Source organism: Gadus morhua, chromosome 17 (genome assembly GCF_902167405.1).
Source record: "Gadus morhua chromosome 17, gadMor3.0, whole genome shotgun sequence".
Classification (NCBI taxonomy): domain Eukaryota; kingdom Metazoa; phylum Chordata; class Actinopteri; order Gadiformes; family Gadidae; genus Gadus; species Gadus morhua.
Window position 1 is genome coordinate 17883091 of NC_044064.1, and position 72089 is coordinate 17955179.

Here is a 72089-nt window from a genome sequence, read left to right on the forward strand (position 1 = left end):
GGAAGTCTGGGGCCCCCTGCTTGAGCTGCTCCCCCCGCGACCCGACCCCGGATAAGCGGATGACGATGAGGATGAGGGGATCCGGGCATGTTGGATGCCGTACTCGCCCAACTGTTCAATTCGGACACACAAGAATTCGAGGGATTCGTAGACGGGGAATGAACTGAAAAGTGAGCTTATTGTTAAGAGATATTGATATTGATCAGATATTGATGAGATATTGTTAATATGCACATTAACGTTTGAACATCGTTACCATGGGAGTGACCGGAGTTGTCAGAACGCTTAATAAAGTTTGACTTTATCTGACTGTTTTGTTGACATTCCCTTTAGCACAGCTCGGTCTAGTCGATGCATAACGCAACCCCAGTCAAACGCTTGACTGCAGTATCTTCTATTCTATGAGCCTTATAATCCGGTGCGCCCTATATATGAAAACAGTTCTAAAATAGGCCATTCATTAAAGATGCGCCTTATAATCCGGTGTGCCTTATAAAGCGGAAAATACGGTAGTCCTCGTTTGTATTTCTTTCGAAATGGTGAACTTTTGCATGGAGACATCTTCTATGTCAGATCCAGTACCCTCCGCCAATGTACTTCAGTTTTATCAACAGCCTCTGTTATCTTAGCTTCAGACGCTGTGGATGTTAGTTTCTGCTGGTGAAGTCCCACCCAATGGCACTGCTCTAATAGGTCTGTAGCGTCAGTGGGTCCCACCCCCTAGAGGGGGGTGGGACCCACTAGTGCCCACTAGTGGTTGTAGTCTTACGAGAATCATCCCCTCTTACACTTCCTATTTTCTTGTACGCAAAAATCGTCATATTGCGTCATTGAAAACAGGAAGTGTTGGAGATCGATACGGATCTCTCCAGTCTCTCCAGAAAATAAGGGAATGATGCTAGACCATTCAAAAATATGCGGGGGGTTCTAAAAATACAAAGCTTATGTGAAATGGGTGAAGTTGCCCTTTAAGCCCTGGGCTTGAAGATCACGATATTGTCCCTCACACGCGTTAGATACAATTCCCTCCCTTAAGCTTCATAGTTACCATACCGAAACATGCCTACTTTAACAAATAAAGTGAGTTAAAAGTGACCAAGGATTGGACCACTTTCTTCAAGAAATAACGAAAGAAATAATAGTGACGCATTATAGTTGCGCGTATGTAGCTGTGTTTCTGGTACTGATCGGGACCAATGAGGCATCGACTACATCGTGCTTTGCCCTTTAACCCAACAGCGATAGCCTTAAAAGGCGAAGCCTATACGACATAGAACGTTAGTTACGTATTGTAACTCTAGATTCTATGAGTATAGGCCATGGACATAATAAAGGATGGACCACAGACTGGAAAATGGCCGCCCATTCATTCCTATACAAACTGCTCAGTGGCGCAGGGTAACATACAGCAGCGATTTGCTTCCGCGTTATGGGGCCAAGACACGTGACCTAGTCCGTGACGTACCGGATGCAGAGATCTTCTTCTTCTTCTAGTTTAGTGGAGGATCATAGTTTTTCCCCATATGCCGCCACCTACTGGACTACTACACAGGAGTTTGTGACAAGGACGTTGGCAAATGATACTTTAAATCATAAAAAAAAAATCAAAAAAAAAATCAAACTAACGAACAAAATAAGCAAAATAAAACAAACTAACAAAATAAATGAATAAATAAAAAAAAAAATATATATATACTTAAGGTTAAATTCTTCTAATTAGGTTAGTATCTTTTAGCTAATTTATCAGCAATTTCATTGCCATATATTCCATGGTGGGCTGGAATCCAACAGAACTGAATAACTAAACCAAGGCTTATAATATTTAAAAGAAGATGCTTTACCTCTACCACCAAATCTTCACGTATTGAATTATCTGTTATAAACTTGGTATCTACAACCCATCTAAGAGCGGTTATTATTGTGGCCATCTCGATTGAGTATACTGATAAAGTCACCCACTCTATATCCATATCCTTTTTCAAATTCTGGAATATATATGCCAATACCACATTGTCCTTTGGGATCTTTAGAACCATCTGTAAATATTTTCAGATATCCATAGAATGAAGTATTTAAATAACTTGAGCAGGCATTAGCAAAACTTTGCTTGGTGAGATGCTCGCTTTTTCGAAATGTAATAAGATGCAGCTGGGTAGGCGCTGAGAGGTGATGCATGAGGCATGATGGTGGCACGGCAGACAAGTAGAGGAGCATGATGGACTGGGATCTGATGAGGAAACAAAAAAGATGATCTAACTTAAGATAAAATATACTCTGAAGTTTCCAGTTTCTGCAAACAGAAGAGAAGGGGTTTAATTAAGGCTTTGTATCATTAATAAGATAGACTGTGAATAACAAACGAAAAAATATAAAAGGCCTGGCTTAGTTTAAAGCCCACTCACCACGTCAAGGTGCAGGCCAAGAGTGGGAACATAGAACAAAGACTAACATCACAAACTCAGACAGTCACAACATGTATATGAATACGAGACACAATAGAACAAAGACTCACATCACAAACTCAGACAGTCACAACATGTAAAAAACATAGATACATGAAACATGCATATAAATACGAGACCAAAGACTCACATCACAATTATCTTGTTTTCTAAATCTTATTTACAATTTTTTTTTTTGCAAGGTTTCAATTTATAGTATAAAATAGTTTATATTTTGACATGGTTTAATTTACTGGTGATGAAAATGGATGAGCTTTGTGAATTTATGTCTAACAGAGTCCTTATGCAGACTCTCTGTTGAAAGATGGTTCATCCTTATTTTACAATATAAAGAGGATGCCATTTTCACCAGAAGATGTACGTGATTGTCCTCAACAGTGGTTTCGAACATGTGGTTGTGCAGGTCTGGGAACAATGTCTTACCAGCACTGTATCCCAGTACTTGAATGACAATGGCTGCTGTTATACCATGTCCCTGGGGGAGTTTGCCAGAAGTTGTTCTCAAAATTCTCTGAAAGCAACGCTCCGACTCCCTGCACACAGCAACTATCCCGTCAAATGGTTTGGACAAACCTCCACGATTCTTCAACAGAATGAAGGGATGTACGGTGGATGAAGAAAGAGCGTCAGCGCAAGGCATGCAGGTATGCTTTTCCTTTAGCTTTTTGACCACAAACCCAGCAATGTAGTTGATTGCAGCATCCTTGTAGTCAGACATAGTATCAACATTTGGGCAGAGCTGGTATTCATGGTCAGAAAGCTCCACAGGCTCCACAGGCTTCAGATCAAACCTGCGCAAGGTGTTTGCTGCAGCAGGTGTGACATCCATGATGGTGGTATTATCACGGAGGATGCAGTTGCCTGTACCTGTCTTTACTTGGGACTTCAAAAGAAGACGCTTGTAGGCAGCTGTAAACTGTCTTGATGTGGGATTGTTGTTGCATCCACCACGTGCTCTAAGACAGGAGAAGAACAGCTCAAGGTGATCTTGGCTCAGCTTGTAGGTGAGGAGGTAACGGCAAGGTGCATTTGGCTGGATGACCACTTCAAGGAAAACATTCCATGCACTTGCGCAACTGGCAATAAAGCCAACTACACACGTTTTCCTGGGGCCTAAATGCACCAGCTTGCCTTTGCTGTCTTTCAGTTCCAAGAGTGACCTTTGAGCCTTTAGCAGGATTTCCTGTACCCGGTCTTTGTTGGATGTCCTCATTGGGGCTTTGGACCCCTTCCCCAAAGGGTTCCTGCTGTTAAGGACATCGAATGATTCTCATCAATGATTCTCAGGAACTTCACTGTCTCCTCGCACCCGCTGAACCGTGGAAGATGCAACTGTGTGTTACAGTACTCAAGAGCATCTGCTACACTGCTGCTGAACACCTGAGCTGCAAGCTTTACCTTCATCTTCTGTTTCTCCCACCGTACATGAGCCATTTTTAACTTGTTTCCAAGTCGTAGTCCCTCCATCTCTTGAGGTTTATTCAACTCCTCAATGTATTTCCAACGGATTTCTCCATTTGGAGTTTGGAGTAAACCCCCGTCAGCCAATGTGTTTCTGATCAGCTTCAACATATGGCAAACATCCAGCAGCAAATGGACCAATTGTGATGGGTCAGCAGGATGTGCAAAAGAGGATCTCATGTTATTGACATCCAATTTTACTCCCAGGGCTCTCATCATGGAAAAGTGGCATGATGGTCCATCGCACGTCAAGGAGACTGTACGAACTCCGGTGGCATGGGGTCGATGAAGGCATTCCCTGATGATGTTGGCACACTCTTCACCATTCATTCCATCAATGAGGAAATAGGCAATAGGGAATTTCCAGGAGTCGTTGATGGCTACAACCATGAGGACCAAGGCATCTTTGGCTGGTGGTAGACTGTCATCAACAGTGCCACAGCCAAGGTCCACATATCCATGGAATCTTCCAGCTGCATATTCCACGTGCTTTCGAATGGCCACTTCATCCAACATGAGAGCACACAAGGTCTCCTTTCCTTCAACTTTTCTGTTCTGCACATGACAGGCAAGAGCAGAAAAGGCAGGCTTTGTAAAACCGGGATCTGCAGAAATGTGGCTGTACCACGTTCGGATGGTTTCGGGGTGAGGCAGTACAAGGTCAAAAACTTTACGCACAAAACTATAAGATTTGGCGGAATAGAAGTGCAGAGTCATCGCAAATGAACGCAACTCCTCCGACACTTTCGATTTTTTACCTTGCACCTTTCTGGAGAGCAAGGTCTTATGGACTCCACTGAAGGAGTTCTCCAGCATCTCTGCACAGCCACTAGAAATGAGCAGCTTCTCCTTGACAGAAGTGATGACCTGAGTTAAGCAGGAAACTTTTATCTTCAATTTCCTACGATTCTGCTGCACAAATCTAAGTTTTTTTCTAATAGATCCCAGTTTATTTTCAGCCTGCCTTTTGAAGGATAGAGGAGATGCCTGCATAATTATGCTGAGCACTGTCTGATGCTGTGGCTTCAGAAACATTCACCTGTACCTCATCAGCTTCATCAACATCTAAAGAGACTTGGCAGTAATTGTGCTCTTGATTCATATTACTTAACTCTGCCCTTACCTTACAGGGTGCTCCAGGGTTGCCGAAAAGGGTGGGGACCGCATCTGGTTTGAGGCTGCGGTCGATGGTAAAGCAGTCATTTGTGAAATGCCTGGCACATAATCTGCTGCAGGCATTTGGTACCCAACTCTTGCGGTTAATGTTTTTCAACCACTTGTTGAGCCTTTTCTTCTTTCGGAGCAGGAAGCTGTGGAGAAAATATGTTTATTACCTTCAAGGATATTTCAAAGTCAAAAAAACAATAGGAAGGAATACTATCATGTAGTTAGTAGTTAGATAGTAGCTTAGCTTGAGGTAATTGACATAGTAGTACAAATATTATTAGTGCAATTTAAAGTCAATAATCATCTACTTTTTTTTTTTTATCCTGCCTCCTCTAAAAAGACACCCGTCTCTTGTTGTGCGAAGCACTTTGAGCTGCATTCTATGTCATGAAAGGTGCTACATAAATAAAGTTAAGTATAAGGACAATTCAATTCGACAATTCAATTGCACATGTATATCAGCTTGTAGGGCTGGGCGATATGGACAAAATCTTATATCACGATATGAGTAATTTTATATCACGATATGGATATATATCACGATATGGTATTTTTGAAGTAAATTTAAATAATAAATGGCTTAAAATAACCATACTTCACATTTGATCCGTTTTTTCTTTTATTTTGAACTTGAATTTCCATGCTTACAAAGGAGTAGGTAGCGAACAATCTGTCATTAAAGGGATAGTTCACCGGTGGGAATATGAAGGTTTTATGAATTAAATAATTCAATGTATTATAAATGTGAAAAATAAATTGAAATTGGTTCATCCTAGCCTGAAAAAAGGCAGAAAGAGTGTTTTCATGGTCTCTCTGGCTCAAAGTGAGAAAACCTCCAACTACCACAGTGCATTGCGCTCGCTGCCCCGCCCACCTGTTTCCGTTTAAAAGGGGGAAGGACCCATGCGAGCAAACAAACTTTATTCACAAAGTTATTCACGAACCGTCGTTGACTAGTTTTGACTCGGTACCCAACGGCAGAAAGAGTGTTTTCATGGTCTCTCTGGCTCAAAGTGAGAAAACCTCCAACTACCACAGTGCATTGCGCTCGCTGCCCCGCCCACCTGTTTCCATTTAAAAGGGGGAAGGACCCATGCGAGCAAACAAACTTTATTCACAAAGTTATTCACGAACCGTCGTTGACTAGTTTTGACTCGTTTTTCCAAAAGCAATCATGCCCAGTGGTTGTTTGGTACCCGGTTGCACCGAAAAGTCGAGGTTGGGACAGAGTGTAAGTTTTCACGGTTTGCCAGTGAAAGACGCTCAGCGTTGCAAACTATGGCTGCGGGCGATAAACAACCCCAGAGTTGGAGAAGACACCGGGAAGGAAATTATAAAAGGAAAAACGATATGCAGTCTCCATTTCAAACTGGAGGATTTTGATGGAAGACTTTTCGGGAAGATAAGGTCCGCACTCAAACCAACTGCTGTTCCGTGCGTCTTCGCTGTGGGCCCGTGCCCAGATGACGAACAGGCCGGGGCTTCTAATGCACCTCCCGCAGCGAAACGCAGTCGCCTACAGGTAAGACTGTCGTAATATTCTACTATATTTCTGTGCTGCTACTAGTGAGCACTTCAGTTTACTGCTAGAGCTCACTAGCAGTGAAAAGGGTCCTATGTTCCCCGTGCCGTTTGCGACTCCCGGAGCTCTTAGTATATAATATAATTTGTATAATAATATCACGGCCAAAGGCTCTGCGCATCCGGTTGGCCGTAGCGCGTGGAGCTCTCGTAGGGATTGGGCTTCTCGGGGTTTGCTTACCGGTGTTACACCGAATTCTGCGACCCGTCGAAAAGTGTGACCCCAGGGGGCGCTGTTGCTCATTTTCAGCAACATGCACGAGTTTGAAGCTAGACTCGGAATGGGTACATTCGTTTTGTGACACAGGGCAATGCTTTCTGACTGTAGCGTCTTATGGGGAAAGAAGCAACGGTGATTGACCGTACTAAACACCTTATCCATTCTATGGGTCTGTGAAATGCAAATGAAATCAAATGTAGCCTATTTATCAAGCACATTTTATGTTTTTGTTATAATGCCCACCGTTTTTATTTGTATGCCCACCGTTATTATTATTTTACACTGCCGTTTATGAAATAAATATGAACTAATGCCACAATTATTCATGTCTGCGATCATCAAAGAGTCCACAGGCAACGCAGGTCACAATCAACGATGCCTCAATCAATCTAGCGCACCGTCGAATTCTGCTCCCACACTATAAATGCAGGGAAAATTAGTCAAACCCCAACCAAATGTTTTCAGGTCATTTGTCGTCCTCATATCTGTATGTGCACACAATTATTCATGTTTGCGATCATCACAGAGCAGTGGCGGTTCTAGAGATTTTGCCCTGGGGTGGCAGAGGGGGGGCAATAGGTCCAGAGGGGGGGCGGAGGTGCGGGGAGCAATTTATGGGAAAAAAAATAGTTCTAACTCACAGTCATATAACAATTGTTTGTGACACCAAGGAAAACTGATTACACTACTTCATCAGTGTTTTCTATAATTGCATAAGAATTCCTTCAGAATGTGAATGATCAACATCCATTCAGATGCCATATCTATGGTCATTAAGGTAAATGGTAAAATTACGCGTGCCAAACATAAAATCATGTCTGCACTGTGTAGGAGCCATTTCTTTATTTTCCTTTGAGTTCATTTACCTGCCATGTCTATTAATCCCTTTTGTATATTGGTGGTTTTGAATATTCAGCTTTGGGCTCCCAGTCAGCCACTTCCTCAGGTGCTCTCCCAGTAGAAGAATAGATAAATACAAGTGTTTATGTCTGCTAGTCCTGCAGGACATTTGCCCTTGAGACAAATAAACCTAGCCTCATACTGTTAGTACTTCTACATGCAACCATTTTGAAAGGTCTGCATATATTTTTTACAAGTTCATCTTTTTCTAGGTAATGAAGTCAGTCTTGAAGAAAGGATACATTTTAACCATAACACTTTATTTTTGGCAGAAGACTGGAATTGACAACAGTAACAGAATCTCTCGAACACACACACACACACACCATTTAAGGTTCACATATTTGGGGCCTGTTCGATTCTGTTCTATTGAGAAAAAAGAAATACAGAAAAGTCATGTGTAAACACTCGTACTACTGAATAGTACCATCAGTCATACAACAGGAAATACTGAAAACTTCATCCATATCAAGGTTAATCCATGAACTACAATGTATGTCTAAATATGAACACACTGTCTCTCCCCCTTCCCTTCTCTGTCAGGCACACACACATGGCCCTCTCATTCTATTCAAAATTAATTTCAGAAAAAACATCTTGGGGTCATTCTCTTCAGTTCAGTTCTATTCTGTTCAGACAAAAATACTTAATTAAGAACATCAAAAAGTCTGAACATTGATTATAATCCACCAGTCCTAATAAGTATCACACAGGAGGCTTCATCCATCAAGTGCTTAAGACAACTTCAGTCGGCTGTTTTTGTGTTTTGCAGCAAACCGCTCTACAAAGACATTTAGGTCAAGTGCTTTAGCTCTCTCTTTTTCGATACTCAGCACTGCTAAATTTGATAATCGTTCAGCACTGATTGTTGACCGCAGGTGGTCTTTAACCAGTTTCAGGACCGAAAAGCTGCGTTCGCAGCCGGCAGTGGTGACCGGGAGAACAGCTGCTATTATACAACACATGCACGGACGAGTGTGTGCTGTTTCCAGTCGCTAGTAAGCAATGTTTACTATGGTACTGACGTTGGTACTGATGAACAGCAACCTATGCAAATTAACACAACATTTTAAAATGAATCTACTAGAACTACCCCAAAGCAAAGACAAATAGCTGCTATCGCTAGTTTTGGAACTAGTTGTTAGTTAGCTATGTCTGGAACACGAATAGCGCACCATGCTAGCAGTGGATTATGCTAAAACCAAAAGCTGTATTGGCTTAGTTTACATGAAAAGGGTTTTTAATGATTTTGACCAACCTCTCCCTCCTTTGTTCATTATTTTCACGCCGCTGAAATTGCAACAGGTCACGTGAGATTACTCGTGTGGTGCTGGTTGAGACGGTGGTCGCAGTCACGTCAGGTGCGTGACTGGCAGAAAGGGCGAAACCATTTAGAAATTCCAGTGGGGGTGAGGTCGGAGGACGTTTTAAAAAGTAGGCTTCTTGGGTGGGTCAGAGAGAAGATAGTAAGCGCATTTATGTGATTAAACCACTATGTTTGAAAACTAGAATTGATACTTTAATTGGAAATAAAATGGGGTGGCAACTGGGGAGGCAAAATATATACCTGGGGTGGCAAATGCCACCCCGTGCCACCCCTTAAAACCGCCACTGTCACAGAGTCCACAAGCAGCAGGTCGCAATCCACGATGGGTCACAATTCATGACAGCAGACCGTCGAAATCTGCGACCACACTGTAAATGCGGGGAAAATGAATCAAACCCCAACCAAATGTTTTCAGGTCATTGGTCGTCCTCATATCTGTATTTGGACACAATTATTCATGTTTGCGATCATCACAGAGTCCACAAGCAGCAGGTCGCAATCCACGATGGGTCACAATTCATGACAGCAGACCGTCGAAATCTGCGACCACACTGTAAATGCGGGGAAAATGAGTCAAACCCCAACCAAATGTTTTCAGGTCATTTGTCGTCCTCATATCTGTATGTGCACACAATTATTCATAACTGCGATCACCACAGAGTCCACAAGCAGCAGGTCGCAATCCCCGATGGGTCACAATTCATGACAGCAGACCGCTGAAATCTGCGACCACGCTGTAAATGCGGGGAAAATGAATCAAACCCCAACCAAATGTTTTCAGGTCATTTGTCGTCCTCATATCTGTATTTGGACACAATTATTCGTGTCTGCGATCATCACAGAGTCCACAAGCAGCAGGTCGCAATCCCCGATGGGTCACAATTCATGATAGCAGACCGTCGAATTCTGCGCCCACACTGTAAATGCGGGGAAAATGAGTCAAACCCCTACCAAATGTTTTCAGGTCATTTGTCGTCCTCATATCTGTATTTGGACACAATTATTCGTGTCTGCGATCATCACAGAGTCCACAAGCAACGCAGGTCGCAATCAACGATGCCACAATCAATCTAGCGCACCGTCGAATTCTGCGCCCACACTATAAATGCAGGGAAAATGAGTCAAACCCCAACCAAGTGTTTTCATGTCATTTGTCGTCCTCATATCTGTATTTGGACACAATTATTCATGTTTGCGATCATCACAGAGTCCACAAGCAGCAGGTCGCAATCCCCGATGGGTCACAATTCATGACAGCAGACCGTCGAAATCTGCGACCACACTGTAAATGCGGGGAAAATGAGTCAAACCCCAACCAAATGTTTTCAGGTCATTTGTCGTCCTCATATCTGTATGTGCACACAATTATTCATAACTGCGATCATCACAGAGTCCACAAGCAGCAGGTCGCAATCCCCGATGGGTCACAATTCATGACAGCAGACCGTCGAAATCTGCGCCCACACTGTAAATGCGGGGAAAATGAGTCAAACCCCAACCAAATGTTTTCAGGTCATTTGTCGTCCTCATATCTGTATTTGGACACAATTATTCATGTCTGCGATCATCACAGAGTCCACAAGCAACGCAGGTCGCAATCAACGATGCCACAATCAATCTAGCGCACCGTCGAATTCTGCGCCCACACTGTAAATGCAGGAAAAATTAGGCAAACCCCAACCAAATCTTTTCAGGTCATTTGTCGTCCTCATATCTGTATTTGGACACAATTATTCATGTCTGCGAGAACGGGGAACGGCCCCATTAAAGTTTTAAATTAATTAATTTGCCTTGTAGAATTCAGCAAGATTAAACGTGCAAATACATCAACAAAATTCATATAAATTGGCAACCTTGTGTGGTTGTTCAAGACACACTGAAGGCATGATGCCACCATAGGTTTGCAGAGAACTATATACAATATGCACACTGAAGGCATGATGCCACCATAGGTTTGCAGAGAACTACATACAATATGCACAGTGAAGGCATGATGCCACCATAGTTTTGCAGAGAACTACATACAATATGCACACTGAAGGCATGATGCCACCATAGGTTTGCAGAGAACTACATACAATATGCACAGTGAAGGCATGATGCCACCATAGGTTTGCAGAGAACTACATACAATATGCACAGTGAAGGCATGATGCCACCATAGGTTTGCAGAGAACTACATACAATATGCACAGTGAAGGCATGATGCCACCATAGGTTTGCAGAGAACTACATACAATATGCACAGTGAAGGCATGATGCCACCATAGGTTTGCAGAGAACTATATACAATAGAAGTAGAACTATATACAATATGCACAGTGAAGGCATGATGCCACCATAGGTTTGCAGAGAACTATATACAATAGAAGTAGAACTATATACAATATGCACACTTGAAAGGGGTGGGGTGGTGGTGGGGGTTGTGAGGGCCGCTGTAACCCCAGTGTCCATCCTCACGGGCAGGGGGGTGGGTGGGGGGTGGTGATGAGGGTTGTGAGGGTCGCTGAAACACAGTGTCCATCCTCACGGGAAGGGGGGTCGGTGGGGGGGGGGGGGGGTGTCGATGAGGGTTGTGAGGGTCGCTGAAAGACAGTGTCCATCCTCACGGGAAGGCGTGATAATCATGTGACATGGTTATCTTTTTTTGGACCGTTTTGGACGGCATCGACTCATTTGAGCCTGGTGGCATGCAGGACAGCTGTACATAGGATCTCTGTCAGGTCTCCCAACACAACCCTCGTGGTACCACCTTCCACAGGTGTCACACTGGATCTGAAACACAACAATTCCCCTCAGGATTAATAAAGTAAATCTTATTTATGTTATCTTAAACCGAGGTCATACTGAATGGGAAAAAGTTCAGTCTAAATATCTGCGTAAAATGTGTGTCTTCTCCTGTACCAGACTGAATGAATGAATGATCTTTATTTGTCAAAGTACAGGTACAGGTACAGGAACCTCGAAATTTGGGAGAGCTCCCCCCTGGTGCTTAAAGAAAAATAGGACAAGGAACATACATAAACAATATATACAGTATGATAAAAAACGAACATACTGTATATATATCCAACTAAAACTGATACATCTAATATAAATCTAACATCTAATATAAATTAAACTAAAACTGACACATCTAATATAAATCAAACTAAAACGGATGCATCTAATGTAAATCTAACTGAGGTAAAATGCAGTTGAAGTCCTTAGAAAGTCAGTGAGGCAGGTAGATAAATAGATGGTTCGTAGGGAATTGCACAGTTCCCTAGACAGGTTGGCATAAAGAGCAGAATAAAGAATAAATATATTGTTATTTATACCATGGTTTATTATTTTTTTGTTCATTTAATGCATTTATCTACTTAATATAAACTAAGACTGTTTTAACATACGCAGTCATGCAAAGACACAGGCAAGGTTTGTATATATGTCAATAAGACATGGTTTAAGACATCGTTATATTGACATCCATGTTACATGTGCATGTACAGCTGCTGTTTAACATTCAGACCCTAATTCACATGAATTTAGGCAGATCTCCCTAGTACTTGTTTACATCATGCCTTCTGCAAACAACCTGAGCCAAGAACTCGAAAGCGGTGGTGTTAGAACAATAACTTACCCAGTCAGTGGCATTAGGTCTGTCTTGAGACCCCCCTCGCGCTTCTTCTCCCTCTCCACAGTGGTGGCACAGCTCACTGAGATCATCTGGTTAAGATATGGTATTGATTGCATATAATATTTTCTTCTTATTTCCATGGGAAAATACACCATAAGTGATACATACTAACTTTCTAGACTTTTTTATATTCATTGAATTAATGATATTGAAATCCTCATGGTGTTAATAGAAGTTTGAAAATGGTTAACATACCAGTCTCATTGAGAAGTGCTACAGTAATTTCCCTCCTGTAATTAACCACTGCCCCTTCAGTGTTTGGGAAAGTAGGAGACTCCTCTGCCAGGACTTTCTCAGCATACTAAGAACATGTTTGAATAAATGAATATTCAAAACATACTGGCCCAGTTTAACTTAATCAAAATTCATCAACTTTATGTCTCTCTAGGAGTTTAAATGTTGAAAAGGAGACCTTTTCAAAATCTGCTTCATGTTTCCGTAAAGAAATATGCAATTCAAAAACTTACTTTGATGGCAAATATTCCACATGAAGTGGAATCCTGCTGCAGGCTATGTGGCACAGTGTTGGCTTTCCACCTGGACACCGTACAGCCCCTCGCTCTCATGAATGCTCTGAAAAGTAGACAAAAAGCAGCAAATTATTATGCAATTCTGAAACATCCAGTCCAGCACATTGGACAGGTTCAAGTCACCAGAGCACGAGGTGCACTCCTGCACCACCATGGACAGTACCACAGTTCTCACACACCTGCACTGCATCATCCCATCAGTCAAGGTCATTCCCTTCACCTGTTTCACCCATACTCCAATGGTTAAATAGCAGCATTCCGCCTGCCGGGCCAGGCCATAGAACCCAACTGTTACCTTGTGGTCTCCAGACATCTTGTGATCTTGGAGGCATCGTTGCCGAGTGGATCCAGCACAAGGCTCCTCTGTTCTGAGGGGAAGATGACCTAGAGAAATGTAGATAAGCACATTGTGCATGTGTCACATTCACATATCCTAATAAAATCATGGATGTGCCTTGGAAATTTAAACATGAATACATAGCGTAAGATAATGTTTAACTTACTGTGAGTATCCAATGATTTGGCTCATTCACTACCCCCAGAATGACTCCATACAATGAAGGATCACACTTCTAAAATAACACACAATTTACTGTTAAAAAAACAACCACTATATACAGTAAATCGTAAACAGTAAAACAGTAACAGTAAAAACCTGTGCCTATACCCTTAGAATTGAAGTCTTCCTGTTCCAAATTTGGGTCATGGCATATGTATCAATGCAAAGTGCCTTTTTCCCCCCTTGGCAATTGTGCTTCTGAACAGGGTGGCATTGATCACCTGGGGAAAGCAAATCCATTTTAAAATGAAGTCAGTTAACTTATGGTGTACTAGCATTTGGAGATTTCTTTGTTATATGAGTTAACTAAAGGAGAATAAAATACTGAAGCTTACCTCACTCTCAAGTTCCTGACCCGGAGTTGTCCTACAGATGTCCCAATAGAACAGCTTGTATGGTCCGATTCTGGACAGCAGAACATGAACATTTTTGCCGTCCCAAGCCTCTGTAACATCTTACATGAAAAAAAGAAAATGTTATAATTATCAAATCGATTCAATATCTTCTCTCCTGAACAGCTGTTTTGTTTGAGTTACCTGAACTTTTAAGGTTGAACATTTACATCAAAGTTTAGAATATCAGAGTGAGCTTCATAGCGTTACATACATTTCTCTGAAGTGGAGGTGGCAGGTGGAGTGGAGGTGGCAGGTGGAGTGGAGGTGGCAGCAGGTGGAGTGGAGGTGGCAGGTGGAGTGGAGGTGGCAGCAGGTGGAGTGGAGGTGGCAGGTGGAGTGGAGGTGGCAGGTGGAGTGGAGGTGGCAGCAGGTGGAGTGGAGGTGGCAGGTGGAGTGGAGGTGGCAGGTGGAGTGGAGGTGGCAGGTGGAGTGGAGGTGGCAGGTGGAGTGGAGGTGGCAGGTGGAGTGGAGGTGGCAGGTGGAGTGGAGGTGGCAGGTGGAGTGGAGGTGGCAGGTGGAGTGGAGGTGGCAGGTGGAGTGGAGGTGGCAGCAGGTGGAGTGGAGGTGGCAGGTGGAGTGGAGGTGGCAGCAGGTGGAGTGGAGGTGGCAGCAGGTGGAGTGGAGGTGGCAGGTGGAGTGGAGGTGGCAGCAGGTGGAGTGGAGGTGGCAGGTGGAGTGGAGGTGGCAGGTGGAGTGGAGGTGGCAGGTGGAGTGGAGGTGGCAGGTGGAGTGGAGGTGGCAGGTGGAGTGGAGGTGGCAGCAGGTGGGGTGGAGGTAATGGAAGAGACTGGGGGAACTTTCAACCTCCGAGGAATTCTTGGGGTTGGGATAGTGTGCAGCTTCAGGTGATCAGTGTTGACCTTGTGGATAGATTTTCCTGAACTATCCACAAGGTCAACACTTTTCTCCTCAATGTTCACCACTGTGAACGGCCCAAGGAACTCCGGATCCAGCTTTCCCCCTTTCCGCTGCAGGCTACGGATGTTCTTCCTCCACACCATGTCCCCCACCTTAAAGCTTGCTCTTTTTTTCAGGGATTGCAGTCTCCCTCTGGTTCTCTCCTGAACCTTCTCCACATTTTGCTGGACAATGTTGACAATTTTGTCCTGTCGCTCGATGTCCATTGCCACCTCCTCTTCATTGAACTGCTCTTCAAAGGACCCATCGACCTGTAAAAAACAAAATTGCTCATTTAATTTGATTACAGTTCATAACTATGTAACGTCATTCAATAATTGTCGAACATCATTTTTTTGAAGAGAATATATATAAACATTCCAACTAACCTTATAGTTTTCCTGCACCTGAGATGGATACCTGGCTTCCCTCCCAAACATCAGGTAAAATGGAGAGAAGCGGGTTGTGAGCTGCTTTTTGGTGCGCAAACCAAACATCACAGCGTCCAGGTATCTATCCCATGTGTTGGGTTTTTCTCTGGTGAGCTTCCCCAGAGCTCTAGATAGTTGAAAAAAGTTTAATGTTACCCTTTTATATGAGTATGTTAAATGCTGTTTCTTCGATTTTTAACAAGGTAATTTTGTCAATTGATGTAGTTGTAAAATGCATCTCTTAACCTCTGTATAGTGCCATTTAATCTCTCCACCAACCCATTCGTCTGGGGGTGGTATGGGGCACAGAGACTCCTCCTTATCCCCAAAATTTGGCACACTTCGGTGTTGATCTGTATGAATGGTGCAGAGAACAAATTAACCCCACTGTAACATTGAATAAATAAAACAGTAATTTGAAAGTTCAAATATTTGCTAAAATAGTGATAAAAATACATACTTGGTTGACAAATTCTCTGCCTTGGTCAGTCAGTATTCTCTGTGGCACCTCAAATTGGTATACAAATTTGAGAATGCACTGTGTGACCTCGGCTGCAGATTTCGACTTGATGGCATAGGCCTGTGACCATCTAGTGAAGTAGTCCACCATCACACAGATGTACTGATTTCCCTGATCAGTCATCACAAGTTTGCCAACCAGGTCCATGCCTATAAGTTCAAAAGGAACTTTGGTCTGTTTGAAAACAAAGAGAGAAAAGACAGAGAAAGAGGTAATTGTTATGTTATTCACGCATGAAATAAGTTGAAAATATGATGAATGTTCCTCCCATCTATAGGAACATGGGTTAAAAGACACAAAAATGACATGTTATACCTTTATTGGTATATACTCTGTGGCAAGCTTGAGGTCATGTCGACTTTGCTGACACACAGTGCATTGTGATACCTATGGAAGAGATTTTCATGTGATTTGCCGTTTTTTTTGTGCTGAATAAAGTAGAAAATTATTAAATATGAAAGCAAAAACAAACCCAATTCTCAATGTCGGTGGACATGCCAGGCCAGTAGAACCTCTGTGATATCACAGTCCTGGTACGAATTTGGCCGCAGTGTGCACCAATGTCACTGCAGTGAAATTCTTTAAATAAGGCGTCGGCCTCAGCTGTCCCACAGACCACTTTCACCTTTTCCTCCTTGTCCGAGCCCCTACGTCTGACATAAAACAATTCGCCGTCTAGAAGATAGGATGGGAATTATTGATAGGCTACCCTTTAAGCCTAGTTTAATTCGGCCTACAGACTCACATGAGTTGCAAAGCATAACTGCATAATTTATTGATAAATTATTTATTGCAATAATATATTAAATATCTACTTTTGGCCTACCATCGATCAAAAAGTTGGAGGCTCGTCGTCGAAATGTCCAGCGCTGTTTCTTGTCCAATTCTTTGGGAAACTCTTCATTGATGAGAAACTCCCTCAATTGATCAAACATTAGTTTCTTCATAATATAGCCAATACATATATAATATATATACAGTATAGGCTACAATATATTCGAAACTGCTGTTGAAACTTGTCTTTTGAACTGCTGCAGATAAAGTCTACGTTGTGGTGGTTAACTTTCTGATAACGGTTGTCAATCTGTTTATATTCACGGAATTCAAATTGGATCCAATCAGACACATCCAACGTCATAATTGTTTACATGATGAAGCAGGTAGGTTAAGTGACCCATCGTGGATTGCGACCTGCTGCTTGTGGACTCTGTGATGATCGCAGACATGAATAATTGTGTCCAAATACAGATATGAGGACGACAAATGACCTGAAAACATTTGGTTGGAGTTTGACTCATTTTCCCCGCATTTACAGTGTGGTCGCAGATTTCGACGGTCTGCTGTCATGAATTGTGACCCATCGGGGATTGCGACCTGCTGCTTGTGGACTCTGTGATGATCGCAGACATGAATAATTGTGTGCACATACAGATATGAGGACGACAAATGACCTGAAAACACTTGGTTGGGGTTTGACTCATTTTCCCCGCATTTACAGTGTGGGCGCAGAATTCGACGGTGCGCTAGATTGATTGTGGCATCGTTAATTGCGACCTGCGTTGCTTGTGGACTCTGTGATGATCGCAGACACGAATAATTGTGTCCAAATACAGATATGAGGACGACAAATGACCTGAAAACATTTGGTAGGGGTTTGACTCATTTTCCCCGCATTTACAGTGTGGTCGCAGATTTCGACGGTCTGCTGTCATGAATTGTGACCCATCGTGGATTGCGACCTGCTGCTTGTGGACTCTGTGATGATCGCAAACATGAATAATTGTGTCCAAATACAGATATGAGGACTACAAATGACCTGAAAACATTTGGTTGGGGTTTGATTCATTTTCCCCGCATTTACAGTGTGGTCGCAGATTTCGACGGTCTGCTGTCATGAATTGTGACCCATCGTGGATTGCGACCTGCTGCTTGTGGACTCTGTGATGATCGCAAACATGAATAATTGTGTCCAAATACAGATATGAGGACTACAAATGACCTGAAAACATTTGGTTGGGGTTTGATTCATTTTCCCCGCATTTACAGTGTGGTCGCAGATTTCGACGGTCTGCTGTCATGAATTGTGACCCATCGGGGATTGCGACCTGCTGCTTGTGGACTCTGTGATGATCGCAGTTATGAATAATTGTGTGCACATACAGATATGAGGACGACAAATGACATGAAAACATTTGGTTGGGGTTTGACTCATTTCCCCCGCATTTACAGTGTGGTCGCAGATTTCGACGGTCTGCTGTCATGAATTGTGACCCATCGGGGATTGCGACCTGCTGCTTGTGGACTCTGTGATGATCGCAAACATGAATAATTGTGTCCAAATACAGATATGAGGACGACAAATGACCTGAAAACATTTGGTTGGAGTTTGACTCATTTTCCCCGCATTTACAGTGTGGTCGCAGATTTCGACGGTCTGCTGTCATGAATTGTGACCCATCGGGGATTGCGACCTGCTGCTTGTGGACTCTGTGATGATCGCAGTTATGAATAATTGTGTGCACATACAGATATGAGGACGACAAATGACCTGAAAACATTTGGTTGGGGTTTGACTCATTTTCCCCGCATTTACAGTGTGGTCGCAGATTTCGACGGTCTGCTGTCATGAATTGTGACCCATCGTGGATTGCGACCTGCTGCTTGTGGACTCTGTGATGATCGCAAACATGAATAATTGTGTCCAAATACAGATATGAGGACGACAAATGACCTGAAAACATTTGGTTGGGGTTTGATTCATTTTCCCCGCATTTACAGTGTGGTCGCAGATATCGACGGTCTGCTGTCATGAATTGTGACCCATCGTGGATTGCGACCTGCTGCTTGTGGACTCTGTGGTGATCTCAGTTATGAATAACTGTGTGCACATACAGATATGAGGACGACAAATGACCTGAAAACATTTGGTTGGGGTTTGACTAATTTTCCCTGCATTTATAGTGTTGGCGCAGAATTCGACGGTGCGCTAGATTGATTGAGGCATCGTTGATTGTGACCTGCGTTGCTTGTGGACTCTGTGATGATCGCAGACATGAATAATTGTGGCATTAGTTCATATTTATTTCATAAACGGCAGTGTAAAATAATAATAACGGTGGGCATACAAATAAAAACGGTGGGCATTATAACAAAAACATAAAATGTGCTTAATAAATAGGCTACATTTGATTTCATTTGCATTTCACAGACCCATAGAATGGATAAGGTGTTGAGTACGGTCAATCACCGTTGCTTCTTTCCCCATAAGACGCTACAGTCAGTAAGACGCTTTCAAGAAAGAAAGCATTGCCCTGTGTCACAAAACGAATGTACCCATTCCGAGTCTAGCTTCAAACTCGTGCATGTTGCTGAACATGAGCAACAGCGCCCTCTGGGGTCACACTTTTCGACGGGTCGCAGAATTCGGTGTAAAGGTACGGCCACACCAAAAGCGTTACCCGCGTATCACGCGTATAAAATCGGCAATTTTTCCATAGGGAACCATTGGTTTACGCGCGTATGAGACGCGTACGAGCGTTACATGCGTATAAGCAACATTTTACTCGCGTTAGGTGCGTATGAGGCGCGTATATATACGCGCGTATATATACGCGCGTACATATACGCGCGTACGAGGAGTTCAAAAAATTGAACTTTTTACGCAAGTAACGCTCATACGCGCCGCAATAGCCAATCAGCGTTGAGCTTGACCCGACGTCACTGGCAGAGAGTAGTGAGCTTGGACAGAAGCATACGGCCGACATCTTTCTTTATTCTGTGTGGAAATAGTAACATAGTTACGCCATTAAATGCTTTTATGGAAACATTTTTAGCGAGAAATGTGCATTTTACTTTCATAATGTTCGCTCGGTGAATGTGAAGGATGTTTGGTTTGATAGTTATGACGAAGAGGGAACGCTCCGTTCACTTGCATGGACAGAGTCTCTGGTTACTAAGCAACCTCAACGTCTTGGCGGACTATATATCTGCTGATCAACACTACGAATGCTGGAAACACACCAGACACACCATGTGAAGTTATTTAAGACGATTATTGTTATTTATATCCGAGATTATTTAATCTAACCCGATCTAAACTCTATCACCCAAACACGGCGGCGTTTGGGTTTCCTACCTCGGACTCCAGCGCAGCCATGTCCATGGCAGCCACGGCCGGCAACTTTCTTTATTCTGGGTGGAAATAGTAACATAGTTACGCCAATAAATGCGTTTATGGAAACATTTCTAGCGAGAAATGTGCATTTTACTTTCATAAGGTTCGCTCGGTGAATGTGAAGGATGTTTGGTTTGATAGTTATGACGAAGAGTGAACGCTCCGTTCACTTGCATGGACAGAGTCTCTGATTGCTAAGCAACCTCAACGTCTTGGCGGACTATTTCTCTGCTGATCAACACTACGAATGCTGGAAACACACCAGACACACCATGTGAAGTTATTTAACCCGATTATTGTTATTTATATCCGAGATTATTTAATCTAACCCGATCCAAGCTCTATCATCCACCCAAACACGGCGGCGTTTGGGTTTCCTTCCTCGGACTCCTAAATCCAGCGCAGCCACAGGCTGGGGGGGGGGGTCTCATCTACGCGCGTTACGCGCGTATCTGACCATTTTTGACACAAAATGGTCAAGCAACATTTTAGGAGCGTTACGCGCGTACATGGTACGCGAGATACGCGCTTGGTGTGTTCGCGGCTTAACACCGGCGTATGAAAAGACTGCGTCAGGTTCTCCGACGTCTCCCTCTTCCACAAAGGTAAACACATGCAATGGTAGTTTTCTCGGCCGGTATTTGGCAGTAATGGTAGAAAAACTAACATATCGGGGAACATAGGACCCTTTTTGGGAAAAGCGGTCCTTTGTTCCCCAGTCTCATACAAAGAGGGGAACATAGGACCCGGGGAACTTAGGACCCGGGATCATAGATACGCTCCCTCGGCTGCTACCCGGGTCTCTGTGTGCTTAGCTTAGCTTAGCATACTGTCGATTTCGCTATGGACGCCGGGGATGAGTTTTGAACGAGCATTGCCCGTTGCCTTGCGCTAGGTATGTAGTATGTACTGTTGTGCCCACTGCACAACAAATTGCCGGCATGAGTTACCACTAAAATCAATGGGTCAGTGGGTGAGATCGGTCGTCAAGATGGTGGCGCAAAGCTACAGTGACGTCACGTGACCCAAACGAATAGCAGCTATCGGGGCAAATTGCTAAAATAGTTCAAAAACAAAGTAAAGCAGGAAAAAAGCCTTTTCAGTGAGTGATATAATCTAACATTATACTAGGAAGCAAATTTTATTCTTGTCCCTACATTCAATTTTTGTGTGTGTGGTACCAAAAACATGACAAACTAAATGCCTGTGTCATTACAGAACGCTGATAGTGGTCATGGCGCATTGACTCTCTCTGCATCCTCCAACCCGCTGAAGACCTTCCCTTTGACATCCACACCAGTGAAAACCTTTCCCTCGGACCAAGGACTATCGGTAAGATTCTGAAAAGGCTACTTTACAAATGATCTAAATCAAATATTTTGCCAATATATTACTTACACAAGATAACACTTTCTAACTTTCAACTAATCATTCTAAAGGAATAATATTTATATAATTGGTCATCTTTACAATTAAAAATAAACCTCTTTGTTTTGCAGACATCGTGCCCCGACACACCTGGGACCCTTGATTCAAGTTTTAGCACTGTGGGTGAAGCAGACGAAAACTACCAGCCCAACACAACTGTCACCCCCACCCCCTTTGACTGTGGGGCGCAAAGGAAGGTGACGTGGACATGTCTTGCTGGACATTCCGGGACATGGAGATCATCGCCTGAAGTGAGGGGAATGGCAGAGGTGAACCTCCTCGCAGCGGCAGCTGTTCAGTTCAGGGGTGGCACGTACACTGAACTGTCAGACTGGTGCAAGACCATGAATGTCCAAATGATCGCCAAGACTACATTTTATGAGATGCAGAAGGCTTACTTGCACCCTGCCATTGAAGACCTATATCAACAACAGAGAAAATAAATCATGGCCATAGTGTACCAAGAACAGGAGGATGGGAAGAAGCTACACTTGTCAGGGGATGGCCGGTGTGACACCCCAGGTTTCAGTGCCAAAAACTGCCATTACACCTTCATGTTGGACGACACCAAGGAGATTATTCACACAGAACTGCTGCAGGTAAATAAAAGATTAACACTGGAAAATAAAAATATATGTTATTATTGCTGCTGTGAAAATTATTATTCAATTCAAGTAAGTATTCAACTTCATTCTACAGAAGCCGGCAGCTCTGTTGCCATGGAACCACTCGGTTTCAAAAGGGGCATGAAGGAGATCATGGGTGATGGCTTAGATATTGAGGTGATGACCACGGACCGCTCAACATCTATACGCACGATCATGAGGGAAGAATTCCCCAATGTTCAGCATGAGTTTGACATCTGGCATACAGCGAAAGGTATGTATTTTTTGCCTTCCCTGTACACACACAACGAAACCTCCCCCATTCTCCAGCCCTCCCCATTCACAAATCATGTCCAGAGCTTTGCAGCACATAGTGATTTATATATTGCAGATAAAAGGATGGGATTTGGCTGTACTTTACAAAAAAATACAACAAATGTTGTGAGGGGACCGAACTTATGTTACATTTATTCTTTCAGGTTTGAGGAAGAAGATACAGAGGAAAGGAGCAATTAAAGGGAACGAAATTCTTGCTGCATGGAGCAGGTCAGTGTTGGTTTGTAAAGTGCCAAGCTTTTCATTGTTTTGTAAGTTTCTAAATTACTAATTTTCTTTTCTTTCACAGCTCAATCATAAACCACATGTGGTTTACCTGTGCAACAAGCAAGGGTGATGCAGAGGTAAGGAATCAAAGGCTTTGTTCATCTGTTTTTTAGAGACCAAAAATATATAGGGCCCTATTTTAACGGTCTGAAACGCAAGTGGGAAGCGCAAAGCGCAAGTAGCTTTGTGGGCGGTTCTACGGCACTATCGCTATTTTACAGGCGGATAAATGACACTTGCGTCGCGGCGCAAGTGTCAAAAGGGTTGGTCTGAAGCAGCCTAGTTACCCGTAGGTGTGGTTTGGGCGTAACGTCCCACAAACCAATGAGAGTGCCAGCTCCCATCCCTTTTAAGAGCCATGAGCGCATTTGAATCGGACGAGTTGATATTTTGACAGCGCGTCTGCAGTCTCCGATGTGACAGATGCACATGAATTTCAAACTGCAAATGGCTCAGTTTATTGCCAAATAATATGGCCTAATTCACACATGGAATAAGGGGTTTTCATCCACAACTTCAGAAATACTGATTCCTCAAATACATTTCGGCAAAGGAAACGTATATGATATAACATATGATATGCGGTAACTGTGGTTCTATTTAATGATATACGCAATACATTATAAACATTGTTTCTTATCAGTATTGTATGCTATCCTAATATGCATGTGTCCCCGCGGTAATAGACATTGCCATTGATTGTATTATGCGTTACGTGTTTAGTTTGCGTGTGTTTAAACAGAGCACACACGCGCGCCCGCATTCATTCATTCCTTTTAACACTCACTCGCGGTAAAACAATGTTTTTCACGATCAAATACTCATCAATCCTAAAAGTTATGGGCATGTAGGCCTACACGATGTCACATAAGAAAATATGTGTTTGCTGTACGGTGTTTGCAGATGCATTGATTTAAAAGTACAACTTATTACCGCTGCATCAGCTGTTCTTTCCCAAATAATTTACCAAGAATGTGCGGCTAGGTAGATGGGAGAAGCAAAGTGTATGCGCGAGGTGCACAAGCAATCCGTATGCATCGCATGCGCATGTATGCATGCGCCCTTAAAATGGCATCTGAACAACGCGCCACTGACTTTAAACCAGGTATTTCCTGGTCAGTAGCGCAATGGTATTCAGAAACGGCAAAATACCGTTTGCGCCAGAACACGCCTCCTCCTTCCGCCGAACCGCCACTTGGGGCGCATGATCAATCCCTAATTTACCGGCGAGTGGCGGTGGTGGGAAAAGAACGCTCTGCGCCAGTTGTAAACTAGCAACGACACATGCGTCAGTGACTAAGTCACTTAGTCTTAGTCTTATAATCGTAAATAATACTTGTTTCATACAGATACTGAAATGCAGATGGCAGTCCATTCTACACCACGTGTGTAATGAGCATGAATGGACAGAGGATGATGGACAAACAAACCGGTGTGGACATCATCCTCTAACAGCCCAGGAGCAAAGCAAGCGCCAATGGATGAAGAGGGAGTCTTCAGCGTTTGAAAATCTCGAATCGCTGGTAAATGACAAAAGGCTTTTGAAAGACCTGGAACAGATGGCCCTGTTCAAACACACTGGTGAGTTTATAATAGTTCTCCTTATAAGCTTGAATACTTTACAAAATCACTCCGTAATGATCATGTTTTCATTCTCATATTCTTTTCCCTTTTTATTTTATTGCATACAGGCCCGCTGGAGATCTTTCACAGTGCAATGCTCAAGTACCTCCCAAAAAGGCAGGGATTCTCTTTCCAGGGAATGAGAGAAAGGGGTCATCTTGCATGTTTGGAGCACAATGAAAACATTGTCAAAAGAAAGCAGGCCACAACCAAGACAGGTGTGTAGTAAAAGTGGCTCAATGAAGAATCAAGAATATAATTTTCACAGCTTACACGGTTTGCAGATTTAGCTGAATAATTCGGGTATTTCATTTGAAAAAAGTACAGCATCTCAAATGTTGCCTTTATAGTCTTATCTATAATTATTTGTAATTTATTTTGCAGGACAACCACGCTTCAACCAAGTGTTTTGCAGGAGATCCAAGCAGTGGGTCGTGAAGCAGATATTTATTCCACACACCACCCAGTTCATTGACACACTTGTCACAAGTGTCATAACCAGAAGACGAAACCCAACGATTCTATATAAGGTTTCAACATCCTCACTTGCCCTGCCCCAGCCTGCGCTGCCACCTAACATTGCACCAGTGCCAAAACCACCAAAGGAGGCGGCAGTGGCTGAATTAAAAAGGCGCTTCTGAGAGGGACATCTGACCTATTTTATCTATTTAAACGTATCTTTTATAAAACATTTGTTTTCAATCTTATCTTTGTAAATATTGGATCATTTTCCTTTGTGAATAAAATCTTATTGTTTTTACTACCTTACCTTGGACTCCTGTATAAACCCATGTTCACCATAACAAACTTCACTGCAATAATTATTTAAATTTCTGTCATTACATTTTTTGTTGCAAAGTAGGTTCAACATACAGCCATCATGTATGAATGTAGCAAGAATAGATTTATAATTATTTTAGGTATCATTTGTATATTACTGTACATCAAACATTTGCTAATTACAGTATTTCAGCATATCAAGTAGGCTATATGTAAACCTTTTCTCCCCAGTTGAAATAAGTGTTCATCTTATACAGCAGGCCTACTTTAGTGTAACATCATTTGGTATAGTAAACAAATCACAACAACCAACATGAATTTGAAGTTTTATTCATAAAATATAAACTATATACAAAAACAAAACGTATGGTGAGTTTGCTAAATATCACAGCTCATCTTGGGCATCTACCGTCTCCTGGTAGCCACGGTACTGCCCATCTTGTGTTGGGTAATTAGCCCTGATGGCCTGGACAACACACGCTGGCAAAACAAGGTGATTGCCTCTCCCAAGTCTCTCACCTTGCAGTATCCACTCCAGGAAATGCCGGTAAGATGTTAGCCTATACTGTCAAAGAAAGAATGAAAGAACAAAATTAGCAAAGCAAGATAAATTATGCCTTGAGTAGCCTACAGCATTACACAGACTTGAAGCTAACGTAATGTAGCCTATGCTCTGCCAATAAGGTCGGCTACTTTCGGATAACTACATTGTCACGTTCCCCGTGACTCAAAACTATTGTAGCCAATGTGTTAGTAAACAAACACTTACTCTGTGCTCAGACGTCCGTTTCTCCCGGCGGGCTTTGGCTGGCGTTTCCAGTTGACTTTCTGGGTACGGAAATAAGTGTCCAATACCCAACGGTTCAGATGAGGCGTAAAGCCTGGGTGAGATGTTACACACACGGCCCCTTCCTCGCCAGATTCAGCCATTTCATCGCGAAGAAACTGGCATCGCTGAAATTCGCTGCAGCACAGGGACTCTTTGTGAGTCTCCATAGGTGAACAGAGCAAACAGGTACACCACCAGTTCACTCCGGCGCGATCCGGCTCCTCGGCAACAGGCAAGGCTTATTCAGCTGCAGCCGCAGCAGCCTCCTCCTCTATTCGTCTCAGTTCTTCCTCGCTGTATTCTGGCTCATACAAATAGCCCTGAATATTACAATGCAGCAATATATTTTCAAACTCAGCTGTTGCTTCTGCCATGGTCAGAGGTTTGTGTCGGTCTCCCGTCCCTCTCATTCCCCCTCAGTACGCGAGCTGAGCGTGCAAGCGTGCAAGCTCCCGCCCCCTCTCATTCCTTATTGGTGGAAAAAATTCCGGCAAATTTGCCACCAAAAGTGTGTTGTAGTCCTCGGCCCATCTAGCGGGAAGAGAGGTTTCTCCCGAAATGACGTCAAACGCGTCATTTGACGTAATTTCGGGAGAAAATTTGATGAGAAAAAATGGGCCAAGGGGAGACTGGTTTAGACTGATATTTTTTTTATATATTAATTTACATTACAATAGCGATTTTATAATGATAGAACTCCGGTTCTAAATGGGTGAACTATCCCTTTAACTGCAGTGTCATATAGTGCAAACATCTTGTAAACATTGAACTGTTTTTTCAATACAAATAAAAAAATTTTTTAAAGGTGTGCTTCACACCTGCCTGGCTGTCAGTCAGTGCAGTGTAATATAAAATAAAAATCACAGCATCACACAAGTATTTTAAATACTAATTATACACTTATAAAATAAAGTTATGTGCTGTGCAAATAGCTGGTGGTAAAAATAGAACTGTTTCTTCAATACAAATGAGATTTTTTTTCAAGTTAACAGGTGAGTCTCACACCTGCCTTGCTTCAGTCAGTGCAGTGCAATATATATATATATATTTTTTTTTTCTCTCTCGATATAAACGATATGGCCAAATCTCTCCCGGTAGACACTTTCATATCGTCCACGGTATGATATTGTCATATCGCCCAGCCCTATCAGCTTGTAATGAGGAAGTAACGGCATGGTGCTGGATGGCTGGATGAAAATATTCCATGCACTTGCAATAAAGCCAACTACACAAGTTTTCCTCAGCATTCTTTAATATGTCCATGATTCTGGTAATCCCCCAATAGTTTACAATGGTCATTTGTACATCACTTCAATCTAAAGTTTAAAATTGCATTGCTAACATGATCGCTAAGCCTAACAAATGACTTGGCTCTTTAAGCCAATTCACTTTTTTACTAATTTTATTATTATAAATTATTCGTTTAGAAATAATCTTTCACATACCTGTAACGTGATATATTGGAACCCGTTCGATGCACGCAGTTGATAGCAGCACAACCACCACCGGGCATTTTCGTATTAATCGATGATTATCTTCAAGTGAGTTCGGTGGAAAAGGGAGAATGTTCGCATGATCATCAATGTATAGAGGTAGGGTTGCCCATCCCCCACTCCGATCTACCGTCTCTTTAATAGGTCCATGTTCCATGTGCGCAGCATCGGCTCATCGAAATCGTAAGTTTAGGCTTAACATTTTAAAGTTTCTTATGAGTTTTGCATAAAATATATTTCTTAATAGACATCTATAATGTTAAATAATGTAAAACATTACAGCTATCCAGAAATATTAAAGTATGCTACCATTGGATGTCTACAGTGGATATTTGCTAGGTACCTTAATCCTTTTTTCTTATATTTATATTGTAGCTATTGCAAATCAAATGGAAAAGACAAGGGCTGGAGTACCAGGGCAACCCCCTTGAAAGTAAGTATTTAGCTTGACTAAGGAGAATATATTCACAAAACATCATTTTGTATTGTCTGTGTGTCCCCTAATATGACAAATGATTAGAATTACATGTTTACTGAATTCATACAAATACTGCATATGACATAAGCTAATGACTGTATGAATAGGATATATTAAGCTATATTGTTCTATAAGTTAACAGTCCCCTCACTCTGTATTTACATGTATTGTAATCTGTGTTTTGTAATCTTTAGGGCCAGAAGTGTGGATTATCAGGGACAGCTACGTCCGCCGTGGAGAGGAGAGAGCCAAGGAAACCTGTGGCCCCCACCTTGGCCTAGAGGCCAGGGTCAGTTGGTTTGGCTGGGGCGGGCTGAGATGGAAGACCCTCATCCCTTTCTTCCTGCAGTCCCTGAGAGGAAGAACAGCCCCGGATGTCCTGCTCATCCACTGTGGCGGCAATGACCTCGGACGCCTGGAGGGAGTTGAGGTTGTTGTCGCAATGAAGCAGGACCTGCAGTACCTCCACCGGCAGTTCCCAGCAATGCAGATCGTCTAATCTAACATCAACGAGAGACGCCGGTGGAGGGCTGACCATCCGGGGAAGCTAAATCACGCTAGAAAATGGGTGAACAGTGTGATGAACGCATTTGTTAGTGTAGAGCTAGGAGGCAACACCGTAGAGCATCCTGGAATAAGGTTTAACTGCTGTGGTTTATACTTAAAAGACAAGGTTCATTTCACCAATAGGGGAAATTAAAAAAAAATTAAAAAGCATTTCACAGTCTCTTGAAGCGATAATCCAGAGTGGGTGAAACTGACACTTTTAGGACCAATGCCTTCAGCCTTCTCCACTCTGAATTGTAATTTCAACAGTTTTCAATACTGTAAAATATAATCCAGGTCCTTAATCTTTATTCGATGATGCTCTTCTGTGCGTATTTGATAAATCAGATATTATTCTTTTTGGTAATCATTTGCGTTTATCACACTGTTCATTCATTTCACTGTTCTTCCTCTCATTCCTTTCCTTACTTCTTCTTTAGGCTACCTGTCTTTGTTTCCCCTTCCACTCTTCTGCCCTAGCCAAACAGCCAAAAAAAGTGTTTTGTTAAAATTTGGGGTGGGGGGTCTTGTAATAAAAGCTTTTTTTATTGTAACACTTGGTTCAAATCCTATTTCTTACACATGCAGCCATTTGGACACCATTCTATGATAGCTGATAACCAAGGTACACACTGTAATACTATAATCAAGAGGACATACAGGCAGTTCAAATAAAAAGAGATAGAACTTTATTGATCTGGAAACTTCATAAATATGTAAGATTGCTCCATATAATACCATAGTAACATAGTAAACGTATGTAGGCCTAAAAAATTCAGTTCAATGTTATTGCTTAAGAAACAGATTCCTTCCAACTAACTATTTACGAAAAATGCAATCAATAATTTATAGAAAAGTAAATGTTTACATGTCGACCAGCAACGAAGTTGGAGTAGCCTACCCAAATAATGAATTGTAATACACCGTCTTTCTCTATTAATTGGTTGCATATTCTACCGGTGGCTTGGGCTTTGTTTGCCCTGGGGTTCGAATGGGATTGGTTCCTCTCGGCACGGTTGATGTGAAAACGATTGTGCAATTTTTCCTAGAATAATAACCCATCCGTAGAGGCGGCCTTGCGCAGTTTTAACCCAATTGCTTTGCATGCTTCACTAACCCGCCGTGGAAACAAACTTGCCGGCTTCTCATACTTCCTACAGGGATCCAATACAGTGCGTTTTGCCGAATAATATCTAGGTCAATTTGCGACGCACGTTGTTTTGTTACACGGGCATTGGGTGAAGCACGTGGTTTCGGTGTTTAAAGGGACGGCGCGTTTTGTTGACGTAGGTTTCTTTTGTTACAAACGCCAGCGCCATCTTTGTAGTCTGGGAACCTCTGACACGTTTCAGTAGGCCAATAGACGCCATCTTGCTTTGTGTAAGGACTGCTTGGTCTGGCATAGAACAAGAACGGCGGGGTGCCCAGCTCGAGTGTTACACCCTCCCTCCCCCTCTCTCTCTCTCTAGTCCCCCTTCGTGAATCTCCTCCTCCTCTCCTCCTCGACTATTTTAATGAACTCCCCATCACCACTCTTCCTCCCGCCAAACCCTCCTCGTAAACCCCCCCCCCCCCCACCTCTCCCACGACACCTCTCTCTCTCTGTGGCTATTTTTACCTTCTTCCTCCTACCTAACTTCTGTTTGTAGTTCCCCTTTTCATCCAAGGATCTCATAGGGCTATCTGTGTACATATAAATGTACGCACAGCGCAGAGACAGAGTGTACTGAGAACGCAAATTGCGGATAAGTGGTAGCCTTATGCCATAAGGTACTGTTGGGCAAAATAACCTGCTGAGCACATCACATGTACATTATAAATATAGCTAACTCCTACCCAGCTTAATGAGCACATCACATGGCAGTCACCTTATAATATAGTCAACTTTTAACACATAACACATACATGAGAATATAGTCAGGTCAGGGCCGGAGCCAGGGCCCCATTTCTCCTCCCGGCAGATGGTAGACACTCAGACAATGCACCAGTCATCCTCAAGAATGGGAGGACCACAACAGGAGATGCTCTGAAGCTCTCCCCCGTGAGGAGGAACACAAGAAGATATGCATGCATACACTAGTGCCTGGGAGCCAAGGTCAAGTAAAAACACACAGAACCACACACATCTCAAACGCACACACCTCATCACAAGGAGATACAGCATAAGACTGTATCACTCTGAGACTCTTCACCTTCTTCTGAAGCAGACCTTCCACGGAGGCGAAGCTCCGGACGAACCATCAGCGCTGATTAGGGACTTAGACATATTCGATTTCTCACGCTTATGACTCTGTATAACCGTTGCCACTTTACTTAATAAATCCAAGGTCCTCGTGCCGACAGACTTTATTACCTCTCCGTCTCATTTCATCTGGTCCAGTAACTAGACAGACCGTTTTTCCCTTCAATTTGGTGACCCACGACGTGATTTTTTCTGAATTGGACCGCAACTGGGAAACGAGAGACGGAGAGCGGCACGGCCTCGGGACCCCGGAGCACCGGACCGATTCCTGCAGTCTCACCTCGCGGCCGCCCAACAAAAGGTAGGCAGAACCTGTTGATAAAATCCAAACTCTGCATAGTTATATAGGAACCACATTAGGAGGTGAGACTGTGAGAACGGTTCGCTACGGGATATCTCGTGGGGACTAATAGGACTGCACCCCAGCATTTCCCCATAAAACCCTGAATGCGTGACACATCGAATATCGGCTCGTTGCATGGTGAAAGAATACCCTCGAGACCATAGGGCCTATAAGAATCGGTCATAGTGATACAAGACTACCGATGGCCAAAGTAATAAATGCCTGGGCCACAGAGTGGACTCAGAAGGATGCCTGGACCGAGGGTGGAACCAGAGGGAATAATAAATACCTGGGCCATAGAGTGGACCCAGAGGGATGCCTGGCCCGAGGGGGGAACCAGAGGGAATAATAAATGCCTGAGCCACAGAGTGGACTCAGAAGGATGCCTGGACCGAGGGTGGAACCAGAGGGAATAATAAATACCTGGGCCATAGAGTGGACCCAGAGGGATGCCTGGCCCGAGGGGGGAACCAGAGGGAATAATAAATGCCTGAGCCACAGAGTGGACTCAGAAGGATGCCTGGACCGAGGGTGGAACCAGAGGGAATAATAAATACCTGGGCCATAGAGTGGACCCAGAGGGATGCCTGGCCCGAGGGGGGAACCAGAGGGAATAATAAATACCTGGGCCATAGAGTGGACCCAGAGGGATGCCTGGACCGAGGGTGGAACCAGAGGAAAAAACTAGGCTCGTTGCATGGTGGAAAAATACCCTCGAGACCCTAGGGCCTATAAGAATCGGTCATAGTGATACAAGACTACCGATGGCCGAGTATTGGATGTGTATTAAATAATTCTATGTGGTGAGAAGGTTGGAGTCCTTTATCAGGGTTAAAGTCCCTTTGCAAAGAGAGACAGTGTGTATGCGCGAATGAAAGAGAGACAGCGTGTGTATGCGCGAGCGAACGAGAGACAGTGTGTGTGTGAGAGAAAGAAAGAGAGCGAGCGTATTTTTGGGCCGGCTAAAATATGGAAATAAATCAATTAGTGATAACCCGGCTATGTGTGCAACGCTTGCTTGCTTTGCTATGCTTAACGCTATTCTGCTGTGTCTGATGATTGTGGGTGCGGGACACAGAATGAGAAGTCTGTCGATATGTTTCTGTGTGCGTCTGCGAGAAAGAGGGAATCTGTGAGTGAATCAGTGGGAGTGTATGCGTGATCCGCTCTATCTTTGTCCGTTAAAACGGGTAAATGTAGGAATAGATAGATTGATAATAATGAATAAATGTCTCTCTGACGTATTGCGTTGCTCTATGGCGTAACCTGCAGAAATAGATAAATTGACAATGATAAATAACCTTTTTTTACTGTGTCGCTTCAATTTAGTGTTTGAACCATTGAAACTAGACCTAGACAAGTTGACAAGGATAAATGATATCTCTTTTACTGTGTTTCTTTGAATTACTGCCGGACCTGTCGCACAGATAAACCACAACACTCTCAAACAACATCTCTTTGCCGCGTTGGTTGACGGTTTAGTCTGTTGAAGCAGATTAATCAATAAAGATAGATAACGATTATTGGCGATGAAGAATATCTGGATGTATTGAATAACGTCTATAGGCCCTGTTGTTGTTTTTTGCTTCCCTCCCCCCTGTTTTTTCCTCCTTTTTCTCGTTCTCCTCCTCCCAGAGTGACAAAAGTTACCCCCTAGTCTCTCATCCGCTCTTGTGTGTTAGACAGGCCACACAGAGTTATAGCATCACGGCCGCCATTTTTTGAGTTCTCTCGCTCAGTCCGAAGCCACACCTCCCCCTCCGCCAAAAGTTGAGCCACTCCAACTCTACCCTTCCCCAACTACAGCGCCCCCTACTGGACCACTCCAACTCTACCCTTCCCCAACTACAGCGCCCCCTGCTGGACCACTCCAACCTTACCCTTCCCCAACTAGACTGCCCCCTACTGGACCACTCCAACCTTACCCTTCCCCAACTAGACTGCCCCCTGCTGGACCACTCCAACCTTACCCTTCCCCAACTAGACTGCCCCCTGCTGGACCGCTCCAACCTTACCCTTCCCCAACTAGACTGCCCCCTGCTGGACCACTCCAACCTTACCCTTCCCCAACTAGACTGCCCCCTACTGGACCACTCCAACCTTACCCTTCCCCAACTAGACTGCCCCCTGCTGGACCACTCCAACCTTACCCTTCCCCAACTAGACTGCCCCCTGCTGGACCACTCCAACCTTACCCTTCCCCAACTAGACTGCCCCCTGCTGGACCACTCCAACCTTACCCTTCCCCAACTAGACTGCCCCCTGCTGGACCACTCCAACCTTACCCTTCCCCAACTAGACTGCCCCCTGCTGGACCACTCCAACCTTACCCTTCCCCAACTAGACTGCCCCCTGCTGGACCACACCAACCTTACCCTTCCCCAACTACAGCGCCCCCTGCTGGACAACTCCAACCTTACCCTTCCCCAACTACACCGCCCCCTACTGGACAGCATCAATACCAATCCAACCCCGACTCTCGATCACCCCCTGCTAGAAGAATTATCCCAGTTACTAATAAAGCTAAAAAGACAAACCTCCCCGCACCCGGCCTTCAGTGCACGGGCGTCCACAACCCCGACCACCCCCATTTGTCGACCTACACCATTAAGGCAGTACAGAGAGACACACTAACACACAGTACAGAGAAAGGAAATAGAGAGTGTGTTCAACTGAAAGCGTGTGGTGGCCATATGCCATAAAATACCACATATCCAAGGAATACAGGTAGAGCTCTGTTGAGTTTTCAGGCTTTGATAAATTTGTAGTTCCCCGTCTGCCATGTTTGAAGTTCTTTGTAGTCTCTGTCCATAGGTTTCACCTGAACAACTCCTCTGCTGGCCGAGAAAAGGAACTACCACTGGTTTCTCCCACACCCAGCCCCCGGAGCCCGCTCGCTTCAAGGCGTTATGGCCGCACCCAAAGTGGGAGGGAGACACGCAGGGAGAGAGAGCGTGTTCTCCTGAAGGAGGGAGAGAGTCACAGGGAGACACGCAGTTGATTTTCACATTATGGCTAATTTGTTTTTCTTTAAGTTTAGTTTTTATTTTGTTTTTTGTCTTCCTAGGACCACAGTAATGATAATCTAATGCAATTGGACTAAAGAAGGTGTTGCTATTAACTAAGTGATTATTATTATTTTCACACAGGAAAGAATAATTGAATAAATATGGGATGATAAAGATGAGGATAATAATTAAAAATATATACATAAAGTAAAAACGTAATCTTGATAAACTGTACAAGTAGGACTACACCAATTAAAATATAGGGTAAATCTCTTTGGTCAAGGATGACGGGGATTAGCGCTACATCTGCTGGGAAGGGATCCTACATGCTATGTTGTCAATTTGGATTCGGAAGTAGTGGGTTTACCTTTCAAATGCCACTACTGCTGCTGCAACACACTTAAGTGCGTCGGCCCAAATTCCTGACTATGCGACTAAAACACTACGGCCCTACGCAGCTCGCAAGGACTGTGATTGGCCAGCTAACCACATCCTTTCAGGAGTCTCAACATTTCCGGTTTTACAGCATAATAGCGCCATTTTTTAAAAGGCCGTGACAGAAGCGAATGAAGTATTTTGAAGAAGGAGAAGAAGAAAACACAAGAACGAATTATGATAATTATAAACAGTACCGCGGGAAGTAGGGGTGCTGGGGGTGCTGCCGCACCCCCTGTCTGAGGCCCTGTCTTATCACAGAAAACGATTATTTTATTATAAAAACTCCGGCCAAAGTGGAGATTTCTGAAAACGCCGGTTATGTGTTGTGTCAACGGGGAGAAACGGGATTTTAGGTTCTGAAGCGTCACATTATGCACCAGGAAATGCTTAACGTCATGTGGGCGCCCGCTGTACCGTATTGGTCCGAATATAAACACAAACCCGACCTATGTTTGGAAAAAAGATTTGAAGACCAGATCTTGTTTTTATAAATAAATAAATTGTATTCATTGAAATAATATACGAAAATTAAAAGGCATAGAATAAAACACTGCATTGCCACTAAACAGTAGTGCAAATAGGCCGTACTGATGTGTACACAAAAGACTATTCCTGACACTCCTCTGCCCCGCTGTGTTCGCTCTGGCTGTGGTCGCTCCGCACTGTTTCGGCCCGTGGCAAAGCGGGTCATCGTCGCTGCTGTCCAAGGCATTTTGAGACGCAGCATTTATTTAATGCTCATATGACCTAGTGCTGAAAAAAAGTTATATGAAAAAGTATGAGGGGAGCGGTGGCGCGCTAAACTTGTTCTGTGAGCAGCTGGATGTGAACCATGGTGTAAACACAACGATCGATTTTCGACTGTGCGCGCATGCACTGGTGTAATTGAGCTGCGCTGCTATATATCTTTTTTATCAATGTAGCGAGTCTAGTCCAGGCTGAGGTTTTTTTTCCAGCAACCCCTAATACGTTTCCGCGGCTATGATTATAAATATAAACAAGCCAGCGATTTCCACTTCCACGCCCACAGATTCGTTCGTTGCTCCCCCTACTGTTCTGGCGGAGAATCCCCTTGCAACACGCGCAGTCCTTACGGGGACCGTAAATCAAAACGTGTCTAAAACAAGTCCCTTGTGTAAATTACGTGCTTACGTCTCTGCGTCTAAAACGACCATAAATAGGCCTTATGCCCGCGTCTACGCAACCGACGCCGGGAACGTAAATGTTGTTGTTTATATCGCTGTCCCACTAGATGGAGCTCGGGGATACACACGGGCGAGATTCCAGGGGCCTTGATTGCCCGTTTATCAGATGAGGTCCTGAGCGCAGTTGAATAAAAGGGTCTAATGCTCAGGTGGCGCCTTGCGACCACCTGCCCATGATGACGCTCAGGACTATTCCATGGTTTCAGTTGTTCCCGTGCCCCGAGCCTACCCTGGATGCCCCATGCGTGTGATTGCTTGTTGTAACACGACCGGTCAACTCCTCCTCACATCCTTAGTGTGTGGTCCTCTAGGGATGGGTTGAGGGGGATTGCCATTCGTTATCCGCCTCATATCTTCGCTATTATTTAGGGACACGTTTCGTGGTTACATTTCTTTCCTGTGATCGTTAGTGTAGTATTTGTGTGATTGTTGCATTTTTATATTGTTATTGTTTACTGTTCGTTTTATTGTTGCATTTTGTTGTTATGTTTGGAGTTTGTTTTATTGTTGCATTTTGTTGTTATTGTTATGGTTTGGTGTTGGTTTTGTTATGTGGCCAGCTTTGTTGTTGGTTGTTGTTTTTGGTGTTTGTTTTTGTATTATTGTATGTCTATGGTATGTTTTGTGTATTATCTGCTGCTATTATTGTTGGTATTGTTTGCTCGCAATGTAGGGCCGGGGTGGATGCCACCCCCTAGGTGGGGTGTGTATGGCATGCCCATGCCTGAAGCATGGGTGGCGTTTCTCCCAAGTGGTTCCCCATACACCCGGTCCAGCGAGCTGTTTTCATCCCAGGCTCATGGTTATTTGCTTTTATGGTCATTTGCCTTCTTTCTGTTACTTCTAATAATGTTATAATGGTAGTCCCGCGCTGGAGTCCTATCCCTCGTACCCCTAATGAGTAAAAGTCGTCTTGCGACGACTTGAGGGGGATATGTTGGGCAAAATAACCTGCTGAGCACATCACATGTACATTATAAATATAGCTAACTCCTACCCAGCTTAATGAGCACATCACATGGCAGTCACCTTATAATATAGTCAACTTTTAACACATAACACATACATGAGAATATAGTCAGGTCAAGGCCGGAGCCAGGGCCCCATTTCTCCTCCCGGCAGATGGTAGACACTCAGACAATGCACCAGTCATCCTCAAGAACGGGAGGACCACAACAGGAGATGCTCTGAAGCTCTCCCCCGTGAGGAGGAACACAAGAAGATATGCATGCATATACTAGTGCCTGGGAGCCAAGGTCAAGTAAAAACACACAGAACCACACACATCTCAAACGCACACACCTCATCACAAGGAGATACAGCATAAGACTGTATCACTCTGAGACTCTTCACCTTCTTCTGAAGCAGACCTTCCACGGAGGCGAAGCTCCGGACGAACCATCAGCGCTGATTAGGGACTTAGACATATTCGATTTCTCACGCTTATGACTCTGTATAACCGTTGCCACTTTACTTAATAAATCCAAGGTCCTCGTGCCGACAGACTTTATTACCTCTCCGTCTCATTTCATCTGGTCCAGTAACTAGACAGACCGTTTTTCCCTTCAGTACCTGTTACGTATTTTAAGAATCTAAGCTACCCACACATAGACCCAATGAAGCAGGACCAAACATATAAGCCGTAAATACTATACATAGCCACAAGGGGAGCAAGACCTTATTGAAGGCTGCTTCACCACAGAAGGCATCACCTGAAGAAGCCGAAGCCATTACGTCACCCCGGCCACGCCCACTTGACGGTCTCTACCTGTGGACTGGAGGTAGAGAGCGTTAGAGATTTTCAGCCACACCCGCGAGGGGTCACGGGCCTCTGCCCATGGCCCGTAGTAGCTAGAGTTATTATCCCTCACACGTGTTCAACACGATTCCTAGACGTTCGTTCCATAGTCAGTTACCAGACCGAAACATGCCTACTTTAACAATAAAGTGAGCTAAAAACAATCCCGGAAGAACAACTCAGCATACCACAGATTTCAGCCGGACAGAACTCAGAAAAGTTTCTGTTACCGGTTAATACGTTTGTAGTTTTCCCCGCCGCCATTTTTGTAGTTCTTAGTAGTCTATGTAGCCAACCCCCCCCCCCTAACTTAACATCTCCCTGCGCGTTGAGAAGACAACTATTCCCGGTTCTATATCACCGCCTCCCACCACTGGTTGAGAACAGAACTATTCCCAGTTCTATCTCGTCGTTTCCCCCTACTCGTTGACACGAGTATTCCCAATTCCATCTCAACATCTCCCCCAGTACCACAAGAATATAACTATTATAAGTCCCAACTGGACGACCCCCTGCTTTCCAAGAAGCCTGTTTTCCCCCCATCCAGCTCAAGAATCCCCTTAATTGTCTGCCCCCACCAGGCAAGCCCAAGTTTGCCTTGCAACAATAAGGTAACCCATTGAACAGCCGTTCAAAACCCCTCTTGACTTTAACATTCATACTGGAACAGAGGGATCTCATACATTTCTATACACCCCCTATGCCCCATCAACTTGATAGGCAAAGACCTGTTGATTTCCCTGCAGATCACACAGACCTGCAACTTAAAGAGGACCACCCCTAACCACCTAGTCTGTACCTTCAAACACTCTTCCACACACTCCCTTATTCATATTGATGAAAGAAGGAGGCTGAAACCCCTTCCTATTGTCAGTTAAATTGAAGTATTTTCTTATTGTTCTTTCTTCCCCTTGCCCCCTTCCACCCTAAACACTTGGCCATGTGTTGGGATGTATGTACAATGTACATTTAGTATATTTGTTTGTGTATTTGAGGGTCTGTGTGTCTGGGTGCTGAAATACAGGGAGCCAGTCCCTAGTTGATATCGGCAGAACACGTAAAAATTAGTGTAGGTTGTAATCAATGTTTTTTGATTCACCAACATTAATAGTTTAAATGATCTATAAATGTAAATTTGTTCTTTCTCTTCAGGCCTTTGCAACCCGAGCAGTGATGGATGCCTGACATTGACACTACAAATATTCTCTTTTCTCTTCAGGAAGTGGCAACACAAGCACTCCAGTTGCCCAACACTCATCATTTTACTTCTGTGCATTGATCTTAATTCTCTCTCTTCAGGAAATGGCAGTATAAGCAGGAACGAATGCCTAACACTCACAGTCATTATGTTTTTCCAGGTTGCTGGGCCCTTCTGTCTATTTTCATGCGTTTTGTGTAGCAAGACAGGAGTGCAATAGACACTGGTTGTGTCATGCACATTGATATTAGAGAACCAGGATGGTTGAAATAGACACAGGGTTCAACTGCTAAAATTATATGTCTAATTAATAAATGGTGCACATGGTTTTAACCGGTGCACAAGGAGGGAGTTAGCTCAACTGCTGTAGTTCAATTACGATACATTTTTTGCGAACATTAAATCTACATGGGTAAAATTCTGCACTAATCAGCTACTACATACGAATAAACTGGATAACACTGCGTGTGATGTTCAAAGGTCAACTATTGCTTCCTTTGGAGCGATTGCAATAAATATAATATCGTACCACCAATATGCATGCATTATCTTGTATTCAATAATTAGGGAAGCCGAACTCCAGAACCGAAAGAGGACCTACCAAAAGAGACCGACCCAGGGGTCTTACATCGAAGCAGATCCCTGTACAAGAGTTACACGGTGATCTTAAGATAGGGATAATTATCTAGACTCCACAACATGAACGACTAGCCTTTAAAGTTGTCCATAGCATGCAAACCGCTCGTCCACAGAAGTCCGGGGAATATCTGGGCCTGGGGATTCTTATTAGAAGAGTTCTGGGATAACCTGCCTCGTAGGAGAGCGGAAGAGTCCCCCCCAATAGAGGACCCTGAGGACAAGCGGTAGAAATGCATAGTTCAACAGACCTGACGAGGTCCGATTACAAAAAAAAAAAATATATATATATAAGCAGGAACGATATATACATATATATATATATATATATATATATATATATATATATTTCCTTACAAATTATGAAAATAACAGACATTTCAATAAAAGTCATCATGTAATCTATGGTTAATAATTGGCAATATTTACAATTAAATTAAATAAGTAGGATAAAATGTTATCCATAATTCATCCTAATTGTAATTGTCAATATATATGTTACGTATTTCATTACACGACGGGCTATGCAGGGTTCCCGCGGGGTCTTAAAAAGACTTGAATTTGACTTGAAGAAACCTGTAGGAACCCTGACAGTGGATACTCGATTATTAAAACATATCACAGCCAGTTTAATGGTAGACCAAAACGCACAGCCATAACATGACCCCGACTGTCCCCGAATGGACCCCGACTGACTGTCTTCCCATGTGGTCTTGTCACCCTGTTATTCTGCAGGGTCGTTTAAAAGTAATCCTTTGAGGTTAGTGGTCAATCTGTTCTCACTCTGTTCCTTTGTTATCTTGCGTTGGTTTGGGCCTGTTATCCTTGATCCCCTGGGAAGCGCAGAGACGCAAGTGATAAGGAACGGCCAACCCCTTATTTATGACATCTTAAGGAACTTTGAACGATGAATGACCATATGGTTAACAATGGCTTTTGGTTTGTTGGGAGACAACTGCCCTCAACAACCCATTCTAAGTGTGTAAGAACTCCTGGCCACTCAGCGGACTTCTCTGTGGACCTTTTAGAAAATGAAGGGCCCCGCAGGGAGAAATCCCATCTGAGGCCTCACATTACTGAATAATATGCCTATTTTTTTATGGTCTGTTGATGCATGGTATGATGCATCTTCGTTCGTACTTTTCTTACGAATGTGTATATAAAGATAAAAGATAAAATGAAAATAAAAACTAGAACTGCAAGCAGTTATGCAGGGGTCCAAGAAATGTGCATTTCGCCGGCACAACGCGAAGCATGTGTTCAAAACAAATGGGCACGGCGTATGTCAAAAGATGCAGCTGACTCCAGTGAATCTGTGGATATAAAGGTTTTGATTGTGGGAGGTTCGTTGCCCAAAACGCGTTTTCAGAACATTCCTTTGGCCAAATAGGAGATATACAATGTCGTCGTTTTTTGGCGCCGCCCTGTTGGCGAAATTTTCCAAAGACAATTTTCCTTTGCCAAATAACTCCCGCCCACATTAATAATTCTTGGCCATATTTTTTATATAGACTCGGGTTTGCCCCTTGATGGTTTCCTTAGGCCAATTAGAAGATATACAATTTCCTCGTTTATTGCGCCCCCTAATGGCGAAAAATTCCGGAATTTTGATCGAACGACATTAAGGTTAGCACCAACATGTGTGTACAATTTGGACTCGATCCGATGTCAGATTTTTTTTTTTTTTGGATTTTGGATTTTCCACGTCTAATTTTGCTCATAAACCAAAATTCAAAACGCTACCGTTTCGACGTCGAATGTCGGATCAAAAAATAGTTTGATAATTTCTTTGCGTGTGCGTCTGAAGATGTCGTGTGCAAAGTTTGGTGCCAATTGGTCAAGAAATGTGGGAGAAGTAGCGAAAATACAGTTTTGCGGTTTTCGCGAAAAAAAATGATAGACGCAAATGGGCGTGGCCTAGGCCAAAAGATGCAGCCGACTCCAGTGAATATGTGGGTATAAGTTTTTGACTGTGGGAGGTTCGGTGTGGGAGACGCGTATTCCTTGGTATAGCGCCACCTATTGGCCGGCATGTCTGGATTTGGTCGTCTGCGTAGTCCGAACAGATCTGGATCTAGTCATGCAATTTGCGTGTCGGCACCATTTACGGTTTGGGCTGTGGTCGCACTTTTACGGGGGTTAGTATAACAAGAAGTGTGCATTTCGCCGGCACAACGCGACAACTAATGTGCGTTTCGCCGGCACAACGCGAAGCGTGTGTTCAAAACGCTACCCTGAACCTGTGGATACAAAGGATTTGACTGTGGTAGGAGTAGCGAGAAGTCAGTGTGGATACAAAGGATTTGACTGTGGTAGGAGTAGCGAGAAGTCAGTGTAGCGTCTTCGCGGCGAAATTTTGTAGACGATATACAATTTCCTCGTTTATTGCGCCCCCTAATGGCGAATTTTTCCGATTTTTTTATCGAACGACGTTAAGGTTAACACCAACATGTGTGTAAAATTTGGACTCGATCCGATGTCTAATTTTGGATTTCACGCCGCAAATCGCCGGCACAACGCGAAGCAAGTATTCAAAACGCTACCGTGAACAACATGTGGATATAAAGGTTTTGACTGTGGGAGCTTTTGACTGTGGGAGCGCCACCTATTGGCCGGCATGTCTGGATTTGGTCGTCTGCGTAGTCCGAACAGATCTGGATCTAGTCATGCAATTTGCGTGTCGGCACCATTTACGGTTTGGGCTGTGGTCGCACTTTTACGGGGGTTAGTATAACAAGAAGTGTGCATTTCGCCGGCACAACGCGACAACTAATGTGCGTTTCGCCGGCACAACGCGAAGCGTGTGTTCAAAACGCTACCCTGAACCTGTGGATACAAAGGATTTGACTGTGGTAGGAGTAGCGAGAAGTCAGTGTGGCGTTTTCGCGGCGAAATTCTGTAGAAGATATACAATTTCCTAGTTTATTGCGCCCTTCTACTGTGAAATTTTCTGATTTTTTTATCGAACGACAATAAGGGTAGCACCGACATTTATCTAAAATGTGGACTTGATCCGATGTCTAATTTTGGTATTTTTTGAATTTTTGCGTTTCGACGTAATACGTAGCTAATAAACAAATATTCAAAATGCTACCGTTTCGTTGTCGAAGGTCGGATCAAAAAACTGTTGATTGGTCAAGAAATGTGGGAGGAGTAGCGAAAAAACAGTTTTGTGGTTTTCGCGATTTTGCGAAAAATATTCATAGACGCAAATGGGCGTGGCCTAGGCCAAAAGATGCAGCAGACTCCAGTGAATCTGTGTGTACAAGGTTTTGACTGTGGGAGGTTCGGTGTGGGAGTTATAGCCCCAAACGCGTATTCCTTGGTATAGCGCCACCTAGTGACCGGCGTGTCTGGATTTTGTCGTCTGCATAGTCTTCACGGACCTGGATCTAGTCATGCAATTGGCATGTCGGCACCATTTACGGTTTGGGCTGTGGTACCACTTTCTTGGTAGGAAGTATAATAACTAGAACTGCAAGCAGTTATGCAGGGGTCCAAGAAGTGTGCGTTTCGCCGGCACAACGCGGAGCATGTGTTCAAAACGCTACCCTGAACCTGTGGATACAAAGGATTTGACTGTGGTAGGAGTAGCGAGAAGTCAGTGTAGCGTCTTCGCGGCGAAATTTTGTAGACGATATACAATTTCCTCGTTTATTGCGCCCCCTAATGGCGAATTTGTCTAATTTTGGATTTCTTTGGATTTTTGATATTCCACGTCTAATTTAGCTAATAAACCAATATTCAAAACGCTACTGTTTCGTCGTCAAAGGTCGCATCAAAGAAGTGTCTCATGCATTCTTTGCGTGTGCGTCTGAAGATGTCGTGTGCAAAGTTTGGTGTCGATTGATTAAGAAATGTGGGAGGAGTAGGGAAAAAACTGCTTTGCGGTTTTCGCGATTTTGCGAAAAAAAATTATAGACGGAAATGGGCGTGTCCTATGCCAAAAGATGCAGCAGACTCCAGTGAATATGTGGGTACAAGTTTTTGACTGTGGGAGGTTCGGTGTGGGAGTTATAGCCCCAAACGCGTATTCTTTGGTATAGCGCCACCTAGGGGCCGGCGTGTCTGGATTTTGTTATCTGAGTAGCGGTGCCGATTCTGGATCAAGTCATGCAATTGGCGCGTGTGCACCATTTACGGTTTGGGCTGTAGTATCACTTTCAAGGGGGGAAGAATAACTAGAACTGCAAGCAGTTATGCAGGGGTCCAAGAAGTGTGCATTTCGCCGGCACAACGCGACAAGGAATGTGCGTTTCGCCGGCACAACGCGAAGCAAGTATTCAAAACGCTACCGTGAACAACATGTGGATCTAAAGGTTTTGACTGTGGGAGCTTCGGTGTGGGAGTTATAGCCTGAAACGCGTTTTCAGAACATTCCATTGGCCAAATAGGAGATAGACAATGTCGTCGTTTTTTGGCGCCGCCCTGTGGCGAAATTTTCCAAAGACAATTTTCCTTTTTCAAATAACTCCCGCCCACATTAATATTTCTTGGCCATATTTTCTATATAGACTCGGGATTGCCCCTTGATGGTTTCCCTCGGGTTTGAAGAACATTCCTTGGGCCAATTAAAAGATATACAACTTCCTCGTTTATTGCGCCCCCTAATGGCGAAAAATTCCGGAATTTTTATCGAACGACATTAAGGTTAGCACCAACATGTGTGTAAAATTTGGACTCGTTCCGATGTCTAATTTTGGATTTCTTTGGATTTTTGATTTTCCACGTGTAATTTAGCTCATAAACCAATACTCAAAACACTAACGTTTCGTTGTCGAAGGTCGGATCAAAAAACTGTCTCACGATTCCTTTGCGTGTGCGTCTGAAGATGTCGTGTGCAAAGTTTGGTGTCGATTGGTCAAGAAATGTGGGCGGAGTTGGGAAAAAACAGTTTTGCGGTTTTCGCGATTTTGCGAAAAAAAAATTTAGACGCAAATGGGCGTGGCCTATGTCAAAAGATGCAGCAGACTCCAGTGAATATGTGCGTACAAGTTTTTCAATGTGGGAGATTCGGTGTGGGAGTTATAGCCCCAAACGCGTTTTCCCTTGGTATAGCGCCACCTAGTGTTCGGCGTGTCTGGATTTTGTCGTCTGCGTAGTCCGAAGAGATCTGGATCTAGTCATGCAATTCGCGTGTCGGCACCATTTACGGTTTGGGCTGTGGTCCCACTTTTAGGGAGGTAAGAATAATAATAATAATAACTAGAACTGCAAGCAGTTATGCAGGGGTCCAAGAAGTGTGCATTTCGCCGGCACAACGCGACAAGAAATGTGCATTTCGCCAGCACAACGCGAAGCAAGTATTCAAAACGCTACCGTGAACAACATGTGGATATAAAGGTTTTGACTGTGGGAGCTTCGGTGTGGGAGTTATAGCCTAAAACGCGTTTTCAGAACATTCCATTGGCCAAATAGGAGATAGACAATGTCGTCGTTTTTTGGCGCCGCCCTGTGGCGAAATTTTCCAAAGACAATTTTCCTTTGCCAAATAACTCCCGCCCATATTAATAATTCTTGGCCATATTTTCTATATAGACTCGGGTTTGCCCCTTGATGGTTTCCCTTGAGTTTGAAGAACATTCCTTTGGCCAATTAGAAGATATACAATTTCCTCGTTTATAGCGCCCCCTTAGGGCGTAATTTTCCGAATTTTTATTCGAACGTCGTTAAGGGTGGCGCTAACATGTGTGTTAAATTTGGACTCGATCCGATGTGTAATTTTGGTTTTTTTTGGATTTTGGATTTTTCACGTCTAATTTAGCTAATAAACAAATATTAAAAACGATACCGTTTCGTCGTCGAAGGTCGGATCAAAAAATAAATTCAGCAATTATTTTCGTGTAGGTCTGAAGATGCCGTGTGCAAAGTTTTGTGTCAATTGGTCGAGAAATGTGGGAGGAGTAGCGAAAAAACAGTTTTGCGGTTTTCGCGATTTTGCGAAAAAAAATTCTAGACGCAAATGGGCGTGGCCTATGCCAAAAGATGCAGCAGACTCCAGTGCATCTGTGTGTACAAGTTTTTGGACTGTGGGAGGTTCGATGTGGGAGTTATAGCCCCAAACGCGTATTCCTTGGTATAGCGCCACCTAGGGACCGGCGTGTCTGGATTTTGTCGTCTGCGTAGTCCGAAGAGATCTGGATCTAGTCATGTAATCGGCGTGTGGGCACCATTTACGGTTTGGGCTGTGGTACCACTTTTAGGGGGGTAAGTATAATAATAATAATAGGAAGAAAAATCCTTACAAAAACAATAGGGATCCAACCTGTTGGCTTGGACCCCTAACTAGAACTGCAAGCAGTTATGCAGGGGTCCAAGAAGTGTGCATTTCGCCGGCACAACGCGACAAGAAATGTGCATTTCGCCGGCACAACGCGAAGCAAGTATTCAAAACGCTACCGTGAACAACATGTGGATATAAAGGTTTTGACTGTGGGAGCTTCGGTGTGGGAGTTATAGCCCAAAACGCGTTTTCAGAACATTCCATTGGCCAAATAGGAGATAGACAATGTTGTTGTTTTTTGGCGCCGCCCTGTGGCGAAATTTTTAATTTTCCAAAGACAATTTCCCTTTGCCAAATAACTCCCGCCCACATTAATAATTCTTGGCCACATTTTCTATATAGACTCGGGTTTGCCCCTTGATGGTTTCCCTTGAGTTTGAAGAACATTCCTTTGGCCAATGAGAAGATATACAATTTCCTCGTTTATAGCGCCCCCTTAGGGCGTAATTGTCCGAATTTTTATTCGAACGTCGTTAAGGGTGGCGCTAACATGTGTGTTAAATTTGGACTCGATCCGATGTCTAATTTTGGATTTTTTTGGATTTTTAATTTTCCACGTCTAATTTAGCTCATAAACCAATATTCAAAACGCTACCGTTTCGTCGTCGAAGGTCGGATCAAAAAACTGTCTCACGATTCCTTTGCGTGTGCGTCTGAAGATGTCGTGTGCAAAGTTTGGTGTCGATTGGTCAAGAAATGTGGGAGGAGTAGCGAAAATACAGTTTTGCGGTTTTCGTGATTTTGCGAAAAAAAATTCTAGACGCAAATGGGCGTGGCCTATGCCAAAAGATGCAGCAGACTCCAGTGAATATGTGCGTACAAGTTTCTGACTGTGGGAGGTTCGGTGTGGGAGTTATAGCCCCAAACGCATTTTCCCTTGGTATAGCGCCACCTAGTGGCCGGCGTGTCTGGATTTTGTTATCTGAGTAGCGGTGGCGATTCTGGATCTAGTCATGCAATTGGCGTGTCGGCACCATTTACGGTTTGGGCTGTGGTTCCACTTTCACGGGGAGGTAGTATAATAATAAAAATCCTTACAAAAACAATAGGGATCCAACCTGTTGGCTTGGACCCCTAATAATAGGAATAATAATCCTTACAAAAACAATAGGGATCCAACCTGTTGGCTTGGACCCCTAATAATCCTTACAAAAACAATAGGGATCCAACCTGTTGGCTTGGACCCCTAAAAAATCCTTACAAAAACAATAGGGATCCAACCTGTTGGCTTGGACCCCTAACTAGAACTGCAAGCAGTTATGCAGGGGTCCAAGAAGTGTGCATTTCGCCGGCACAACGCGACAAGAAATGTGCGTTTCGCCGGCACAACGCGAAGCATGTGTTCAAAACGCTACCCTGAACCTGTGGATACAAAGGATTTGACTGTGGTAGGAGTAGCGAGAAGTCAGTGTAGCGTTTTCGAGGCAAAATTTTGTAGAAGATATACAATTTCCTCGTTTATGGCGCCCCCTAATGGCGAAATTTTCCGAAATTTTTATCGTACGACATTAAGGTTAGCACCAACATGTGTGTAAAACTTGGAGTCGATCCGATGTGTAATTTTGGATTTTTTTGGATTTTGGATTTTCCACGTCTAATTTAGCTAATAAACCAATATTCAAAACGCTACCGTTTCGTCGTCGAAGGTCGGATCAAAAAAGTAATGCAGGAATTCTTTTCGTGTAGGTCTGAAGATGCCGTGTGCAAAGTTTTGTGTCAATTGGTCGAGAAATGTGGGAGGAGTAGCGAAAAAACATTTTTGCGGTTTTCGCGATTTAGCGAAAAATATTCATAGACGCAAATGGGCGTGGCCTAGGCCAAAAGATGCAGCAGACTCCAGTGCATCTGTGGGTACAAGTTTTTGGACTCTGGAAGGTTCGGTGTGGGAGTTATAGCCCCGAACGTGTTTTCCTAGGTATAGCGCCACCTAGTGGCCGGCATGTCTGGATTTTGGCGTCTGCGTAGTCCCCATGGATCTGGATCTAGTCATGCAATTGGCGTGTCGGCACCATTTACGGTTTGGGCTGCGGTACCACTTTCAAGGAGGTAAGTATAACTAGAACTGCAAGCAGTTATGCAGGGGTCCAAGAAGTGTGCATTTCGCCGGCACAACGCGACAAGAAATGTGCGTTTCGCCGGCATAACGCGAAGCAAGTATTCAAAACGCTACCGTGAACAACATGTGGATATAAAGGTTTTGACTTTGGGAGCTTCGGTGTGGGAGTTATAACCCAAAACGCGTTTTCAGAACATTCCATTGGCCAAATAGGAGATAGACAATGTCGTTGTTTTTTGGCGCCGCCCTGTGGCGAAATTTTTAATTTTCCAAAGACAATTTTCCTTTGCCAAATAACTCCCGCCCACATTAATAATTCTTGGCCATATTTTCTATATAGACTCGGGTTTGCCCCTTGATGGTTTCCCTTGAGTTTGAAGAACATTCGTTTGGCCCATTAGAAGAGATACAATTTCCTCGTTTATAGCGCCCCCTTAGGGCGTCATTTTCCGAATTTTTATTTGAACGTCGTAAAGGGTGGCGCTAACATGTGTGTAAAACTTGGAGTCGATCCGATGTGTAATTTTGAATTTTTTGGGATTTTTGATTTTCCACGTCTAATTTAACTAATAAACCAATATTCAAAACGCTACCGTTTCGTCGTCGAAGGTCGGATCAAAAAAGTAATGCAGGATTTCTTTTCGTGTAGGTCTGAAGATGCCTTGTGCAAAGTTGTGTCAAGAAATGTGGGAGGAGTAGCGAAAAAACAGTTTTGCGGTTTTCGCGGAAAAAAATTATTGACGCAAATGGGCGTGGCCTAGGCCAAAAGATGCAGCAGACTCCAGTGCATATGTGGGTACAAGTTTTTGACTGTGGGAGGTTCGGTGTGGGAGTTATAGCCCCAAACGCGTCTTTCCTTGGTATAGCGCCACCTAGTGGCCGGCGTGTCTGGATTTTGTCGTCTGCATAGTCTTCACGTACCTGGATCTAGTCATGTAATTGGCGTGTGTGCACCATTTACGGTTTGGGCTGTAGTAGCACTTTCTTGGTAGGAAGTATAATAATAATAATAAGACAATAAGAAAAATCCTTACAAAAACAATAGGGATCCAACCTGTTGGCTTGGACCCCTAACTAGAACTGCAAGCAGTTATGCAGGGGTCCAAGAAGTGTGCATTTCGCCGGCACAACGCGACAAGAAATGTGCGTTTCGCCGGCACAACGCGAAGCATGTGTTCAAAACGCTACCCTGAACCTGTGGATACAAAGGATTTGACTGTGGTAGGAGTAGCGAGAAGTCAGTGTAGCGTTTTCGCGGCGAAATTTTGTAGAAGATATACAATTTCCTCGTTTATTGCGCCCCCTAATGGCGAAATTTTCCGAAATTTTTATCGTACGACATTAAGGTTAGCACCAACATGTGTGCACAATTTGGACTCGTTCCGATGTCTAATTTTGGATTTCTTTGGATTTTTGATATTCCACTTGACCAATTGGTGTTGATTGGTCAAGAAATGTGGGAGGAGTAGCGAAAATACAGTTTTGCGGTTTTCGCGATTTAGCGGAAAAGAAATATTGGCGCAAATGGGCGTGGCCTAGGCCAAAAGATGCAGCAGACTCCAGTGAATCTGTGTGTACAAGGTTTTGAATGTGGGAGGTTCGGTGTGGGAGTTATAGCCCCAAACGCGTCTTTCCTTGGAATAGCGCCACCTAGCGACCGGCGTGTCTGTATTTGGTTATATGAGTAGCGGTGCCGTACCTGGATCTAGTCATGCAATTGGCGCGTGTGCACCATTTACGGTTTGGGCTGTAGTCCCACAAGTACGGGGGGAAGAATAAAAAAAAAAAAAAAAAAAAATCCTTACAAAAACAATAGGGATCCAATCTGTTGGCTTGGACCCCTAATAATCCTTACAAAAACAATAGGGATCCAACCTGTTGGCTTGGACCCCTAATAAGAAAAATCCTTACAAAAACAATAGGGATCCAACCTGTTGGCTTGGACCCCTAATAATCCTTACAAAAACAATAGGGATCCAACCTGTTGGCTTGGACCCCTAATAATCCTTACAAAAACAATAGAGATCCAACCTGTTGGCTTGGACCCCTAACTAGAACTGCAAGCAGTTATGCAGGGGTCCAAGAAGTGTGCATTTCGCCGGCACAACGCGACAAGAAATGTGCGTTTCGCCGGCACAACGCGAAGCATGTGTTCAAAACGCTACCCTGAACCTGTGGATACAAAGGATTTGACTGTGGTAGGAGTAGCGAGAAGTCAGTGTAGCGTTTTCGCGGCGAAATTTTGAGGAAGATGTACAATTTCCTCGTTTATTGCGCCCTCTAATGGCGAAGTTTTATCGAACGACAATAAGGTTAACACCAACATGTGTGTAAAATTTGGACTCGATCCGATGTCTAATTTTGGATTTCTTTGGATTTTTGATATTCCACGTCTAATTTAGCTAATAAACCAATATTCAAAACGCTACCGTTTCGTCGTCGAAGGTCGGATCAAAAAAGTAATGCAGGATTTCTTTTCGTGTAGGTCTGAAGATGCCTTGTGCAAAGTTGTGTCAAGAAATGTGGGAGGAGTAGCGAAAAAACAGTTTTGCGGTTTTCGCGGAAAAAAATTATTGACGCAAATGGGCGTGGCCTAGGCCAAAAGATGCAGCAGACTCCAGTGCATATGTGGGTACAAGTTTTTGACTGTGGGAGGTTCGGTGTGGGAGTTATAGCCCCAAACGCGTATTCCTTGGTATAGCGCCACCTAGGGACCGGCGTGTCTGGATTTGGTTATCTGAGTAGCGGTGCCGGACCTGGATCTAGTCATGCAATTGGCGTGTCGGCACCATTTGGGGTTTGGGCTGTGGACCCACTTTCTAGGGGGGAATAATAATAAAAAGAAGAAAAAGAATCCTTACAAAAACAATAGGGATCCAACCTGTTGGCTTGGACCCCTAAAAATCCTTACAAAAACAATAGGGATCCAACCTGTTGGCTTGGACCCCTAACTAGAACTGCAAGCAGTTATGCAGGGGTCCAAGAAATGTGCATTTCGCCGGCACAACGCGAAGCAGGTGTTCGAAATTGAGGAACGGCGTATGCCAAAAGATGCAGCTGACTCCAGTGAATCTGTGCGTTTAACGTTTTTGACTGTGGGAGCTTCGGTGTGGGAGTTATAGCCTAAAACGCGTTTTCAGAGCATTCCATTGGCCAAATAGGAGTATACAATGTCGTCGTTTTTTGGCGCCGCCCTGTTGGCGAAATTTTCCAAAGACAATTTTCCTTTGCCAAATAACTCCCGCCCACATTCATAATTCTTGGCCATATTTTCTATATAGACTCGGGTTTGCCCCTTGATGGTTTCCCTTGAGTTTGAAGAACATTCCTTTGGCCAATTAGAAGATATACAATTTCCTCGTTTATTGCGCCCCCTGAGGGCGTAATTTTCCGATTTTTCGAACGCCGTTAGGTTAGCACCAACATGTGTGTAAAATTTGGACTCGATCCGATGTCTAATTTTTGTTTTTTTTTTGGATTTTTGATTTTCGACTTAAAACGTAGCTAATAAACAAATATTCAAAATGCTACCGTTTCGTCATCAACGGTCGGATCAAAAATGTGTTCCATGGATTCTTTTCGTGTGCCTCTGAAGATGTCGTGTGCACGGTTTGGTGTAGATTGGTCAAGAAATGTGGGAGGAGTAGCGAAAAAACTGTTTAGCGGTTTTCGCGATTTTGAAAAAAAATTATAGACGCAAATGGGCGTGGCCTATGCCAAAAGATGCAGCAGACTCCAGTGAATCTGTGTGTACAAGGTTTTGAATGTGGGAGGTTCGGTGTGGGAGTGAGGGTTAGGGTCAACTATGTGCCATACACCAATCTCTGCAAACACACTACGAGCTCAACTTTGATGCCAGGTAAGGGTGATATAGATCAACATTATACAGTACATGTTTAATCATATCACAGATAGAAATCCATTGTGCTAGTTAGGGGACTCAGCAGTGTCACAAGTGCCTCAACTGTGTGGCCTTTTCTTCTATCATGTTTTCCACTTGGAGAAGTTCAGCTTTTTTGTCCTTGTGTGTTCTTCGAAGAGAGTTGGATTTCGTAATGAGCTCAGCCATCTTTGTTCCTGCCTTTCCCTCGGCCATCTCTGCACACTTGTCAGCGTCAATTACAAGTGAATCGCACACATTATTGAGTACCCGCCGCTGGTTCCGGAGGTCCTCCAGCTCTTTCTCTTCTGCTTTCCTCTTCAGCTCTTGTGTGGCGCTCTCCTTTTTTTTCTCCGTTCATTATCAAGGTAAAGCCTGTATTGTGACCTCGCTGAAGCAGCAGAGGCCAGGAGCTCCTTGGTCAGAGGAACTTTATTAATGCCAACACAGCCAATTACCTTATCGCAGATTAATCAGAGGGCTTCGAGAAATTCATCATGGAGGTTGCACGTTTCTACCTCTTTATTTACAGAGAAACCTCTCTCCACTGTTGCTTGTCCATGGGACAGGAGGAGAGCACTTTGGCAGAACTTAAGCAGGTCAGGGTGGGACGTGCATAGTTTGGAGTGGAGAAAGACATCCAAACGCTGCCTCAGGGGTTGGAAGGAAACAAATTCTTCTCTGCCCACAACCGAGAGAAAGGATGTGAATTGCTGAATGATGACATCACCTACAATATTGACAGGAAAATTGAGATATATTAATTTCATTAATACATTCCAGTCAACTGCTTCATCATCCATTTGACAAAGTACATACAGTACATCGTAGATACACATAACAGTATCTCTATAGAGCAGTAGATCTCAACCTGGGGGCATGGAGCTGTTGCAGGGGGGGGCGGCAGCAAGGTCAATGGGTGAGACAAAAAAACTATTGATTAAATGAGATCTTCGTAAGGGGGGCCCAGCTTGCAAACGATTGAGAACCCCCTGATATAGAGAGCTATAAGAGCATCGTTTTTTCAGATCTTAAAAGTTTAATTTGGTAAAAGCAAGACACTTTCACACCTCTCATAGTAAAAAGGCAGAAAACAGATTCCTAGCACAAGACCTTAACATATCCACCTCTACTGTCCCTATACAATATTTTCTTACCAGCTGCAATGCCACCTGCCAGCTGCTGCCCCTGGATGAAAGTCTGTACTAATAACTTCATATGTGTGATGCACCACTCTGGATCCCTGTCCATCCTTGTGGGATCCAAGCAGGTTATCTGCCTAACAATTGGGAATTTCAATGGGGATTTCTCCTGCAGTTTCTTTACGATCTTATTCAGACACTGCAAACACTCTTTTCTGAGGTGGAGTACTGAGAGTTCCCCTATCTTGGTTTCTGGATTGCCCAGGAGTGCCTTTTAAGGAACATTAAGGAAAATTCACGTCAATGCTTTCTTTGAAAGAAAATGTTTGCATAACTCCTGTGATGAAAATAACAATACTCAACAATTGTATTTGCTAGTTGATTTGTGCAGGCAATTCACACATTCACCTCACAAAACAAATAAACTACAATGAAATTACCTTGATGGCAGATTCAGCCCCCAAGCCTATATCTACCCTTTTGAGGGAGACCCAGTTCTTCTCCTCAGAGACGTCCAATTTGATCAACAGCAGGGGGGTTCGGTCCTGTAGGAGATACCTTTTGATGAAACGCTGCAGTAAACTCTGATGACAACAATCAGATAGTTACCTAGCCATTCCTATTAATTAATACAGGTTTACATTCAATTTAATTAATTAAAATCTTTACAGTGATAATTACCATCAGGAGCTCAGTTAAATCCTTTGCCAAAACAGGCAACACTTGCTCGTCCGTTTGATATTTTTTCAGAAACGGGTTAAAACTTCTAGCAATGGCAAGGAAGAATTGAAGCTTTGGAATTAATACTGGATCTCCTTGTGCTGCCAGTATGGCGTCATAAGAGGCCGTGTTCGGTTTTTGGACCCTCTTATTCTCAGCAGCCTTGACATATATCTGAATCATGGGCCAAACTTCCAGGACTCTCTCTGCAACCGGCACATTTTCCACCCATCTGTGGCCGCAGAAAGAGAGGGGAAAGCAAGAGGGACCCAGTGATGTTGATGTAGTCCTCTCTCTGGGCAGGAACGTTGTGGAAGAGGAAATGGAGCGCTCGCAGGAGTTTGTCAATTTGCCAGGCTGTAAAGCCTGCCTTCATGGCATTGTGGAGGGTGTGAAGTCCACAGCTCCCAACCATCAGGATTTGAGCACCTCCATGCAGCTCAGCATGCTCCTTTTGAAGGAGATCCAGGAGTTTGAAGTTTACATTGGGGCCATCCATTCCTACTGAGAAGCTGCTTCATGTTGCAACACATTCCTGTGAATTGTCAAGAAAGTTTGTTTGAATAACATTTATTGTTGAAGTAAAACACACTCAATATACAGACGGACAGTAATACTGTATATGCTTAAAATTAAACATTTAGACAACCGTAGCCTATAATTATAGCCTTGTTATCCTTTAGTAAAACATGAGTCAGGTGTTGGGCTACATTTGACAGTGATAGATATTAGGCCTATGTCAAGGACTGCTTTGTCAAAGTTAGATCATTGGTTTTCCAGCGGTGGCTCACTATTGGTGCTACTCAGGATACGCTTACATACAATAGCATAATTTAAACAAAATCCCTATAATTTAAGTTTGGCTTTATCAGAGCCATGCTCAATCTTCAGATTAAGCCTAACAGTAAGGCTATAACACTTGCCCTTCACAAGCCCAATCTTGTCTGTAGGTCAATGTAAGTCACAATGGTGGTACAGTACTTGTAGTAGGGGTGTGAACGGTTACAAAAAATTGTAAACGGTTACACAACCCCTTTTTTTTTTTCGTGTACACGATTAACCGTTTTAATTAATTCATTATTTTTTTATTTTTTTAAAGTGGACCGCAGTCGCGCTAGATTCCTCTAGTGTACATTTCACTTCATTTCACAGTGTACACGGTCTCCTTTCTTTTTCATTTTTTTAAAACCTCCACACCACACTTCGCTGTGTAGTAGCCATCGCAAGTCAAAAGTGAAACTTACATGTTACATGACGTAATGCCCAGTGGTCAGTTACCCAACATTTATCACCTGCATTTCTTAGCGCATTAACGTTGTCAAAGTGGGACATTTGTAGCTTTATTAATATATATACACAAACGAACAGAGCTTTGTCTCCGCGTGACCATATATTGATTGAGTCTAAAACGTTCTCAACAATTCAGCCAATGAGAGTAGCTACAGCAGGTAGCAATCGCGTTGCCATGGCACATGGGTAAACAAATGATACTGCCACACAAGTTAACTAACGATGGCTGTAGGCTTCAATATCATGCATGCAAGCACTTTTGTAAGCATGTATCAATAGTTATAGGAAAATAAACTTACTTTGATGTGCTGCAGCCGATCATCAGCTCTTGCATGTCCCAGGAATGCGGAGCCAAAATATCTTGACCTGACACAACCATCCTCCAAAATACGAATATGTATATCCATCTGTTTTTTTTTTTGGAGGATTTGTTGAGGCTCTCGTCAAACATTAGGACGAACGGCCCGGCATTGTTTATGGTCTCAACCAGTTGCTTTTTAAAATATGGTGCAATACCAAATTTAATAATGTAACCAGTCATATCCTTGCCCAGCGCGAAGGATTTAGCTATGTCGGAGTCCAGAAACATATTACGAAACAGCTCTCCAATGCCATCGTTCGATTTGAAAGAGTGGTGTTTAGTTGCTAGGTCTAAACACCACAGTACCTCAGCTCGCAACGTAGAGGTGTTGACAGCACATAGCGTCTGTTTTCTGACGTCTGTCGTACTCCTGTTGATGATGGTGGTAATGGTTTGTGGGGAGGTTGAGGGCAAAGCAGTGGAGGTTGAGGGCAAAGCAGCGGAGGTTGAGGGCGGTGATTTAGCCGTAGTGCAGAACATTGCCATTTGAAGCTGCGCTCTACGTCCGCGCATCCTAGCTTGGTGGCTACTTGATGTCATATGCGATTTGACAGCATTCACCCCCATCCAGTTTATATTGATCGTCTTCTTACAGACGTCGCAATAAGCCTCTCGGCTGTTGCCAAGTACTGGCCTCAGCCAGTCTTTTCGATTCCTCCAGCCAGAGGTGAGAAAATTTGCATTTCCCCATTATTGTCTTTTAAATTACTTTAAAATAACAGAAGCAAACTCGCGAAGAGGTTTGGCAGCAAGCCAGCCGGTTATATCCAGTTTGTTTCAGCGCACGCAACACGTGACCTCATTGATATCACTCAGGTCCTACTCGCGACAAAAAAAAAAACTCGGCCTAGTTAGTAGGCCTAGTTGGAAATGTAATACCTCGACAGATGACGTTTATTACTTTTTAATGGCCTTAATTTGGGCTAATTTCATTTACTACCTATTACTACCTTTTACAACCCTGCGGAAACCCTGGACAGGAGTCGTCTGTACGGGAGGGGGGTAATGTAACGGTGTGGCTGCCCGTTACCACAGGCAATGGATACAAACATTGGAGGCATACAAAATGGATGCCTCCAATCCTTCCACCACCGCAAGGCCAGCCTGGTAACACCACCCTTCATTGACACAAACTGCAAATGTTTTCCCATAGAGCTGGTATAATTCTGTTATTATTATTTAACAGAACTTCCTTGGAAGTTAGAACCAGTCTGAAGCCATAAGTAACAGACCAACAGATTCAACATGACAGAAGCCCAAAAAAACCTTCGACAGCACAACATCGCGATCGGAGAACTGCTCAGTGGCGCTAATGCGGAAGCCAAGAAAGTTCTCAGGAAATACAGACCCGATGTAAGTCACGCCGCTAACTTCAAGGCTGTTAAAAGTCTAAACAATCCTGTCCTTGAGAAGTGTGCAAAGTACATTAAGCTCAAGGTGCGATCCACAGACACCCAGGACCAATTCTACTCTAACAAAGAGGTCCTTGTAGATCGGATAATTCTCAAGATGGAGTCCTAGTTCCCAGACACCTGCGATGAATGCGAAAGCAAATACCGCAACAAAGTCGATGATGACACACCGCCTCTACTAGTGTGCTTCATCTGCTCCCAGGGATCACACAACTGTGAGAAAATGAAAGAAAAACACGACAAGTTCCGCATGTGTCTAGAAGATCCCAACCCCCTACTAGGCCTACATTGGCTGTAGGAAGAAAAACGACCTCGTTCTCACACCCAAGAAGTCAAAGACGAGAAAGAAGAAGGACAAGTCTCCCCCAAAGAACCCCCAAACACCTGTGGACACCAACCCGGGTAATGACGGAGAAGAAGAAGAGGAGAAAGAAGAAGAAGAAGATGAGGAAGACGCCGACACCGAGGAAACATCTGATGCCCCGTGCCCACAGAGATATGTGAGAAGTACAAGCTACTAACCTGCCCGCATGGATTAACAGGGAAGCGATTGATCCAAGGGAAACCATGTACGAAGCTTCACACTCCTCGCTGCATAAACTACATGAGGCATGGCACCGACACCAGAGTCAGATGCAGTAGAGGAAGAAACTGTAAATTCTACCATCCTGTACTGTGCAGACACTCAAACGTCGGGTTTGTACTGTGCAGGGATGTAGGTTTGCCCACCTGCAAAACGCGAAGAAATATGAATCAGATGCACCTCGACCACAGAGACAAGATCCAGCTAGACGCCAAGGAGGCGATCATCCCCGCCAGATGCCTCCGCCTACAAACAGGCAGCGGGCGCTGAGTGCGAGCTCAAGACCTCCCCTACTAGGGACACCATCAGCCCGAGAACCAAGATCTCGATGGCAGCAAGCTCCGCCTCTCATAGCTGCTGCTCCAGAAAGTTGTGCAGAAGCAAATGCTATTGACACGTCTTTTTTATCCCGACTCCCCCAGATCCTCGACCAGATGCGAGACCAGCAACAAGAGATGCAGATACAGCTGACGGAGATGAGGGCCGAACGCCAGCGACAAACCCTACCTGGACCCCCCCCAGTGCCACCAACAGCTGTGGCAGTGCCTTCTACCTCCCATCCCCCAAGAGCAGATCCCCATGCAAATGCCTCCCCCACCGACTCAGTACATGAGCTCCAACCCTATCCTGATGAAATCCCTCCTCCAGCAGGCAATGCAGGGCTACAACACAAACCTACCTACTCAAGTCTTTACATCCTAAACGGACAAGGCTTGTCCCCAAAGGCTACCAGCCAGAGCAGATGGAAGATTCCATTAATCTCCGACACCCTACTTAACTGTCCTGGTAGCTCAGTACCCTTCCTAGCAGCATCGGAATCTTGGCTCAAAAGCTACATCCACGATGCACAGGTTGACATCCCACACTACCACATCCTAAGATGCGACAGATCGTCCGGAACAGGGGGTGGCACCATGCTGTATGTCCACGACTCCGTCCTCACATCAGATGTCCAGACCTTTAATGACGGTATCTGCCAGTCAGTTAAATGCGCCATTGAACCCATACACTACATAGTCGCATCTATCTACCTCCCTCCTACCGCAAGCCTCAAGAGCTTCTCCAAACCTACCTTGACGATATCCGGAGTGAAGTCTGAACGATCTATATAACAGGCGACTTCAACTTCCCCAAAATAGACTGGAAATCTATGTTGTATGCTAAATCCCTCGGCGCTGGCAACGCTGCATCATGCGAACTACTCCTAGACTTCCGTCTCCAGTAACTTCCTGTCACAGATTGTCGACTGTTGAACTCGCCTCGACAACGTGCTTGACCTCGTGATCACCAACGACACCAACAGCATCATAGAAGTGCTCTCATCAAAAACCTCTCTCTCTGACCACAACCTAGTAGAGGTCAGAATGGGATACGACGTCCTTGGTAGCACTAAGACCGCTCCTCCCAAGAAGTTTGAACGATTCTCGTTCCACTCTCTCAACATACACGAAGCAGACACAGAAGCCCTCAAAGATCAGGGCATCATTTGCAGAACTCATCAGGCTTACAGTGCTCCAGCTCTGTATTATACACTGCCCCCAGAAGAACCAGCCTCAGGATCAGACCAAAAGAAAACGTAGCCGTAACAGGTCATTACTCCAGAAACGCTGCAAGATGAAAGCTCGCCTACAATGTCTGGAAACGCACCATCCAGCTTCTCCTGAAATCCAGAAGCTGAAGGACAACATCAGTCTTCTCCAGATTGACCTTCGTGATACGATCCTTGAAGAGCTCCAGATCAGGGAGCAAAGGGCTGTCGATACCATCAAAACGAATCCGCGTTACTTCTACAGCTTTACTAAGCGGTTTGCGAAAGCAAAGAGTAATGTTGGGCCGCTGAAGGACAGTTCCAATACTCTGCGTCATCGACCACAAGATATGGCAAACATCCTCCAGGAGAAGTTTTACTCTGCCTTCAGTGACCCAGAATCCCGGGACATCGAACAAACCATGAGAACTAGTGGTGTAACGGTACAAGTATTTGTATTGAACCGTTTCGGTACGGGGTGCTCGGTTCGGTACGGAGGCGTACCGAACGTGTTTCCATACGGACATATTAAGTAGAGGACCGCATGTGTGGAACATGCTGCGGCCGCACATGCACAGTTTCGCACACCGTAGCTGGGTTCGAAATCGTTCCCTATTCACTCACTCACTATTCCCTATATAGTGTTCCTGATATAGTGCACTATTTAGGGAAAGAACGAACGAGAATTCGGACACTACGTTGAACATTTCTAAATCTCATTTACGTCAGTAAATGAGCCGGCAATTTGTGTGACGCACCATGCGCCCACATCATGTAAACAAACCGGGCACTCAAGAGGAAAGCTGGAGGTTGTATTGATGTTGAATGTTACATTTCCTCCAAGTTTTTTTTAAATTAATTTTGAATGTTAAATATTCTATGTTAAATCCCAAATAAATTGTTGACATTTCTAAACGAAAGCCGGAGACTCCATCATTAAATGTATTTGATTTTGCGGTTATTCAGCTTCTTCTTCTCCTCCGGAAAAACACGACCGCATTGCATTGTGGTATACCGGAGTAACATGTAGGGTACAACGTATGTCCACTCAAATTGTGGGTATTATTATCCTGCAAATAATGTGGATAAGCTGATTTTTCTGGCAAAAAACATTAAGATTGAATGAAAGTCATCAGGGCTAAAGATTGGGGGGGGGGGGAGTAAAAATGTATCTGAGCAACGACTTGAAACTGTTTAGTGTTGCAATTGTTCATTGTTGCACATTAGATTGAGAACAGATTTGTTTTTAAAGAAACAGTCTGAGCCTTAGTCATGTTATTTAATCTGAGCAAAAACTTGAAACTGTTTAGTGTTGCAATTCTTCATTGTTGCACATTAGATAATATATATTAAAAAAAAACAGTCTGAGCCAATGTTATTTATTTTTATTTCTACATTTCAGAATCTTTATATTTTTGAGCAGAATTCTAGCTTTGTATTGTCTAATGTTCCTATTGTAAAAATCACAAAAGTGTGTTATGAACAACTTGAAGCACATGTTATGAAGCACATTTATATTTAGCATTTTGATTTCTTACTGTACCGAAAATGAACCGAACCGTGAACTCAAAACCAAGGTACTTACCGAACCGAGATTTTTGTGTACCGTTACACCCCTAATGAGAACCCCTCAAGGTGAACCAGGTGCAACCATTGCTGACATCAACTTCACCAAAGAAGACATCGAGCTAGCAATTGATGAGCTCGACAACTATGCTGCCACAGGACATGAAGATATCCCGGCAAAGATCCTCAAGAGCTGCAAGCATGAGATCAGTGTTCCCTAGACCATGCTCTGGAAATGGTCAATGAATACTGGAGAAATCCCCCAAGACCTCAAAGCACAGTATATTACCCCGATCTACAAGGGGAATAAAACTGACCCAGCCAACTACAGGCCGATCTCCCTCACATCCCATGTCACAAAGATATTTGAGCGTGTGATTAGGACCCAGTTGGTTGATTTTCTAGAGAGCAACAAACTGCTATCCCTTACCGAACATGGCTTCCGGAATGGACGTAGCTGTCTGACCCAACTCCTACATTGTTTTATCAACAATGTTGATCGACACGTATTTTGTGTGGTATGTGCTCGGCTGGACTTCCCTGTCCTTCATATTCAATCTCTCGTCAGCGGCAGTACTCCAATACACAGCCGCTGTGTTCCTGCAGCTACGTTTCCACCTGCCAAATCCACCACCGGCTTTTCACACCTGAACGAATCCACACCTCCCGGGTTCGTTGATATGTTTTTTCAGGAGAAACTGTTGATTAACGGAGTTGATCTACGCATGAGATTCATTAGAGCAAAAAATGATTTCTGTCTCATGTCCGATGGTGCTGTGGAATACCGTGTCTCTATAGTGTCTGCAAATGTTTTCATTAAATAGGTATCGATAGCACCAGGCGTCAAGCTGGCACATGCCCGTGCGTTAAACCAAGCTAACGTCAAATACCCCGTTGATAGTGTGTGTCTAAAGAATGTATCCATAGCTGTCGGCAGCAGAATATGCACACAGGATAATCTATTTCTAGGACAAATACCCAAGATGGTTATTATAGGTTTTGTGAAGAACGAAACATTCACAGGGAGTTATGATAGGAATCCTTTCAGATTCCAGCATTTCGGCATTGAGTTTTTATCCCTATACTGCGACGGTCAAGCCTATCCGGCTAAACCCTTTCAACCTGACTTTAGAAACGGTCTGTATACCCGAGAATATTTTCAGCTCATTCAGGCTACAGGTCGTCAGCTCAAAGATAGAGAAATAGCCATTAATCATAAGGAATTTGGTGATGGGTATGAATTATTTTGTTTCAACCTTGAGGCAGATGAGGGCTGTGGACAACATGTATCGCTAGTCAGAACAGGGAATGTGAGGCTAGAAGCACGATTCAGAGCAGCTTTGGCTACAACGGTCAATTTGATATGTTATGCAGTTTATGATTCTGTTATAGAAATATCAAATAGACCGCAGGTGCTGTTGGACTATTACTGAAAAGGCGGTGCGATATGAATACTATAGAGCTAACAGCAGTGTGTCAGAAAATGGCACACAAGGCTTATTTTCTTGGTGCGTTACCGTGTAATCATCTACCCCGGGAAATTCATCAGAGGCCTGCAATGCTGGTGATCAACACCGAACCTTCACATATGGCCGGTGCCCATTGGCTAGCTATATATATATCGACTGAGAGACAGGGATACTTTTTCGACTCCTACGGCAACCCTCCCTCATACTCTGAGTTTCCTGAGACCATACAGCGTTTTCTCGAGCAGCACTGTAGAGATGTAGTTCATTCTACACAGGTCTAAACAGGTCCAGGATCCGTCAAGTACAGCATGTGGGCACCATTGTGTTTTTTTCTTGTTTAATATGCAAATAGGTGTATCCTATCAAAAGTTTTTGAAAATGTACGGGGGTAATCTACCTCGTAATGATGAAAAGGTTTATGACTTTGTTAGCCGTGTACAACCTAATGTCAGTAATGAACATGATATGCTGTGTGTGCAGTCATGTATATGTGGATGTAACATGTAACATGTGTTGTTGTTTTTTTTGTTTTGATAATAAAAAAATACAATGATTTGATTACATTTTAGTCGTACTGTTTTCTTTATTTTTACATCTATAGCATATACATATAGATACATAAGAAATTTAAAATGGTAACCACTCGGCCATAGGCATTCCAGGGGAGGTAATAGATGGCAATGTCAGATTGCATTTCCTCCTTTTACCAGATGAGACAGGCAAGGCTGCCGTCGCATTGTCGCCCTTAGTTGCGGGACTATGCTTGTACATGTCTACAGTTTGTCGGAGCTGTTTATTAGGGATAGACGATAGTGGTATATTATTACTGGCTAAAGATTTCAGAAATACATTCCAGCCCTGTGTTCTGACAGATTCGACAACATGGTAAGGGGCGGTAACATTCTTTAACAGATCAAACATATGGGACCCCTTAATAGTTTTGCCTTGTAATATGATCTCCCCCTTGTCCGTCCATGAGACATTTTTAGATTTCTTTAAAGAGTCCAGGATATGTCTGGTGTTGCTCTTGCTTCTGACGGGTATATGTTTCATTATATCCTTATAAATACGATCGCCGCTGCCATCATCATCATCATCATCATCATCATCATCATCATCATCATCACCACGCTGTGCCACCACAGGTGTATGAACCGGGCCCCCATCCGCAAGTGACAGTTAATTCTCCATGCTCACGTTGTCCTTGCTTAACCATGGATAGATAATGCTGCAGGACAGCGCCGTACCTGGCAGCTTTTTCATATAGGTCTGTATCGGGAGTGTTCAACACCGTCGCAATGGCCTTATCCAGATCATTTTCAGCAGTCTGTCTAACAGAATCCCTGGGGTGGGTATGCTTTAAGGCAGTGATTCTTAACCATAGGGCCGCGGCCCAAACTTGGGCCGCCAGCGCCCCCTAGAGGGCCGCGAAAAACTTTCAGTTTTGCACCTGTGGGCCCCAAGGGCCGAGGGACTTTGTAGATTATCAAGTGAAGACAGAGATATGTTATGCATGAGACGCTCAGTAACTTACAATGCCGTTTTCGACCACGCGGTGGCGGTAATGAATGACACAGTTGTTTAGGAAGCGCGAATACACAGAGAAGAAGAGTCTTCTTCGCTCGCTGCGGCAAATATGGATACGTTTTTTAAAAGAAAACATGACGACGAACATCCTGACCCCTCCACCCAAAAGACAAAGTTTTTGCGGAAATACAATGTCGACTTCATTAAATACGGTTTCAGAGGCAGTGCCAAAAGCCCAGTGTGTGGAGTGTGGGCTAACGCTGTCCAACGAAGCCCTCAAGCCCTCAAAACTACAGCGGCATCTAGAGACCAAGTACCCGATGCTCGTGGGAAAGCCGGTGGATTATTTTAAGAGGAAGGAGAGTGGATTGCAGATGCAGAAAAGGTCTGTCGTGTCACTGACGAGCAACTCTAAATGTGCATTGAAAGCGAGCAACCTCGTAGCCAGACGTGTTGCACAGACTAAGAAGGCATTCACCATAGCGGAGGAGTTGGTTCTGCCTGCCGCTGTTGATATGTGTCGTGAGATGATACAGAGGCTGCTGTAAAAAAGCTGCTGACCATCCCACTCTCAAACGACACTGTGAGTCACCGTATCGCAGACATGGCCTCAGACATACAGCATCAACTTATAGAAAGAATAAAAAGTAGCCCTTTTTTTTCTTATTATTATTTGTGTCATTGTTCATTTGTCACAGATATAAAGATTCTTCTGTCATGAAAAAATGGAGACTGCTGAAGCAATTTTCAAATGGCTTTGCAGATTATAAGGCTATAGTTTCATTTGCACTTTATTTCAATTTTATTTACAGTTTATTTATCTAATTTAAAAATAGATTTATGTTATTTGAATGCATTTATTTTATCACCCCCTTTTTAATTTTTTTATTAATTTAAAGTAAAATCCTAATATTGGTCTTTTTTTTAAGTTATTATTAAAAATCCTGACTTGATTCTTGAAAATGTTCTTGTCACAGCCTGATTTGGTCCAGGAATTATCAGCCTGTTCAGTGTCATGATACAGTATGTGTTACATACACATGTTTAATAAAAGTCTTAGTGATGATCCCATTTTATCATTTAATTTTATTTTACAAGGTTTTTGCTTGTTAAACAGTAGTTGGATTTGGTTTATTATTGAATACAAATTAAACCGAGAGTGAGGTCAGTTAAACCTATACAGTGTTAATATTTAGTGGGCCCCGGGCCACTTTGTACTTTAAAAATTGGGCCTCAAGGTCAAAAAGGTTAAGAACCCCTGCTTTAAGGCATCGAGTTGATGTTGAGGAACTAGATACATCTTGTGCGTATGATCCATTATAATCACCCTCCTCTTGAGAACATGCTTGTAAACAACGGTATAGCCACAGACAGCAGGGGTAAAAGAAATCCACCAGTCTGATTGATCAGTCTTTTCTTTCTAGATATTAGTAAATTTTTATTGGCGAGTATCCTGAGGTCCTTCTTTCGTCTACGCAATTTTGTATGCTGACGGGGGGTCAACGGTATTTTGCCTTGTAAAATGTTCAAGGCTATTTCACACAGTGAGTTGATAAAGTCGGTGTTGGCCGTCCTGAGGATAACTTTACGCTGTGCCGGAGGTGCTTTATATAGTTGCTTAAGACGCTCACGATTTCTGCTTATACGCGAGGACATGGTCTTTTGGCTAATCACTTTGCTCTCTGAGTGTATACAACATGCCGGTCCGACAATATATCTGTTCTAAGTCTCATGTTGTCTGGGGTCATGGCTTTAAAGTCTACAAGCAGATAGCCGTAAGGCATGTCGGTAGCATCGTTAAAGGCTTCTAGAAAATATTTTGTCTTGCACGGAAACATCTGTTTGGCTATCAGCATAATCTGATATTTGTCACGAGGGTTCTTAAACAAAACCATGTAATTGGTATTTAGACTAATTGTTCGGCTGGTTTTACCCTGCATAAATAAATTCTGGACCAGATACATACAATTGAGATTACGACGGTGTACATATTTGGTAAAAACGTACTGAACCTCTAAATGATTGCATGCGTCGTTCATCAAGTCGTCAATAATGAGCAGATTTCTAGTATGGACTGGTAAGATTGCCTCATCGCATAGAGATTTTGGGATCCCTTCTACAAAGTGAATGTTCCTTATTTTAAGCAAATCATCATATATGGGCTGCCAGCATGAATAAACATATACTATATTTTCAATCTTTTCTGAGAATAACCGATCCATATTTTCAATGACTGTTTTGACAAAGTAGGTTTTGCCGCTGTTTGAAGGTCCCGATACTACCATGCTGAACGGGTGCTGAAGCCTAGGGTCAAACGTAGTGTGTACAACAGCCATCTCAGCGGTCTGTGTGCATCCCCTCTGACGGACGGCTGCATTGTGACCATAGAACCGTGAAACATTAGACGGTTAACATTCTTTATTAACACAGGTATGATCCACAAAACATTTAGCATACGATATTCGTCATTCATCATTAATGCATGATGCATAAAAAGTATACAAAGATATATTATGATACATATACATTTAAAGGCCCACTATGCAACTTTTTTTGCCAAAATTTTCATTAAGTATGCAGGTTGAGAGTTATGCTGATGGTTCTGTATCCATTTCTGGGTCGATTGGTGGGTGTGTCATTTTCCCATGTGGCCTCTACAGTGAAAAAGCGCATATGCAACTTGATGTGTTCAGACCGAGCGCTTCCGGATGTGACGCGGCGGAAGTATCCTCGAAAATGTAGTCAGATTGTAGTTTCGAAAATGCTTTACGGCACAGACACACACCCAAACATGGCACCGGCTAGATATAAACAGCCAGTTGCGAGGCAATTGTTGCATTCATCATGGATCAATCGACTGATAAGGGCAGGCATGCAAACTGGCTCGGGGTGAAAAAGGTGAGAATGATGCGTGAGCTGAGAAAAACAGAGACCCACTATAGGGTTCCAGGTTTATACTCCGGGGAGTTTTCTTTTACATTTTTTAATATATTAGGGTTAGTCACAAGCTAAAAAAAATTACAGGACTGCGCACAATTACGAACAAAGCATTAATTTATTATGTGCAAGGGCAGCCCCAATAGGTACATAACTTATTACAAAATTAAGAAAGAATATTGAGAAGAATAAAAAGAGGCGGGAGGACAGGGCAATAGGAGTATGCCATTATTTATTTTTCTTCTTGGCCTGGACCAGTGTCTCAAGGGCCCGCTTTCTTCACTCGGCTATATCGACTAGTATGTATCAACACAACTGGTGACCCGCTGAAAAATTCTCTTTTGGCGCGTTTCCACTGGAGGGTGCGTTCGGTTCAGTTCGCAAAGTTGCGGCACGGTTCGCGTTTCCACCGCCAAAAGTGGGCGTGACATGGGGATAAAAACAAACTGCGAGGTATTATTCTGGACAATGGACGTGTCGCGTAAAACGTTAGCTTGGGCGAACAAGGAGGTGGAGCATGGACCTATTAAAGCATGCAATTGTGATGTAGAACAAAATATAAAGAAAACAAAGTGCTTGCATGATATTGAAGCCTACAGCGATCGTTACTTAACTTGTGTGGTGGTGCCTTATCATTTGTTTACCCTCACGTTGCCATGGCAACGCGATTGCACTCTCATTGGCTGAATCGATGAGAACGTTTTAAATAATATAAGGTCGCGGGGAGACGAAGCTCTGTTCGTTTGTATATTTTATTTACGTTACCGTATTTTTGTTATGTTTGTTTTGGGAATCAGTTCTTGTCGTTCACCTTCGGGATGTTTACGTAGCTGCCGCGGCGATCGACATCCGGCCTACCATGAGGGTACTGTCGGCGGTGGAAACGCTCGGTGGAAACGAGGCATTTAAAGGCTCCGCTGGGCTCACGCTTGGCCGTTTCAGATGGTAGGCGACTTTCCGCTCACGCTGTCGGTTGGCCGCGCGGCTTCACGAGCGCGCGCATGCGTTCGACGAGCACGGAAGCGACAGTTCCACGGGAGTGCGCCCACTTGTCGTGCCGCCTGACAGAATGCTGCGCCTTCTCTCTGTCCGCTCGCCTCTCCATTGAGAATGTATTAGCAGGCGCTACAAGGACTCCATGGCTGGCCATCAGACCCCCCCCCCCCCCCCAAATGTTTTCTCAACGGATCTCCACGAATCACACAAGTGGTCAATTTTGTCTGCAAAACGGCGAATTTCGCCGAAAGGTGACTAGTTTGCATGCCTGTAAGGGACCCAAGAGGCGACTGTTGGTGGAACAAAAGAAGAATGGACCAGAAAAGAGATCAGACACGAGTGAAAGGGGAACTATGCAACTTTTTTGGCTTGATTTACCTTAATATAACAGGCTAGGAGTCATTGCGATGGTTCCATTATACATTTTTGTTTGATTGTTCGTTGTTTCAACTCCCCCTTGCGCATCTTGGCGGAGAAAATGAATATGTTTCTGCCGGCGACCCGCCACCCACTCTCGCGGCAGTCTCGGGTCTCGCGAAGTAACGAATTGCTTTGCGGCACAGACCCCCAAACACGGAACCGGCTCGATATAAACACAAGTAACTAAGGGATTGTTACATTCATCATAGATCAGCCGACTAAAAAGAGACAGAGAAACCCAATGTCGGAGGAACAGAAGAAGAGAAAAGGGAGACTGACCGACAGAGAGGCCAGACACGAGTAAACGTTGGGCAAGCTTTTCAGGAATAGCGTGAACTGAAAGAAAAAGAAGACTTCAAATCAGACTCCGACTTGGCCGTGTTGCTTTTGAAATTGAAAGTACCCTTGGGTGAACTTTGTCCTCGTGGTATTCTTGATGTTGATAGTCTCTGTACAAATGTGTTTGCTCAACCATTTTGTTGTGCGCCCTGTAAAAATTGTTTTTTCTCGACCGTTTTGTTGTGAGCCCTGTATGTTTCTAGCTTGCTTGGTTGCAGCCATATAAACACCTTTGTTTCCATTGGTGTTTTGCTGTTCGTCTGTCTCGTCCCCCAGATACAGACTGAATCCCAGAATCCAGGTTCTTGTTTATTTAGATTATTATGTTGGCCAACACTCTCACACTGATTGTTCTGTTCAACCTAAGATAAAACAATTATAATCTAGGATATAAATTCTCCCCGTCAACTATAAAAAGCATGGCTTTATGTTTATTGCAATACAAATACACCATTTTAAAAATGTATAACCTTGCCTACACTTTATGAACATTTACTTCGGACATGGCTCCACGCATTCGCCGGCTTCTTTGAAAACAAATGCACATGGCTCGCGTAGAAGTGCATGGGGAAGGGTCGTCAACGAGTTGTTACGACAGTGTTGTAAAATATCTACTACGAAGCTGTAGGGGGCGCTGTGTAGAGAAATGTGCGTGCCAAAACCAAGAAAACAGCGAAGAAATTCCCGAAGTTGCATAGTGGGCCTTTGACATGTGATTTGGATTTCTTGTATCACAATATGAATACCCCAAAATACAGAAATGATTAAAATAAAAAACAATATGTAAAGGAGAAGAAAACATGGATCATTTGAAAACAATAAAAAAACAAAATAGTTAATTTTTTTTTATTATTATTATACAGGAAAGTATTACAAGTAACAAAGTTAGAATATAATCGGGCCTGTCTCAGTAAAATAACTGATTTCCACCAGGTTCCTGTTTTGCAACACAATATAACATACAGGGACAAGGCACATCGCACGTCACATTTACATACTAAACATAAAAACAGGGACATAGCACGTGTAAGTCAGTGTTTGCAAGTGTATGTGTTGAGGAGTAACAATTTATATGCTTTTTTGAACTGTGTGATGGATTGTAATACTCTAATGTGATGGGGAATGCCATTCCAGACTTTGGTGAAAGTGTGGATGAAGGACCTCTGTCCATAGCCGTTATTGAAAGCAGGCACTGGGTGGAGGGCCATGGAGACAGATCTAGTGAATAGCACTTGGGGCATGTTATGTGTTGGTAAGAGGGAGATTAGTGTTTGTGAGGTGCTGTGTTGGAGGTGAAAATAAAATGTGATAGCATGACTGTAAATACAATTTTGAAAGGACAGATCGTGAGATTGAGTGAGTGCAGTGGTGTGTCCATTTTGGAAGATTACTGTTGATCTTTAAAGCTCGGTTGTATAGTCGTGCGATGGATTCAGTAACTTCCTTGGTGGTGAGAGACCATATTGGTATACAGTAGGAGATGGTTGAGAATACAATCGCATGCAGGTAGGTTTCGGAGACAGTTGAGGATAGGTATGGTCTAATCTTGTTATATACATATAGTTTCTGATGTAACTTTTTAGTTAACTTGGAGGTGTGTTCGCGGTAAGTGAGGTGTGAGTCAAGTAACACACCCAGATACGTATATGTATTGGTGATGACAAGATTTTGATTTGAGAAGATGATGGGACTGGTAAAGGACAGATGCTTTCTGGATGAGTGGAAATACATGCATTTAGTTTTTGTAACATTAATGGTTAAGTGATTGTCAATTAACCATTTATGCAAAGATTGAAGATCAGATGACAGTTTGGAGTTTATGGTATCATTGTTTGAGTCGGACAGAAAGAGCACGGTGTCATCAGCATACATTAGGCATTTAGAGTAGTCTTTGTTACGCACCTGGCCTAGTGGTAATAGTACGCAGAGGATACGCAGCCGGATAGCGAGTTGCCTGGCACATTACTGTTAACAAATACACCGCTCCAGATTTTGAAGGAGGTAGAGGACCTACACAGTCTATTATCAAATGTTCAAACGGCTGGCTAATGGCCGGAATGGGATACAATGGTGCTGGTTTCAACTTTTGATTAGGCTTGTCAGTTAACTGGCATGTATGACAAGTTTTGATAAATGCCGACACATCTCTCTTCATACGAGGCCAAAAGAAATGCCTAAGTAGTCTATCGTAAGTTTTTCTCACACCAGCATGTCCAGATTCATTATGTGCTACTTTTAACACTGACGGGCGAAGTTTCTCTGGCAACACAATTTGGAACACTGGTTCACCCACAAACCTTCCTTTATGCGACAGCCATTTTCTCACCAACAATGAGTCCTGCAGAAAATACCCACAAGCACTGTCAAACAGCTCCTCCTCTGGCCGTACCAATGGAAATATCTCCTTCAGATAGGCATCAGCCTGCTGTTCCGCAACCAGATCTGAACGGGTTATGGACAATGGAAAATCAGAAAGAGGTAACGAAAACTTTTCAGATGCTTTTGTCTTACTTGAATCATTTAAATGAGATTTCTCTTTTAACTTAGCCATTGCACGGGTCACCGCACACGCTGTAAAAACCTCTGGGAAGTCATGTTCACATTCATCAACTTCCTCCGTTACCAAGGGAACAGAGGTCACCACTGCCGGCGGCGGCGGGACCCCAGCCCAGACCTTAGCACCCACTAGGTCGTTGCCCAGGATCAGCGTCACACCCGGAATAGGCAGTGCTGGGCGCACAGCGAGCTTTGCTTCTCCCTGGAACAGTTCACATTTTAGGACAACATTATGCAAGGGAACCAACAAAATATTCATGTCTATGCCCCGGATAGGAACCTTATCACCAGTGTCAGAAACATTAGTCAAAGGGAGAACACCAGCTTGAATGAATGAATCAAAAGCCCCAGTGTCCCTCAAAATAGTTACCGGTACTTCTTCCCCACCCTGCACCAAAGACACAGTCCCCTGCATGATAAATGGACGGTAAGAACTCAGAGCTACAACCGATGTATCCTCATTTGAACCGAAGGTAGGTGTAACACAAGTGGACACCGGACGAACTGGAGCTGCCGTAGCAACCCCTTTTGGTTCCCAATGACCTGCCTTAGGGGAATTTAACAAGAAGCAATCTTTTTTCCAGTGCCCCCATTTGTTACAGTGATGGCAAACCTTCCCCGAGTCACGCACATCCCTACTGTTGTTGGCGTTAGCTCTGGAATCGACAGGCAGAGGTTTATTAAATCGGCCATGCGACTCACTGGCAGCAACATAATTGCCACCGCCCGCTCTAAACTCTCCAAGGTGCGTTAAGACAAAGTCATCTGCGAGCGCCGCCGCATCTGCTGCGTTGCGTGCTTTCTGCTCACTGATATATTTTGCCACACGAGCTGGAACAGAATCTCTGAACTGCTCCAAAATCATCAAATCTTGTAAGCCTTCGAAATCTTCCACCTCCGAGGCGTTACACCAGCGGTTAAAGCTCGTCGTCAAATCACGTGCAAACTCCAAATGACTTTGTCTGTCATGTTTCTTCCAAAATCTAAACCGCTGCCTGTACGCCTCAGGAACGAGCTCGTACGACTTGAGTACCACCGCCTTAACACGGGCATACTCTTGACTGTCAGCCGCATTCATAGCTGAAAAAACCTCTTGCGCCCTGCCTGTTAAGACGCACTGCAGCATCAATGTGCGCGCCGAGTCAGGCCATTTACGCACATCTGCCACCCTCTCAAACATGGCAAAGAATGCCTCAGGATCACGTTCGGAAAACTTGGGCACCAGACGTAGATTGCCACTAATGTCAAACCCCCCTGCAGACCGTTCTGCTGGTTCTGAAAACACTTGTGCAGCCGCTGAAATCTTACCATCCCCTATCAAGTCCAATCTATTTTGCTCTACCTGCAACTTAGCCAGTTCTGTCTGCTGTTTCATTTTTTCAATAGCATACTCACTATCTAGCCTAAGTTGTTCCTGATCAGTTTTTAATTTCGCTTGCAAAATGATTAATTCTTTTTGTTGGTCGAA

The 72089-nt window shown here is 43.7% G+C and overlaps 2 protein-coding genes and 3 long non-coding RNA genes across 6 annotated transcripts; 1 reads left to right on the forward strand and 4 right to left on the reverse strand.

Annotated features, from left to right (window-relative positions):
• Positions 1–6176: 6176 nt before the first annotated feature.
• Positions 6177–25330, forward strand: LOC115529825 (uncharacterized). Of its 2 annotated transcripts, none has more exons than XM_030338911.1 (9): positions 6177–6612; positions 21522–21635; positions 21803–22330; positions 22431–22610; positions 22816–22882; positions 22962–23016; positions 24289–24520; positions 24631–24780; positions 24947–25330. In XM_030338911.1, the coding sequence occupies exons 4-9, from the start codon at positions 22451–22453 to the stop codon at positions 25201–25203; spliced, it is 921 nt and encodes a 306-aa protein (XP_030194771.1). In that variant the 5' UTR covers positions 6177–6612; positions 21522–21635; positions 21803–22330; positions 22431–22450; the 3' UTR covers positions 25204–25330. The 2 variants fall into 2 exon arrangements, with proteins under 2 accessions (XP_030194771.1, XP_030194772.1); XM_030338912.1 differs by having other exon boundaries at positions 21803–22000.
• Positions 6608–20914, reverse strand: LOC115529829 (uncharacterized). The gene is made up of 3 exons (XR_003973653.1): positions 20854–20914; positions 20311–20313; positions 6608–6847 (listed from the first exon to the last, which is right to left on the reverse strand). It is a non-coding gene; the product is annotated as an uncharacterized LOC115529829 (long non-coding RNA).
• LOC115529827 (uncharacterized) lies at positions 11672–14081 on the reverse strand. The gene is made up of 7 exons (XM_030338913.1): positions 13995–14081; positions 13831–13899; positions 13623–13711; positions 13265–13370; positions 12993–13098; positions 12741–12826; positions 11672–11893 (listed from the first exon to the last, which is right to left on the reverse strand). The coding sequence occupies exons 1-7, from the start codon at positions 14031–14033 to the stop codon at positions 11756–11758; spliced, it is 633 nt and encodes a 210-aa protein (XP_030194773.1). The 5' UTR covers positions 14034–14081; the 3' UTR covers positions 11672–11755.
• LOC115529830 (uncharacterized) lies at positions 14083–14545 on the reverse strand. Its single transcript, XR_003973654.1, has 3 exons — positions 14493–14545; positions 14222–14340; positions 14083–14107 (listed from the first exon to the last, which is right to left on the reverse strand). It is a non-coding gene; the product is annotated as an uncharacterized LOC115529830 (long non-coding RNA).
• A 326-nt stretch (positions 25331–25656) lies between the features above and the next one.
• On the reverse strand, positions 25657–26622 carry LOC115529828 (uncharacterized). The gene is made up of 2 exons (XR_003973651.1): positions 26112–26622; positions 25657–25907 (listed from the first exon to the last, which is right to left on the reverse strand). It is a non-coding gene; the product is annotated as an uncharacterized LOC115529828 (long non-coding RNA).
• Between the last annotated feature and the right edge of the window lie 45467 nt (positions 26623–72089).

Coding starts and splice junctions, on each gene's coding strand:
- LOC115529827 (XM_030338913.1), bottom strand. CDS start 14,033: ATGACCCAAATTTGGAACAGGAAGACTTCAATTCTAAGG. Junction 13,371..13,622: donor AGATGTCTGGAGACCACAAG/GTAACAGTTGGG, acceptor TCTACTTTTCAG/AGCATTCATGAGAGCGAGGG. Junction 11,894..12,740: donor GACCTAATGCCACTGACTGG/GTAAGTTATTGT, acceptor GTTGTGTTTCAG/ATCCAGTGTGACACCTGTGG.
- LOC115529825 (XM_030338911.1), top strand. CDS start 22,451: ATGGAACCACTCGGTTTCAAAAGGGGCATGAAGGAGATCATGGGTGAT. Junction 23,017..24,288: donor CAAGCAAGGGTGATGCAGAG/GTAAGGAATCAA, acceptor TGTTTCATACAG/ATACTGAAATGCAGATGGCA. Junction 24,781..24,946: donor GCAGGCCACAACCAAGACAG/GTGTGTAGTAAA, acceptor TTTATTTTGCAG/GACAACCACGCTTCAACCAA.